At 38.5% G+C, this 60948-nt stretch overlaps 1 protein-coding gene across 2 annotated transcripts; it reads right to left on the bottom strand.

Moving 5' to 3' along the window:
* Window positions 1–1323: 1323 nt before the first annotated feature.
* CAT (catalase) lies at window positions 1324–31809 on the bottom strand. Of its 2 annotated transcripts, none has more exons than XM_039866748.1 (13): window positions 31619–31809; window positions 22343–22514; window positions 21142–21252; window positions 19911–20041; window positions 19297–19401; window positions 18637–18762; window positions 15720–15911; window positions 15123–15275; window positions 11551–11689; window positions 8583–8713; window positions 3496–3603; window positions 2341–2424; window positions 1324–2014 (listed from the first exon to the last, which is right to left on the bottom strand). In XM_039866748.1, the coding sequence occupies exons 1-13, from the start codon at window positions 31682–31684 to the stop codon at window positions 1958–1960; spliced, it is 1575 nt and encodes a 524-aa protein (XP_039722682.1). In that variant the 5' UTR covers window positions 31685–31809; the 3' UTR covers window positions 1324–1957. The 2 variants fall into 2 exon arrangements, with proteins under 2 accessions (XP_039722682.1, XP_039722690.1); XM_039866756.1 differs by having other exon boundaries at window positions 1736–2011.
* Between the last annotated feature and the right edge of the window lie 29139 nt (window positions 31810–60948).

Here is a 60948-nt window from a genome sequence, read left to right as displayed (position 1 = left end):
TCGAAAAACTGATAGAAGGGGAGGTCTCTATTAGATTGTTCAGACATATTCGCATACACGCACACAGGCGCGCAACACAATCAGCCCCATGGATAAGAGTACATTTCTTCAGCCTTTGACTTTGGGCTTAGTCATGTAACTTGCTTTGGCCAACATTAGTGAGCATGACATAAACAAAGACTTGAAACAAACTTGTGAAATTGGAGCTGCAATCCCAATTTTCTGAGAAAGGGGAAAAAAGTAGGTTTCCTTTCCTTGCATTCTTGCACTTCTGCCGTCATTATAGCTAGCCATCACCATGGACTCATGTGTCTTAATGTCACTTAAAAGGAATATAATTAGGTAGTACCTCCCAGGAAGTAAAACCTAACTGGGGAAGTTTACCTCATCACCATTTACCTTTGAAAATTACAAAAGAGGTCTCCGGAGTAAAACTGGGGGCACTACCATGTGTCAGATTTTTACATACAAGAAACATGTTAGATACATGTGATTTTAACTATAGACTCATTTTTACACTACAGCATAGGACAAAGCAGAAAATTATCTCAAAAAACTGCCTGTGTATCTAATAACCAATACTCCAATAATCTTTCCATTGTCAGATTGTATTAGTTTTTATGAGTTTATCTTGCATATCTAATACTATAAAGAGATATAACTATAGTAAAATTACTACATTGAAAGTATTCACCTTTGGGTATAAGTGGATAGATTTATTTTCTATGTCTACAAATACAAGTTTCCAAGCACACTCAAATACAGGAGGAATTTAGGCAGGAAAGTTTGACGAAAGAGTAAAGAAGTTTGAGCTAAAAGATTGAGAGTTTGTATCTACTAGTTTGTGTCTAATAGTTTCCTGAAGCCCGTGATCTTAGGGAATTCTTGAGAGTAAGTACATACTAGTTTTGAAGATCTGAGATGAAGCGAAGCTTTTTCAAGGGAAACAGATTTTCATTTAGTATTCCGAATTCATCTTTAGTATTCCACTTGATTTTCAAGCATGATCAACAAATATGGGTTAGAAAAAAAAAGAAGAACTTGAGGTTCTGGACCCTTATTTTTTAAAAACTCATAATCAGATAAGGATATGAGCTAATAGACGAGAGATCTAAGTAATTTTCAAAGTTGTGAAGTTTGCTATTTTCCCTATAGAATTAAAATTCTGGTCCCCTGTGTCCAAAGGCTATTGGTTTAAACATACAGCATCCTCGTGATATTGGTATTTTCAATTTTAAGGATAAGCATTTGATAACAGATGATATTCAGACATTCCAAGTTATATATGAAGCCGAAAAAAAATCAAATACCGTCCTTCTATTCTTAGGTACAGATTATTTTATTGTATAAAAGTATTACAGATCAATCTGTTGTAAAAAAATCAATGCTGTATTAGCAAAAGTGTAATTCCAAGTTTTTTTAAAAACCTGATCAATTCCAAGCAGAAATAAGCCATGATGCTACCAAAGTTATTTTCAAAAAATGCTAAGGCATTAAATGTGTTTTTCCTATAGGGAATTTAGAAAAATTAAAATTTCTCAGTGGATTAGCTTCATCTTTTTTTCTTATATAATAATTACAACCATATTTTTATATAATAGGCCATGAGATGATAGGTAAACATATTTTCATGAAGATTTTTTTCTTATCAAATAAAATTATATTTCTGCTAGAAACTTTCATTATAGTGATTTTTAAGTGAACAATCCAACCAACTGTCAGAAGCAATTACAGATTCCTTTCAAATGACTGTTAAGTCCTAACCTTTATTTCCCCCAGGAAAATAGCATTAAAAGCCATTATTACATTATTTGCTACAGAAACCTGGATTACCATTTTAAAAACATACACTTGTACTTGCGCATCCAGCACAGGAGAATCTTCTATCCAGCAATGAGTGATTCCATGTGTAAATACCATGGTTTTGCAACTTGACACCAGACCAGGGCCCCGATCCTCACAGATTAGCTTTCTCCACTGCAGCCAAGGAAGACTCATGCTTTGTAAAGCCCTTCTATTTTAAAAGAACAAGACCAGTAGATTAATTAACTCATTCCAGAGCAGCAACCTGGTATCTATCTTAGATTTAATTTCCTCTCAAATGAAAATAATAACAATTCAGAATGGATTCACTTTAAACTATCTTATGTTGTCCAGAACTAAAATGAAGAGTATGTGTTTTGCAGGTGAGTTCTTTACATCTCAAATGAGTTTCCGAACAGCTGCTTAAGAAACCTAATAGTTGTCCCTGAGAAGAATCATCCTAAGAGGAAATCAAACTATGCCAAGTCTAATCCAGGACACACATGCTCTGCCCCAGCCAGGCTGCTCTGGGCTCACCTTAGATTTCTTGGCGTTGTACTTATCCAAAAAAGCCTGGACGCGGGCCCCATACTCAGGATGGACATCACTGAAGTTCTTGACCTGAAAATAGATATAAACGTTACCCTAGCCCCACTGGGCCAGTCCCAGCATCTGTTTCAGTGTTTACTCGAGAAAAGGAAAGACGCTTCCTCGGGAAGTAGAACCACACAGTGACTAACAACAAAGAGTAAGACTGGGGATGAAAGCTCTGACATATCCTGAACGACCCTGGATAATTCATTCATCTGAGCATGTCCACCTCCCATAAAATGAATAAGATCATTTCACCTGTCTCATAGACTATCATGAGAAAAACACTTATGAGGCAAGCTGCATTGACTGCGCATAAAGAGCTGACCTCAGAGTAACTCAATATTTGTGCACACACATTCACGGAAGGTAGTTATGGACATAGAACTCTGCCTACAAAAAAGTGCTTAGCCTGCTGGTACTTGTCTCCAGGCCTTCGAACTCATCCCAGACAGCAGCTAGCCCACCTGTCCCTATGTACACAGAAGCAGCAACCAAGAGACAATGAAATCGTGATGTTTCCTAAATTTACAAGACGCTTACCCCTGTGGCAGGTCAGAAAACTTCATACGACACAATGAGCTGCCATCAGAAATATCGTGGCACCTTAGCCCAAAAGTTTGGCCTGACTTTTGAAAGCAGCCCAGTTCTGACCCCTGGAAATGTGCAAGTTTTAGTTGTTTCTGAAGGACAGTCAAGTGTCGTGACATCAAGTGGTTAGACAGGAAGATCACAAAAATGTAATTTGTATTTTTTAGTATCTAAAGCCCACGCTAAACTGTGACAAGACCCACATTTTGATACTGAACATCACTCTCTTGCACACTACATGGCCACGGTCTAATTAAACAGCAGAGGAGAGAATTCACCCTGAACTCAACTAAATTATTACACATTGAACAAAGAGCTAAGGATCAATGGACATACCATGCGCACTGCAGAGAAAATAATCAGAGGTCGATTGGGGGTTAGTTTTAATTGTCTTAAGTCCACTTAGCAGTAAAATAGAAATGACACTTCCTTTGAAGGGTTCTCTCACACAGCTGCATTCTCTTCTCTAGCCAGCAGAGGTCACCCTTCGATTTCCAAAATATCACTCACCGCTTTCTTCTGAATGAAAAGCTGTGCGTCTTTCAGATGGTGGGCAATGTTACTACACAGGCGTTTCCTCTGCTCTTCATTCAGTGTCTTCATGTAGAAGGTCCGCACCTGCTCATTGAAAATACACGGAGTGTGAAAAATCAAGTATCCACTTTATCACAAACAAAACTCACCCAATATGCCACTTTTGAAATGAAAAAGTGAGACTTCTCATTTGCATAAGAGTGAGAAAAGTTTTTAGAATTTAAGAATAATTTAAATTATAGTTGAAATTGTCATTTGTGTTGAGTTCCTCACTTTTTGTTTTGTTTTAAATTCAGTCGTTGATAGTAGCTAATAACTGCTATTTAATAATGTCCTTTGTAGTCACTGCTAATAAATCTCCCATAAATATAAAGCAGTAAGTACGGCCTACAGTTTAAAAATCCCACCACACTCTTAATACCGACAAGTTCGGAATGTGCAAACTATCATCAACTGTAAACTTAGCAAAACACAACCACTGTTCAATTCACTCAGATTGACAGAGGGAAAAACCCCTAATTCATTAATATATAACCTTAGTTATTCAAAAGCCAGATTTCCTAGAGAAGATAGATGTTAATAGTGATATTTTCCATAGATTGGGTTTACCTCTAAAATGAATATACTAGATTAAAATAAAAACAGGAGCCAAGTATCAAATATCAGTCCTAATAGTCTTTGCTCATTTCTGAAATCAATCATTTTTAGTTTATAATTTTATTCTAACAATTTTAATCATTCATTTAGTCAACAAATACTTATATGTCAAGTACCTATAATGTACCAGGTGCTGTTCAATGTACTGTTTTATTAATGTTTATAAAGTCCAAAAATATCCAATTATCCAAACTATCAAATTCATAAAATATTATTTTTCGTAAGTTATGAAATACACTATAATAACATTTTTCTTAACTTGAGCAAAGTTTAAATCTGATATGAAAAATTAAAAATCAGACTTTTGATATTAACACAATCCAATCAAAGTACTGTATTATGGGAATCTCTTAGACTATCTCCAATTCATTGATTCTCCATTCAGCTATAACAAACGTATTGTTTAAACACTCACTGAGTCACCGTATCCTTTGGATTTTTATTTCAAAGATTGCTGCACTTTTTCGTTTCTAGAAGTTTCTATCTAGTTCTTTTTCAAATTTACCTGTTTTTCTTTTCTCACATTTTAATCTTGTCTTATACATAATATTCCTTCCTTCATCTTCTTGAATGTGGTATAATGCTTATTTTAAATCTCATTTTAGATTTTTCTATCATATGTATGATTCTTCCATCTATTGCATGTGCAGTTTCTCAGGGCATTGGATTGCCTTGTATGTAATTTTTCCATGTAACTCATCTTCAACGGAGGTTATCTTCTGCAGAAGTTCCAAATGTGTCTCGGTTATAAAGGTGTCTTCATGCGGTGACTTTCTGTCACCCATGCAGAGACCTAACGATGTTCACTGATTCACTTGTTTCTTAGTTCAGGACTTCCATAAGTTTCTAAGTGAGGCAAGAATACAGGGACCTCACCTGAGCATGACACAGGAAAGGGACCCCGCCTGGAGTTCACATGCTTCCAAGCTGCATCCTTAGTCTGGTGGGTAGTTTTTCCTATGAGATCCCAGTTCCCGACTGTCATCATTATGTCAAGAGCCCAGTTCTAGCTCTCTGCAACCCATGAAGCCTAAGTCCTCGACTCCTAGCTCCTTGGAGTCCTAAAATCACGATAAGATGTAAACAGGGTTTGGTTACCCCCATGAGATATATATACCCTCAATGTTCATGCACTGCTGTGATTCCTTTTTCATTTCTGGAACCTGGAGATGAATTTTCTTGTTTATTAGTTCAACTACATACTTTGTAATCTAATTTTTAATCTAACATGTCATGTGTGAGAAGCAGAAAAAAGGCTTCCTGTGTCACCTCAATCTACCATCTTAAACTAAAAGGAATTTGGTCTTGCAATTCCAGTGGTATGCTGCAGCCAGCTTGCTCATGTGAGCAACTGTCAAATTTTTAGGAATTTTGTGAGTGACTTGTTAAACACAGTCATGATTAAAAATCAAATTTTATAAACTTGCAATTAAATTATATTACCAACAAAAGTAATAAACCCTCAAACCACGTCACCTCCTACTTAACACATATTATCTATATTCTTGAGGTTATTTGCATCTGCTTTATCTCTGTGGTGGGAATACTATATAACAGTGAGATAGTAAACATCGCTTCCCAATGCCAAAGGTTCAGTGACATCGGCTGATAGCTTGAAATCAACTCTAGGGAATATTTTCATCATATGAGAGGGTTGTTTCTCATCCTCACAACACTTGGTATGATCAGTCTTTTTACTTCTAGCCATTCTGGTGCATATGTAATGGTATTGATTTGTGGTTTTATTTTGCATATCCTTGATAACTAGTGAGGTAAACTACCTTTCCATATGTTTTTCGGCTATCTGGATATCTTCTTTTGTGAAGTGCCTATTCAAATCTTTTGCCTACTTTTCTATTCATTTGTCTATCTTTTTCTTATTGTTCCGTAAGGGTTCTTTATATATTCTGCATGCGTCTTCTGTTAGATAAATTGCAAATCTATTCTCCTACTCTGTGGCTTGCCTTTTTAATTTCTAAATAGTGTCCCATAATGAAAAGGTTTTTTTTTCCTCTTCATGAGCTACTCATGATAATAACTATTACTGTGTCAATTTACTAATTCTTTCTTCAGTTATGTTTAATCTCCTTTTAAGCCCATTTACTAAGCTCTTAATTTCAGTCGTTGCATTTTCAGTTCAGTATGTCCATCCAATTCTTTTTGCATAGATTAAATTCTCCATGTTTTTTCTCGAACATATTAATCGCAGTTGCTTTAAAACCTATATCTGACAATTCCATTACCCAGATCTCCAGTAGGTTTCTCTCTTGGTTTTCAGTCATGAGGTTGTATGGAATGAGTATGCCTGGCATTATGTTATCGAATGTTGGACATGTGCAAATAAAAAAAAAAATGTAGAGATAATTTGAGGCTCTATTTTCCTCCAAAGAATTATGTCTGCTTCTCGCAGACAGACTAGAAAGTGATCACTTTAACCCAGTCTGAGGTTGAGCTGATGCAAAGCTGCACCTCGGTTTTTATGAAGGCCAGCTTTTTTCAGGTTTGCCCTTATTCCTAGGCGTGACCCTTCAGGGATTCCAAATGAAAGCCTGGAATGTTAACTAGAGGCCTCCTCCTTAGCAGGCCCTAAACGCCAATTTTTATCCCTCCAGACCCATCAAAATGCTGTAAAGTCTGCTCAGCATCTTGGCAGATGCTTACAAGGTAATAAACACCTCAGTGGGAAAGGACACCTAACGGCACACTCACATCTCTGCACTGCTTTTCTGTCCAAGATCTTGGCCCCTCAAATCCTTGTTGCTTTGTTAGCTTTCCAAAGCCTTAAAAACCTGATGCTTTCTGTATTTTCACTAGCTTTTCAATGTTCTCCATGAGAGAATAGGTCTGATGCAAGCTAGTCTGCCCTAAGCCAGAAGTAGAAGTCTAAGCAAATCAATTTTAAGACTATACATCTGAGCCTTCTTTATTTCCCACAAGACTTGTATAGTTGCAGAACTAAGCTATAAACCTGTAAGCAGTATCATGACTTAAAAACATGAGTTCTATATAGTGATAAGAAAATCTCTCAATAAAATAAGAATGATTATCTAATAAATTTTAACGTGTAAGCAATAGCCTCATTATCTAAATTATTTTTTGCAGAGGTTATATTAGTATTTTAACACTGGACTAGACCTCATGTAGGTAAAATTCTTTGAGAGGCAGAAATTGTACTGTAATATACTTGGTATCCCCTGCATACCAAGAATAATGCAGTTACTATAAAAGGCTTTTCAGGAGCTGTTTAATTTCTAAGTATGCTTTATATCCTATGGCAAAGTAATTTCTTTTTTATGTATACATGTTTGTATACACCTAAGTGCCTTTCAAACAAAGATATATTCACAGTGAATTAATTCATGTATTTAAGTATATTTTACTTGGAACCCACATTTACAAAGTGAGAGACTAGAAATAGGTCCTATTCTCATTGAAATACTAAGTTGAACATCAACTACCCAAGCAGAGCTCTAGGAGAACTGTACTTTTTAACTTTATTCTTTTCTTGTGTGTGGTGTAAGCAGAGGTAGCTGCCCTTTGAAGTCCAAGGGCTTCTTTTATCGCATCTAGTAAAAGAACTGCCCTTAAGCAGCCAAAGGTCACTGGGAAGAGGGTGGGCACTTGCTCTGGGGCATTTTAACTACAGGTAACTATAGTTAACTACGGGCTCCACACAGGCCAGTGATGCAACGTAGAGTAGAAGGATGAGTCAAATCAATCTGATTTCTTCTCTCCAGAATCTGATATAGAAGTATTGAGAGAAGGAATAAAAGATGGTCCAAAAAAAAAAGTAAAATATGGAGAAAGAAGCCAGAAAGAAGAGTTAGGCCATGGTCATTGCAAAGCCACGGCAATGTTAAAAGAGAAGCTACGAGGCAAAGAGGAGAAAACGAGGAGGACATGGCAACAGAGGCCACGGTAAGAATGGGAAGTCATGGTAAGGAGAAGCGAGTGGTACTGGAGAGCAGAAGCAGACAGACGATGAAGAGGAGCAGAGTCCTGAGAACGGCAAGCCCTATAGTAAAAACACCTACACTCCTAATTCTGAGGCTCCTAGAGCTATTCTGAATCCAGTTCTAGTCCCTAAATCTGGGCATTCTTGCCCAGATTCTTAGATTTGGCTGCACTTAGGCTTTATGTGCCCATTTCTTAGATTTCCATGAATCACTTCTTTCCCAGTGGCCCCCACCTTATCCCTTCGACAAAATTTAGGGGAGCTGAAATGAGTCATACCTTGTACTGCAAAAGCATCGTAACCCAACCCCTTGACTCCATCCAATAAAGGGACTGATTAATGAATTAGAGATGTCCTCCCTGAATTCAGTCACACCAAGAGTGGGGGAAGCAGCAGCCATTGAGACGTAGAATGATTAAGTGACTCCCGCAGCAGACAAAGAAGTCATTACCTGGGTGACATTATCCTCATCGGCACTGTTGTAGCGCCGCACATCCCCGGAACATGGGGTGCTGCGTTCCAGGGCACGAATCTGTTGTTCTGGAGCACTAAAGCTATTGGGGTAGTAATTCGGAGCACCACCTTCAAAGGCAAACCACACAGATTCACTTAGAGAGATAAAACACAAAAAGAAGTTTGCAAACAACGTAATATGAAACAAATTCAATTATATATACGCATGTGTGTATACACACGTAGACGTATATATATATATATATACACACATACATATATACATGCCATGCACATGTTATTTTTAATGTACCATATTTACGTACAGGCAGTACTCAGATTCTTAGAGAATACTGCCATCTTCCAAATGCTCGCATGAGCTGACTCACTCTGAGTCTAAGAAAGAGATCTCGAATTCCCTTTCAGCACCTCAAATCTATGAAATCTTCTGATGCTTACCAGTACAAATAAATTTATACAGATTTGATTTCACCCCCATAGAAAATGAGACCCAAACACATTTCGACATTGAGGACTTCGTGTGGCCTTAGGCTCAATTTAGATTCTGAATCACAAAATTCTTGGGAGCGACAGAAAGTTCTAGCTCTGCTCCTTCAGTTTAGAGCCTGGAAATATTAACCGCTGCAAAGTCACGTGATAATTAGTGGCAGATCTGGGATTAGGACTCTGGGTTTTTTTGGTCTCGTCCATTCCAGCACGTGCTCTATTCCCATTACACAACTCCACTTCCCCTTAAAAGTTTTTCAGATTCTCTGGGTATCTCTCCTTTATTGACTTACTTTATTCAAGTCCAGCTTCACTTTTACTTCACTTTTACTTTTTATTTATTTACAAATAAATTAAAAAAGAAATTTTTAAAAATTTGATATTTCTAGTAGTATGTCAGCACTTATTTATCTAAACTTATAGGGAAAAAAGCAACAAATACAATCAAAACATCTTTTATAATTTCTGGAAAAAATTATGAAGCCTTTTTTCTTCCACTTTTGGCATATTTGTTTTCCTAACTATACTCTGCTTTGGCTGATATTAGTAGAAGCTTGATTTAACTGAACACACACTGCTTAAACAGAAGGAGTGGCCTAGACACATATTAAGTCACATATTAACCAGTCTAGGATTGGAATTTTACCCAGTGCACTGCCAGAATAGATTATCCAGAGTACGTAATCAAGAAGTGCCTATTTATCACATTTATCAAGGTACCAAGTGCATGTAGGAAGAAGGAGGACACCATACTATTATGGAGCCCAATTATTAGGCCAAGAAATTCATTCTAGGTCAGCCACGTCCATATGAAGAGCAAAGTGTTCCAATAACCAGCCACCACAGTGGTTTTCTGAATTAAAAATTAGCTCTCTGAAATGTGCCTATTTGAGTAATTTTTAAATTCTATTTTCAAATAAGCTCTAACCTTTACTCAAAGTGAGAGTTGTCTTCAGTCATTGGCTACTGGAAACAATTAAGTTCTCTCATTGAACTTGAAGAGCACAGCCCAAAGGCTCTAATTCTAAAACAAGGCAAAGGGTGTGTTAAAATATATTCATAAGTAGTTTTTTCATATGTATGCCACTATAATGGCAAACATGAAGCAATTACTTATTAATGAATTCCAAAATATACATGAATCTCTCTGACACAGCCAGTCTCAATAACAAAATGACCAAGGACTACGAATGAAAAAAAAAAAAATCACTTTAGAATAAAAATGCAGAAGATAGACACAGGAAGTATCAAGTACTTTGAGCAACAACATATCCTACACCTCTGTAAACCTCAGAGAGTAGAAATATTGCAGCTACCTAATATAATCAGTAAGCATGTAAACTTGTTAAATACGTGGAAAAGACTTAGTGATAACAGTAACGAATGTAAGGCACAAAATTATGTATACAAAATAATCTTAAGTGTATAAAAACTATTCACAGAAAAGACTGGCAAGAAATACAGAAAAATGTTAACAGCTGTGGCCTTTGGGCATTGGGACTATTAAGTGGATTTTTCTTCTCCCTTCTCTTTTACAGTTTCCAAATTTGCTTTAGGGCAGATGCATTATTTTTATCATAGAAAAATTAACTTTGTTTGAATATAGACATCTAGGGTTATTAATATAACTGATTAGTAAAATTTCTGAAAGGATCGATATAAGCAGCCTATTACTATAACACATATATACTAAATAGGAAAAAAAAACAAAACAAAAAACTAAGCTATATATTAAACTGTGGAATATTTAAAGGAAAAAACATTGATCAAGCATTCTCTAATTAGAATAAGTAATTAGAAATAGAAGCTATTTGTACATGGTACCAAAAAAAGGAGTTAAAAGGAAAATAAAACACGTTAATTTGATAAATGTGCTCCAAAAACCAAAATGCAGTGGAGACTCATCAATTGACCCATTCACTTAACAAAAGAAGTGGGGGAGAATCCCTCGATTTGCTCTATCTCCCCTATTCTAACCTAGCCCATCCAAATTCTAGCTAGGCTCGCTCCCCCACAGCCCTGACGGAAGTACAGAGAAACAAGACATGAACTCTTGGCTTTTACACTTCCAAGATTCTAAGTCCTGGCAATTTAAGAATGATTTAAGGAATTGTCCACTTTGTGAAGAGTCTTTAAAACTTAACCCCTAAGTTGGATGCTACTCCACCATAGGCAGTGTGAAAGATCTTACTCCCAGCCTTTCATGATCAGAGGACAGCAAGTAAAATCAGAGGTGGGAACTCTCAATAAAACGTAGAAAAATAGGTAAAAGCATGGAGAATCCTCAGGCAGTTTAAACCTTCATTACTGGGCAAAAAAATACACGGTTGGCAGCAGCACCCGTGGAGCACCTTCCCAGAGCAGAAAGTCCCTTGGGGCCAGACTGAGAACCACTGGCCTGTTTTCCCACCCTCTGGCCAGCAGCGCCCTCTGCCCTGAGCCAAATGTCTTAGGCCTACCCTGATTATCAAACATGCACATGAAGCTGTCACGCTGGTAGTTGGCCACTCGAGCACCGTAGGGACAGTTTACAGGTATTTGAAGATAGTTGGGTCCCAGGCGGTGGCGGTGAGTGTCAGGATAGGCAAAAAGGCGACCCTACAATCATAAACGAAACAGACAGTGACTGTGTGCAGGAACGAAAAGAAGCAAATTTCCACCAAATCAACTGTATAGGAAATTATACAAAAAAGCACTTCCCATGTTACAGTCTGATTTATGTCAGAGCACTTCGAGCTCTGTGACCTTGTAGAAATAAACCAAGTACGACACTAAGAAAGCCGTGGTTCAGAATGACCACCCTATAGTGCCACAAGGTCCTGAATCAAAGATTAAACTAAGTTACATGTTTACCAAGGCAGAATGGTAAGGACATTTCTTTCAGTTAGTGCTGAAACAAAAAGCTTTATGATTAACTCCGTATTAATCTTAGGATCCAATTATTTAAATATTTTCATTATTTAAAGCTCTACTCTATGAGCAGTTTTCTTTCATTGATTGTATCATGGACCTGGAATCTGAAAGAGTATTCTTAGATCCCTAACTATGAGCCAAAATAAAAAAATCTAGTTCAATAGGGCAGCTTATCCGATATTTTGTACCAAATCACTCAAACCAACATACTTAATCTCGCCTCACAGTTCTGTCAGTAATTTGCTCTTGGCTGAGTGACTCTACATCTCGCAATCATTTCAGATAGTCTAGGGTAAGATTTAGATGATGGGTTGTGCCGCCATGACTGAGACACACCTACAGTTTGAAGGCTGGTTGTCTCCTTTAGCTCAAAACAGACTAAGTTGTGCTCTACATTTACCAACAGGACAGAAGGTACTACTGAGCCATAAGCAGCTCCTGGATACAGCCACTATCATAAAATTCTGGTTTTGTGTCACCTTGTGTTTATAAAGCAACCTTACGCCACCTAATGGGTAGAGAGTCAAGGTTGGGAAATGGGCACAGCAAGGCCATACCCTGACATCAACTTGAATCTGGGCCTCACCCAAGGCCCTGTGCCTGAGCTCCTTGCTGGACCTGGGTGAGAGAGCAAAACAAAGCTCTCCCACCCAGTGGAGAAGGCCAACTTCTTCTCCACTTCCGGTAAACTGCAGAGCATGGGAGTGAAGGTACTCAGGGGACAGTCTCTCTGTCACTGACATTATGTTATTTTGTCTTTTCGCCATGATCTGGCTTACCACTTTGGATAACAAAGTTTAAAATGGAGTCATGTGACCTTGTTGAAAGGTAACTGAGAACATTGTCCATTAGTACACAACTATCACCACCCCTGGATGCTCAGTGGAGTCATTTCAAAGTCCTCCTAGTTGGCTCTCCACTTCCAGTCCTTCCTCCAACAACATCATCCTACACATTCCTGCCAAAAGAATCTTCCTAACACCCCATGCAGATTATGTCACTTACCTACTTGGACTTTAAAAGATTCTTCGTGGGTCACCAAACGGCTAAATAGATATGACGGTCCTTTTCTGCATGTCCCCTACTGTGCTTCGTGGTATTAGAATTCACAGCTAAATGACCTCAGAAGTTGTTGGAAAAACTAGGCGAGGAACTAATATCCTGACTGAACCTAACAAAGCTCCTTCAAACACTTTTTAACTCAATGTAAAAAAAAAAAATCTATAAAGACGGCATATGAAATTTAAAATGTTTGCCATAACTGAAATTAATACTGATAAAACTTACGTAATTCATTCATATAATTCAATACATTAAATGAATTATACGATTTCCATTTATCATCTTTTTTCAGAACTCTCTTCCCGCAGTTATGAGATGCCTCAAACATTTGTTTTTTTTGCTGGTGTAGAGAACTGTATTTGCTACGTGGCCCTTTACCCGAGGTTTAGGCCTCCATCCAGAGCTTTAATGCTCTTCTCTTTGTGCATCTATCTCAGTGTTGCTCACTGCCATCAGGTCTCCCTGTGACCCCAGAGACCCATGGTGACCTGGGTTCTCGTGAGAAGCCTTTGGGTGACCTTTTATTCCTGAACCTGTTCCCTCAATACCAGGGTTATGCAGTCTAATCTCTCCTTGAGATAATTTCGTGCAGTGGCAAAATCCATTAACCCACTCCTTCACATGGTTCGGCTCCCTTCCAACCCCCGGCGGGGGAGGTTCGGGGCCCAGGGTCACCTTGGGTGACCTGTCTTGGCTCCCTCTGCTTCCCAGTTACCTTGTGAGCACTTCTGTTTCTCCCTGTCATCCACTTGACTTCCCCTCTCCGTTCTCAATTCCCAGTTCTCTCTTCTCCTGTTTATCACCAACCAGAATGCTTCTACCTGATATATACCAATCACATTTCTAAACCGAAGAAAACTTTTCTTTTCCTAGAAGGGACAATTGTACGAATTTCTAATCAAGCATTAAGGTCCCCTCCAACGTATGCCCAATGTACCCAATCTTATTTCTTCTACTTTAGGAAAAAGTGACTGTTTACAGTTTAAATCTACCTACTACCATCTGCCTCTATACCCCATACTCATGTCCCTCTCCTGCCACATCTTACCTCTGTGGAAAATCAAAATCCTATCAATTCTTCAAGTGCTACTTCTTTCTTGAGACTGTCACCATCCTCTTATCAGACAAGACTTCTGATTCACCACACCATTCTGACTTACATTATAGTTATCCTGTGTTTTTATATCTGTTATAGAGCCAGGGCACTCTATCACACACAGTAGATATGTGTTCAATTTATATTAGTTAAAGTGAACTAAAAACTAATAAAAAATGTATTTTATATAAAAGCCTCAGATGTTCCCACTGTCAAGGCAAAAAGTTATTATTAACTAAAAACAAAGGACTCTTAGCTGGCCTCCAAGAAATGACGCCTGGACTGGAACCAGATGCATACATAAGAAGCAGCCATCGGTCACTGAAGTCTGACCCCAGATATACTCTTTAACTTTTGTTTCACAGTCATAGTCCAAAAACATAATACCCAATAATTATTAAGCCAATTATTTGCCAATTGACTTCTAGTCCAAAGAAGAATTTTCTACTCTTTGTACCCTTGAAAGAGCATATTGGAAAGTGATTAAAAAGTACTGAATGTCCAAAGACATTACCAAGACAAATGGTTAAACGAACCCACTGCCTTTAATCGCTGGCAATGTAAATTTAGTTTTTACGGATGGAAAAATTCAAATATCACCATGGAAGAGGAAATGAATAAATCCATGCTGACCAAGGTGTTATCATCAATTAACGACATTCACTCTCATCAGTTACAGGACTAACAGAGTGCTTTACTCTAAAAATACCTGGGGCGTTTATAATATAACTTCTTTTTAGAGACTAAATGTCAAAGTCAACATATTGAGGAACTTTACTACGAAATTTGGCTTATACTGTAATACCTATCTCAGAGTGTTTCAATCAGTCCCACAGGTACTAAGGATCCAGATTAACCAAAGAGTGTGTGTGTGTGTGTGTGTGTGTGTGTGTGTGTATATGTTGTATGTGCACCCTTGCACACATCCCTGCCCAGTACCTCTCAGTCCACCAGGTTTACCTGAAGCATTTTGTCAGGGCTGGGCTCAATGCCCGGCGGCATGTTGCTTGGGTCAAAGGCCAACTGTTCAACCTCAGCAAAGTAATTAACTGGATTCCGATTTAAGACCAGTTTACCAACTGGGATAAGAGGGTAGTCGCTGTGAGGCCAAACCTAAAAATAATGTCATATTCACAGTTACAAAACCACCAACTGAAAGAACTTAAAGTACCCACAAAAATGCTTGTTTTCGAATATAAGGAAGCCAGTGATGATAAGTGAAAATAATAATGTTTAACCCAATAAAATGATAAAAACTTAAAGTGAGTGCATTTGCTGAATCTTTCACAACAGTAAACAGTCAACACCGACATTTGCCCTGGGCAAAATTTGTTCCCTGCTAATAATATACCAAGCCACCGAGATGAACATGATGAACTTATCGAACAGGAACCGGAAGTGAAATACTGGTGAGCATTCATTCACAGGCTGGGAAACTCTAAAGTGGTACCACTGCATTTTGTACATGATGAACGATGAATGCTGGACTGGAAATTTGTTAAAATTAGGTATGAAGAGACTTTAAAAAGAGAGCAATTTAGTTGTTAACTGACTCACCTTGGTAAGATCAAATGGATTAAATGGAAAAGTTTCTGCCTGATTAAACGTCATGACCTGGATGTAAAAAGTCCAGGATGGGTAGTTGCCTGTAGCAATGGCATTAAAAAGATCCCGGATGCCATAGTCAGGATCTTCCTGGCAAATTTTTGCTGCATCTTCATTAGAAAGGTTTTTGATGCCCTGGTCAGTCTACGGAATGAAAGAAAGAAGTTCAAGCTGAAACTTAATGGCAAAGTTATTGAACTTTACAGTAATTCACTGAAAGACAGACTGTAACACAACTCAAAGACTGGATTTTCCTTGTAACAATAATTTCACTGTTCAAATCTGACACAAATATGAGTTTATCAATAAGAAATTCAACTGGATGGTCCTGATTCTCTTAAATGTCTAGGAAATCTATCTATACAATTCATACTTAAAATGAGTCCTATCTTTTCATTTTTGTAGTCTATGTTATTTGAATTTTTTAAATTGTCGACATATAGTTTATTTTCGATTTTTCCCCCATACAAAGCATGCTGCATTGCTGTCTTCAGACAAGCCAAAAAAAGTTTTGGCACAATATTAACCATTTTAATCATTTTAAAGTATCCAATTCAGTGTTTTTTTGAGTAGTTATCTCAAAATAGAGTTGCTGGGGCACATGGTAATTCTGTATTTAATTTCTTGAGGAACTTCAAAACTGTTTTCCAGAGTAGCTATTATTTGAGTATTTATACTCATGTTACTTTCCGAATCATAAAAAAAATCAAGACATATTTTTAAAATAAGAAAATAATTAATAAAATTAAAGGACTTTCTCTTTTTTTATGAAGTAATTTTTTTAATTCCCTGTTTTATAATAGCTCAACTCAATTACTGAGATTGTGCATCCCACCACCACCACATTCTTCCTTTTTTTAAAAGAAATCATAGAATCATAATCCATAGAGCTGAAAAGAACTTCAATGCAGCTACTCTGGAACGGTTCTCTGACTACTCTTCAAACAAGCTATTAAGACCCAAAGAAGTTAAGTCACTGTCACAAGGGCTCCCATTACCATACCATGTTGCTCTTCAACAGAGTTCCCACCTGCATCTTTTTCTAACAGGATCCCCAACAAGCCAAGTCCCGTGGAAAGATTTCCTTAGCGTAAGTCACCTCTGGAAGGCTGGTCCATGACGGCCACAGAAAACCCAACTCTCTCTCACCGGTAGCAAGATGTGAACCATTCTGACTATTAGACCAGAAATAAAGCCACTTTCAGGATTAAAAAATGGAAATCATCTGCAGGTCACCCAGAGAGCTAATACATTAAATTGTACCATAATGTTGCAATACCTTTCTGACATTAATTAAATCCCTTGGGTTTAGAAAAGAATAATCTCAGGCCAGAATAATCCAGACTGATGAATCCACATAGATCTCAGGCTACCTCCGGGCCTTCTGTTCAACAGATCCATAAACAATTCAATCTTTCTAGAACCATGACAGCTGGTATTATTATCCCAGTTTTACAGGGACAAACTGGAGCTCAGAGAACTCTTAATAATATACTCAAGCCATAGTTATCTAGAAGAGGGAAGATCTGAGTTCAGACTGGTCTCACTATAAAGCCACCAACCATACCAGCTGTCCCAGATACAATCATTTAGTCCTGCTCTAAGTAACACTGCTTCCTTTGGCAATTACAAGCCAATAGGCCAATTACAGGTCAGGATGTTCCTTGCCAAAGATTGTAGGTCCAAGTCATAAGCATAAAGAGGAGTGACAGTTGTCCTATTTGATATACCTACAAAAGTTGTTCAGATAAAGATTAAGACAGGACAGAAGAAAACAGGTCCTTGCAATATCATTAAGAGAGAGACTGTTCTGTCGCGAGTCCACTTCTGTGTCTGCTTATTTTGGCCGTAGTATTTGGAAACAAGTTCTTAGGCTACCAGAGGTTTTCTAAAAACCTTCTAGAGTTCTCTGGGAATATTGTTTATTCTTAACAAATGCTAAGACCATACTAAGAGAGAGCCCTTTAAAACACTTCGGTTTATTAAAAGGTTCTCGAAAGTTTCACCGAAGGTAACTGATTTGCTCTGAATGTATGAATGCAAATTTTAAAAACAGAATTTTTGTTTTCTGACATTTGTAATTGATTTTACTTATTTGCCTTGTTTATGATATACCTTTAATAAATGTTAAATAATGGAAGAATGAATTAAAACATTAGGAGAAATGAAAGTAATGATGAAATAGGTATTACTGACAGAATGGCCCAATTCTACCTTAGTCCCATCCTGGACCCCAAAAGATAGCTACGCTCAGAACAATGACTCAGGGCTGGGAAAGGTAGAGCATAAAACTTTACTGTTTGCTAATGCTTGACTTCAAATGCCAACAATAACAACAAAATCCTAGAAAGCTAGGCTAACTCAGGTAGAAATCTCCTTTGGCCTAGCCTGGAGGCCTGTTATTATCTTCTTACATTTGAGCCCAAATCAAAACCTTAGGTCTTCCCTCTGCAGGCGGAAAAGAGTTTCAACGTGTACCTGACAACACCAGAAGCGTCGAACCAGAGAGCTGACGCAAAAGGAGCATTTTCCCAGATATGTATGGCAGAGCTCCCAGGTCCAGAAGGAGAAGGAACCTTGACTATTGACAGCAACCATGTAGTCTTACCCTCCAGCCACGCGAAGACACCAAAGAGAGGCCGCACACAGTTCTTCTAATTGGGTAGCATGAATCTATTCACTTGAGCGGTGGCCAATAAAATACCCACGGTACTAATCAAACAGATCGATACTTTTCATTCTTGGGGATGGAGGTAAGGGAAAAGTGAGAGAGGCCTTCACCTTGTTTATCTTTGCCCAATCCTCAGAACAAGTAAAGAGATGGGGGTGGTGGAAGCCTTTTACTCCCTGCCACAGAGGCGACATGTACCTTATAATGGAATTTGCAGTAAATTGCCTCTCCACCCGCATTAACCAGCTTGAAAGTGTGTGATCCATATCCATTCATGTGCCTGTATCCATCTGGAATCCCTCGATCACTGTACAAGAAGGCAACCTAGGGAACAGGAAAAAGAAGCCTAAAGTTCTTCAGTTTAAATCAAAACATCCACGATTTTTAAGACACTCCAAGTCTCCAAAAATCCCTTAATTACATGTAACATACTACCCAAGTACCCTCAAGAAAAATTACTATTATTATCATTTATTAAAGAAAAAGAAAAAGAAAAATTGTAAAGCACAATGATAGATAAATCATTAACCTCATGGCTCAAAATTCTATAAAGAAAAACTAAAAACTACTTTCCCCACATTTCACTAATACAAAGAGTTTTACTTCATACTAGAGACTTTAATCCTTAATATTGCTAACTATTAATTGATAATGTTTCTAGCATCACTCGAAGTGCATGAATGGGGGAAGATGAACAAAATCATCATTATAATACTCTTCAAAATCTGAGGAAGTCTCCCAAAAAGAAAGTCAAAAATCAATTCCAATGAAACAGTCAAAACTGGAGAAACACACTGTGAGGCATAATTATAGTTCCATACCAGGTGATATACTAGATTGGAAAAGCAGCATTCCCACCTGATGCAGAGACTCAGGACGCAGGCTCAAGAAGTCCCAGACCATGTCTGCATCCCTCAGATGCGTTTGAGGGTTTCTCTTTTGGCTATGAATAAAGGATGGAAACTAAATGGAAAAAGAGAGAAAAAACTAAAAACCTAGGTTTACAGAAATTATGGTGTCTTATGTTATACACAATGCTTATTGCTAGGTTATGTTATACATTGTGTATAATAGAAGACACCATAATTATAGCGTTCACCATAATTACGAACACTATCATCCTAGAATTTTAAACTGCCAAACCCTACCATTAAATTTACCCACTACCAGTTTCTAGGGCAAATGACTCTTTTTATTAATTTTCCACGCTCTGAAAGGAAAACTGAACTGTTCTCATTAAGTCAGTGAATCCCGAAACACCAAATCTAAGACCAATGGTAACTGTTGTTATTGGAGCTTATGAAAAGATATTAAATACAGAGAAATGTGTTTAAAGAGGCAATCCAGTCAACCGAAATTTTCTTCTCTCTGCCTTTCCCAAGGCTTTCCCTTAAATGCCAATCTATACAGAGTATTTGAAATCAATTTAAATCCACAAACATTTGGAGAGTGCACAATACTTTATCACCTACCAACATGGGATCCCTGATGAAGAAAATGGGGGTGTTATTTCCAACAAGATCCCAGTTACCATCCTCTGTGTAAAATTTCACTGCAAACCCGCGAGGGTCACGAACGGTATCAGCTGAGCCTGATTCTCCAGCTAAAAGATTCATATGGGAAAAACGTAGCATCAGCCAGAGTATTTTGCATCCAAGAAGGCTAAAGTCAAAAAGAAACATTAGGCTCTACCGTTTCCAATCCATTTCGTAGAAGTAAATTAGGTATTTAAGTGTCTGGGTTATTATTTCTACCACCCATCGGCTAAGTTGGTCTACAAATTAAACAAAAGAATTAATTGAGAGTAATAAGAGAGTACAGGCATACCTCGTATGATTGTGCTTTGCTTTATTGTGTTTCACAGATATGTTTTTTACAAATTGAGGGCAAGACTCAATTTATGGTGGTAGTCTGGAACAGAACCTGCTATACCTCTGAGGTATGCCTCTATGTGTAATAACAACTGAAAAGATTATCCATTTAACATGATAAGGTAGTTTTGTTCAAATAGGTAACTAAAATTTAAATTAAAATAAGAGAATAATTTTGAAGGTTAAGGTAGTGAACAAAGAGAAATGAGTTGTCAAAATTATGAAGTTAGTATTAAAAAAATGAGTTAAAATATAGGTTCTTATTCTTAATTTCATGTATGTTTGCATTCCATAGTATTTTAAAACTACACAAATACAGAATAAAAAAGAAACAGAATCACAACATTGTGGTGTGTTGAGATGTAGTGTGACAGATCTAACTCTTACTAGCTCTGCAACATGAGAAAAGTTGCTTAACCTCTCGAAATAATCCCAACTAGCAAAGTAAATCTAAAGATTAGATTATAGCTAATGTCTATAAAGCACGTAACCATGGATGGCATAGAGTTATTCTCAATAAAGGACAGCTATGATCGTGGTGATTGAACAAGATCCCTACTCCACACTTCCACTGAGGCCATTAATAGCAAAGTTCTTTCCCATTTCCGCAGAATTGCAGAGGCGGCCTCTGCATAAGTGATTTCCTAAGATCTCAACAAACAGAATTATCAGTAACTTCCTACATGTTTCAAAATATTTTTTCTATTGTAAAACCTGGCTGTAATTTGGAAAAGTGCTTGTTTTCTCTCTTCTAATAAGAATTTTTTTAATTAAGTTATAAATGCCCCAAATATGGTTAAGCAATACCAGTCCTGCAAACAGACCGACTTACCAACAGTGGAGAATCTAACTGCAATGGGGGTCCTCTTTCCAACGTGCTCAAACACCTTTGCCTTGGAGTATCTGGTAATGTTGTGCGTGACCTCAAAGTAGCCAAAAGCCCCTGACAAGAAAGACATAGAAATCCTCATCATAAGACCATCACTCAGACCATAGGACCCTCAACAGGCAACTGCGTGACAGGAGAAACTGATAGCTTCGCATTGACCTTCTGAGAGCTTCCAATGTGATGGGGGAAGGGGAACCGTCCAAACACAAAATGATGAGATAAAAGGCAAGGCCCTATTATCATTCCATGCTAAACTGAGTGCTGCACAGCTAGAGCCAAGAGGAGGAGGAGATGATGGGGCTGGAAGTAATTAGCCAAGGCTGACCCAGGGACACAGGGCCTGAGAGGGCCTTGAAGTACAGGTAGGACTTAGGAGAGAAAAAGAACAGGGAGGAGAGAAGAAAACACAGAGAAAGAAAGAATACACACTTAGGAAGGACACCACAGAACCAAACAACAAACTGAACAACATATCAAAGTCATCGTGGAAAAACCATGTGGAACAAGCTGGAGCATATGGAAGAAGAGAAAATTTAAAAATTAGGAAGTCCTAACTGGGAGTCCAAGTGAGCAGCTAAGAGAAAAACTTTTTCTTCCTTTCTATCAAGCTTTATTTTTCCTGAGTTTTTAGCTTTCCTTTAAATACCGCATCCCCTCCCCCCGCCACACCCGCCTCCATCTTTTATTTCTGTAATAAAAGATGAAAGTTTTACAAAAGTTTTGGACAAAAAGGAAAAAATCACCACAAACCCGCCACCCTGACACAAGTATCCTCAATTTTGTACAGTTCATTTCAGTATTTACCCAATTAATGCACTATCTAAATCCACTTATAGTAACAGTATGTCTGTGTCTATGTATCCTTATTTTTATTTCACTAAACCGCATAATGGAAGGGAAAGAAGATTCCATCTATTTTTATCAAAATAAAGAATTTTATCTATAATGTTTAATCCAGTGAAATATCATCATTTAATTACTAACTTCTCTTTTGATTACTAATTCCTCTTTTACATTTTTTCCTTCCTTTCAGGAATGGAGATTTGGCATTTCTATTAAAAGCGCTCCAACCCTCTGAGAAATCATTTTTAACTCAGGTGTTATAAAATGAACCTTTTACAAATAAAAAGGACATAGCTCTCACCTGCTCCTTTAGCATGCACGACCCTCTCAGGAATTCTCTCCCGGTCAAAATGAGCCATTTCATCAGTGAAAATCACATCCTGAACGACGAGGGGCCCCCGGGGGCCTGCTGTCATAATATTAAGTTTGTCTCCTATTGGATTACCAGCCCCGGTGGTGAGGACATCAGGACTCTAGGTGAACATGAAAGGAAAAAGAATGCAGGAGAGTCAGTACCAAAAAAAAAAAAAAAAAGTTAATTTACATTGTCGTAGTTACATGGTTTTGCGATTTTTATACCTTCTCCCCAAACTCTTTTCAAATTTCCTATAATTTCCAAATAATTTTTGACAAAAGAGCCAAAAACATACAGTGGAGCAAGGAAAGCCTCTTCAATAAATGGTGCTGGGGAAAACTGGAAAGCCACCTGCAAAAGAATGAAACTAGACTATTGTCTATCACCACACACCAAAATTAACTCAGAATGGATAAAGGACCTGCATATAAGACCTGAAACAATAAAATGCATAGAAGAAAACATAGGAACTAAACTCAAGGACCTTGGACTTAAAGAGGATTTTATGAATTTGACCTCAAAGGCAAGAGAAGTAAAAGCAAAAATAAATGAATGAGACTACATCAAACTAAAAAGTTTCTGCTCGGCAAAAGAAATCATCAAAAGGTAAAGAGACAATCATCCGAATGGGAAAATATATTTGCAAGCAATGTCTCCAATAAGGGCCTAATATCCAAACTATACAAAGAACTCATATGACTCAATAACAACAAAAAAAAACAAATGATCCAATCAAAAAATGGGCAGACGACCTGAACGGACACTTCTCCCTAGAGGATACAAACGGCCAACAAATATATGAAAAGATACTCAACATTGCTAGCCATTAGGGAAATGCAAATCGAAACCACAATGAGATATAATCTCACACCTGTTAGAATAGCTATAATTAACAGGACAAGTAATAACAAATGCTGGAGAGGATGCGGAGAAAAAGGAACCCTCATACACTGTGGTGGGACTGCAAATTGGTACAGCCGCTATGGGAAAACAGTACGGAGTTTCCTCAAAAAACTAAGAATTGATCTACCCTATTATCCAGCAATCCCTCTACTGGATATTTAGCCCAAAGACTTGAAAACCCATATCCGAAAAGATAGCAGCATTATTCACGGTGGCCAGGACATGGAAGCACCCAAAGTGTCCTACAGTAGATGATTGGATAAAAAAGCTGTGCTACATATATACAATGGAATATTACTCAGCCATAAGAAGAGATGAAATACTGCCATTTGCGACAACATGGATAGACCTTGAGATAATCATGCTAAGCAAAATAAGCCGGATAGAAAAAGTTGAAAACCACATATCACTTATATGTGGGATATAAACCTAAAAACAACAAACAAACAGGACAAACAAACAGAGACTCATGGACATGCACAATAGACTAGTGGTTACCAGAGAGTAGGGGGCTGGGGGAAGAGGGAGGTAGAAGGAGTAAAAGAGATCAAATATGTGGTGACAGAAAGAAATCTGACTATGGGTAGTGAACACACATGCAATATATATATGCCTTACTGTTGAATTGTACACCTGAAACTTACTGGATTTCGTTAACCAATGTCACCATCATAAATATAAATAAATAAACAAACAAACAAACAAATAATATTCCTGTGTCCAAAGTACTGAAATACAAGATATGCCATGGTCTGAAATTTATAGTCAGGTTTCAGAAGTCCTTCATAAATCTCAACACCAATCTGCTAAGAAATCTGCTTTGAAGAGCAGAAAGATGAATAAATAACCTGTCAACCTGCTGGGCTCCTGCTCTAGATAACGAACACCAGGCTCCACACAGGACACTCCCAGACAGGATCCCCAAAAATGAATCATATGTGTTTAACACTGAATGTCCAAACTAACAGTGAGATGGTCTCAGGAGAATCTATGCTAGTTAATGCTTTACTCAGAATTCACAAATGCTTTATTACTGCCACAGATATTAATGTGGGTTCTCTCAAGCAATATCTCTTTTCAATTAAAAAAAAAGTCAATGACTTTTATAGTATTAAATGTCTAAAGATCTTAAATGTTTTTGAAATGGTATACATTATTTTACTGTAATAAAGAATTAGTTTCAATCCACTCAATTCTCCAATTTCAGTTACATGAGAAGCCTCTCACTGTCCCTTCTCTAGGGTGGTGGCAGTGTTCTTTAAGCTCCTCGTGATCCTGGGCAGCTCTTCTTAGCTTCGTCTTATTCCATGGTCATATACTCTGCGTTTGACCACAGACAATTGACTCTCCAATGTCTTCGCCTGGGAAATCAAGGGAGATGGGTGGGTGAAGCAAAGCTAAGCACTTCCATCTTGGGAGAACAACGCAAAAAGGTCTTCTGATGAAAAAGTCAAGAGTACCCACTTCACATACTCAGAAAAGCACTATGCTCAGAAGTTCCACAAACCTGGAGTGGAGTCTGTAACTTTGACTCTCCAACCACATTTGTCCTGAATATTAAACAAACTCAAGACCTGCCTCTTCTTCAGAAGGACATATTGGGGGAGGGGATCACTTAAAAAAAACTATGAAAGTACCATGAGCTCTTTGGGAAAATGTACTGAATAAAAGAGACCTTGGAACTTGCAGAATTAAGAAACGAGATTCACACACACTATTAAATCCCCCTTAAGTTAGAAATGGCGCATTGAACACCTCTTCTAATCCCTTGCTCTAATAGATCAATTGTCCTCATTTTTAGCAGCCTTCCTCACACAAGCTAACGTGTATGCAATTTGCATTCAAAACACCTGGAGCAGGAAAAGCTTCTGCGGGTCAGCAGCACGGAAGGCAGGCCCGTGAGAAAAGATCCCTGACTTCAGGAGATGCTTAGGGCAACCTTAGATAAGACAAACTGACCTCAGAGCTAAAGATGAGAGTATTTATTAGAAGGTGTGAAGAAGGATGCAGTCTATTTGTTGAGATGAAAAGAATCAATGCAATGAATGAGTGCTGAAAAGAAGCTACTGGGCTTGGAAACCTGGGGGTCTCTCGTGACTATGCCGGATAGTTTTAGAGGTAAATAAAATAACGAGAGCCAGACAGAGCAATGATAACAGTGTAACTTGCTTGTGATTACATCAGTTGGGGGCACCTGAGGTCCTATGATAATAAAGACGTTTTAAAATTTTTCTTTGACTTTAAATCGGGGACAGGTTAGATTTGCGTGGGGGGTTAAGGACTAAACAGGAGGGAAAGAAGCAGAGGTTATGAATACAGTCTCTCTCCAGAATGTTGCTGATAAAAGTTGAGGAGGAGCGGAAGCGCCTCAGAAAGAAGGCGGCGAGCATCCTGTGCTCTAATTCTCAGGTCAGTTCCATGGAGTAAGCACCGTCATCAACGCCAATGTAACTACAGTTTGTTTTTGTTTAGGTCAAATGTCCAAAACCATTCTGCACTCTCAAGTGGAAGCAGTGAAAAACAGTCCTCCACAGCTACGAGCAATGACGAAAATATCCAGGAAAGGAAAGACTTGGCAGATGATACCTGATTAAATGAATATAGTCAGATGAAGCTACACCCTGCAGAAGCTGAGAGGGCAGAGGTGACAGGAGGGAAAGAAAGGAGAGAAAGAGGAAAATGGAAAGTCCACAAATGGCACAGGCAGCAACCACCTGACCAAGAGATGAGAGCGACAGGATAGCAGACTTCAGACAGAGGCTGGGAGTTAAATGGCTGGAGAGAAAAGTAAGTCAGAGTTTGTCTGCACGTCAAGGACACAAAAAGCCAGCTGTAATGCACCAGGGCCACATTAGAAGTTCAACGATCCCAAGGTGACCCCTCTGCAGGTTGGATGGTGCAGCATTTAGAACAAGGGGACCTTCAGGTGCACTCATTTCGACCCTCATTTATTCACCCGGCATGGTCCCTGTCCTCCCCGTCCCCATGGACACATAGCCTGGCAAGAGGCATCCCTATGTTCTGTACACACAATGGTTCAGGTCTGCAGTCTTGGAGGAGGGAAGGCAGAGGGCTCCTGCAAGACAGTGAGTGCTGTCAAACGAAAACATGGTCATGCCCCGTAGCTTACATCCTTTGTTTTTTATAAGCAACAGACAAAAGAAACATCTCACGATGCCAGCTTTGAGCTTTCTCTAGTGATATGATGGGGGGCGGAGGAGCATGCCTATTTCTGGTCCAAAGCTAACCAAAAAGACAGACAGAATCAATGCATTTGATAGAACTGTATATAATTTCTAATTTCCCTTTGTAACTACCACTTCTGGAGTACCTGCCATGTACGAGGCTTTATCCTAGCTACCTTTACACAAGTTATCTCACTGAAGCTTCCCAATAATCCAGTGAGATAAATGTTATTATTGTCATTTAATGGGTGATGCTATATGCTCAGATAATTTAAGTAACTTGAAGAGTGCCCCACCTTTTCTCAAAAAGGAGCACTTGTACCTATTAACATGTTTACATCTTCCTGGCAGCTAGTTATCCGGAACATCCATATAAGCTTCTCTTAAACTTTTCTCCTGCCCTGAACCTTCAAGCTGGGCCAAGGGCATCTTTTTGTGCCCCACAGAACAAAATATTATAATTGTCTGTTTTCTCTCTAGACAGTATACGCCTTTTACATCTCTATCCCTAACACCTGACAGTTATCAACAAGTACACAACAAATGCTTGTAGATCCAACAAGTGATAAATTACAGTTTGGATCGATTTGAAATGGCCAAGAAAGATTATTTCAAAGCACGAAGAAGTAGAAGCAGCCTATTTCCTCTCCCCGCATCACCCCTCCAAAACACAAAAGGGAAATATTTTAACTTACAACTTTAAATTCTGATCAAACACCTAAGAAAAAATTGTTATAAAAACTGCTGTGGAAGTTGGTACTTTGGTTTGGCTAAAAACTGGCACCACGTTTAGAAGTAGAGACTCAAAGTTAAATTCCATTTTGGCTTTGCTGTTTGTTTGGTTTTTTGGGCCGGAGTTAAGGCATGAATATAGACATCTTCCTGGTAAGACTAAGATTGACTTTATCTGGCGAAACATTTTATCAACATAGTTTCCACTGATTAGTGCCCCCTGCTCACAGAAGTTCCAAGAACTTACTAAACATTATTTTTTGTTTTTAAATTGATAAAGAATGGTACCGCCAAACCCTAACTTTGAATCCAAAAGGAGTCATAATGATAGCTTCACATTCCAGTTCTCCGATTTTTAAGGGATCAGAGGCCACTAATTAAGCCTAAGTATCCCAAAGGAAGAGCACATGGCATTCTAAGCAGTGAGCAACAAAGTTCCCACTTAAGTTCCAACCAGAGTGACTGGGAATAGCTGGAGAAGCACCCTCCTTCCTGAATGTACTCTGAGAGAAAGAAATAAAGATCTTTAAGAAGATCCAAGTCATACCTACAAACATATTTGATTCAGTGCTCGCCCATCAAAGTTTACAAAGCTCCCAGCTCATTTGGTCAGCAACAGAATCTGAGCACAAGGAGAGATGCCCAATAAACTGCTTACTCATAGAGCAACACTCTGGTTCCAAAGGTGGATACACCCAGCTTGGCATTCTGCATCTGGGTCTTACGGGAAGAGGACACGATGTGGTGCCCTCTGACAGTAGTTCCAAAACTTAAAGCTCTCACAGTCCAGTAAAAGTAAAAATAACTTGGGGAGTGAGAGGGCACAGCTGCCCATTTATATAAAAGCATTTCTCAAACAGGGGAGTTTTTTAAAAAATACTATCCATTACTATCATAATTTTCTAACAGAAAGAATATTTTAATGTCAGAAAGTTCAAAGAAAATAGCTTTTAAAAATAGACTATGTCTGTTTGCTATTCACATCACAAGACAATAGCTGGATAGATTTTCGACAAACTTGGAATGTATGGTTTGAATAATGTAGTAGGGTCAGCTACCTGGACACAGAGGTAGATTACATTTCCCAGCTTCCCTCATGGTTAGGTGTGGCCATGTGACAAAGTTCTAGCCTATGGAATATAAGTAGAAGTGATCTACACCGCTTCAAGCCTGGGCCCCAAACCTTCCACACACACTCCTCCATGCTCTTAACCTTCTGTGGCTAACAGTGATGCCCACAGCAACCTTAAAAGCCATGTGTTAACAAGGGGACAGCCTCCTTCAGCCCAGAGACCCCAATAACTGTGGGAAGCAGAGTATCATTCACTCCCCCTTTTCAACCTCAAACCACTTTGGTTCATTATGTAACAGAGAAATAAATTTCTAATATGTTTATACCATTATATATTTTGAGATCTATTATTATTATAGATCTATTATTATAGATCTCAAAATGTATAATGGTATAAACATATTAGTACTAAACAACCCACGCACGATTTAACTTAAAATATGGGCTATGAATTAATAATAAAAAGACAACCCAATGTTTTAAAGAACAGAAGATCTGAACAGATACTTCCAAGGAACATATACCAATAATCAATAAGTACGTAAAAAGATGCTCAGTAGTACTGATCATCAGAGCAATGAAAATTAAAACTGCAACGAGACATCACTTCACACCCACCAGAATAGCTAAAATTAAAAGACTGACAACACTAAAAGCTGACAGAATGTGGAGCAACTGGAACTCTCAGGCACCGATGATGGAAATATGAAGTGGTACAACCACTTTAGGGAAAGGCAGGTCCTCATAAAACATGCACATACCCTATGACTCAGTATTTCTATTCCTGCATATTTCTTAAGAGAAATAAAAGCATATGTGCACAAAAAGACCTGTGTAAGAGTTTTTCATAGCAGCTTTATTCATAATAGCCAAACACTGGAAATACCCTCGGTGTCCAGTAACAAGATAAACAAATGGTGGGATAGTCATACAATGGAACACCACTCAGTCATTAAAAAAAAAACAACTGTTGATACATGCAACATTAATGAATCTTAAAACAAAACATTTTTGCCAAATGAAAGAAGCATTACACAAAAAAGTACATAAATCAATGGTTAAAAAGGAAAATCAACACTGGTTGCCTGGGGCAGGACTACAGGGATTGCCGGAAATGACTGGGAAAATACGTGAGGGAACCTTCCAGGGTGGTGATAATCTTCAATATCTCGGTAAGGGAATAGGATTCACAGGTGTATATATCATGGAATGGTCTGCTAATATTTCTAAAGTTCACTGTATATAAGTATTATCTTAAAAACATGAACATTAAACTCTGTCCATTTTCATGCTTAGTGTTTAGGGGTAAAGTCTAATGTCTACAACTTACTCTGAAATGCATGCCCCAAAATGGGTTAATGGGGGTATGAAGGAATGATAGACAGATGGAATACATGTAATAAAAGATATATAGCAAAATGTTAACTGTAGAATCTAGATGGTGGATATATGGGTATACACTGCACAATTCTTTCAACTTTTCTGGATGTTTGAAATTTTTCAAAATAAAGCATTGGAATTTATATGGGCTTTGTGACACATGCAAAATTCTTTTTGGAGGGTCTGGGTGTGGTGGGGAGATCGTCTCAAAGAAATAAGATGTTTTCACTCAGAGCAGCTAAAAGTGAGGAATAACAAGACATTGAGGGGACTGCCAATCAGGACAATGTCCACGGTGCATTATGATGCCAGAGGCAGAGGAGACAGCAATTTCAACTCTAAGTTCCCCCAGTTGTGGATGTGTTTTGTGGGGCAGCTATTTCTCATGGATAACCATGTAGGGTAAATCACCAGCAGGGTCTTACTCTCCTAAATAATGAAGAGGCAAGCTAGTCTCAAAATAAAGAAGAGTCCTTGAAAAATGAATAAATATTGTTTTATGGAAAAACTCACTACATTGTCCATATTTTTCTCAATTCACCAAGTATTCATGAAAAGTTCTGTGTGAACTAGGATTTAGCAACCACTGGGTATGGAAAGAGTTCTGGCTTCAAGAGCTGAATTCTAATCTTGACTCTTCCACTAATTAGCTGGATGTCTTTGATCGACAAGACTCTGAGGTCTCTCTGGTTCACTTTAAGAACTCATGAAAAACTGAGCTACCTTAGTGGCATAGAATAAAGGGTAGGATGAGAAGAGAGATTTTCTAGGCCCTTAGAAGAGAAAGGCAGCCTTCTCACCTTCAGGGAACTATAAAGCCATCTGAGAGCACTTAGCATTAATACCTCATTTCATAAAGACAGAGCACTAGGCATTGAGAAAAAGCATGACTCTAGTCCTCCCTCTGCCATTAACCAGCCATCATGGGAACTGAGCAAGTCCCTCAGACTCTCTGGGTCAATTTGATAAGATGACCCAGACCCTATGGGCTCTCATCTAATTCTGTCTCCTCAAAGACACCCTTTAAGACTCTGCGCTCCTGGATGCAGGCCAGGAATGTCTCCTACACCACCACTGTGCTGGACTCCTACTCATCTTTAAAGCTCTTGTTCAGATGTCACCTGCTTTGGGAAGCCTGTCAGTCATTCCCTTTACAGATAATCTATGTAAGAGCCCTAACTACAATAAATGGTAATCAACTGTTTATCTGTCTTGTGTGTCCCAGGCTCAGTTTTGAGCCTCTCGAAATCCTAGTTCTGGCCTCACTGAAATTTGTACACCCCCCTCCCCCACAGCACAGTGCCTAGCACATGTAGGCACTCAAAGAATAGGTGTGAATAAACACATTAATTAATCCCCAATGTCGCTTCTAGCGCTAAAATGTTAGGCATGATTTTTTTTTTAGTGCAAATAATGATATAAAAATTCTTTTATTTAGTCGTTTAATGCTGTGCGTACTAGATATCAGTCACCGTGATAAGTGCTAGGCATATCGAGATGATAAGACACGGTCCGTAACCCCATGGCACTCCTCAAATATGAACGCTTGTAGTTATCGTTGAGCAAGTCCATAACAGAGCCTGTCCCCACTTCCCCCCTCACTTCCTTTCTTGCAGCTGCAGCTCTCTGCCTCTTTCTCCACTGCCTTCTCAAACTGCTACCTTTGTCCCAGCTGGCAAAAGTGCGAATACGGAGCCAAGCAGCCGCGCCCTGCACGCGCCACAGCCTGCACCAACCAACCACTCACCAATCCTGCAGGCCCGCTGCCCCACGCCACAGAACCCTCTCCCCTCATCCCCGCGAATGTAACTCCATCTGAAACGAAAAGCAGCTCCCCAACTCCATCCCCCCGCCCCTGATCAGGGGTACAGCCCCAGGAACTTCGCTGCGCTGGGGAAGCCAAAGCTGTTTACTCGCTGACGCCCAGCTTTCGGAGAGCGCAGAGTGTACCTGCGCCGCCCGCTGCTCCTTCCAAATCTTCATCTGGTCACTGGCTGGATCCCGTTTTTCTGCCATGGTGTCCGACTGGCGTAGCAGAACGTTACAAGCAGCCTCGGATCACGCGTCTACACCTTCAGCAGGTCTACGGCGTCTACAGCCCCGGCGCTGAACCGGGCGACCTCAAATGCCAACAAGCTCCGCCCCTCGTCCCGCGCGCTTGGGAGGACCGCCTCCTGATTAACCGTTCGAGCTCTAGGCAGGATGGGATCAAAGCCAAATAAGGACGGGGGTGAACCCGTGAGGAGCAGAGGGGTGAAGAGCAGAGGGGTGAGGAGCAGGGGCTCCAAGAGGGAGACGGTACCCGAGGATGGGGACGGGCTGGAGAGCGTTGTGGAAAGGAGGGGAGCTACGCCCTTCCGACTTCCAAACTCCGGAATTAATGAACCCAGGAGCTGGCCTTACAAACAGGGACCGGACTCACCCCCGGTTATCAGAATCTTTCAAGCTGCCCCGGGACGCGGGCGTTCGAGGCCTGCCAGTTTTGCTGAGGGAAGATTAGGCCCTCCTGGGTGGAGCTTTGAACTCTGGAAATAGGCTCTCAGCTCTTCAACAGTCAGAAATCCTGAGCTGAATTCCTCTGTGCAAAGTGAGCTTTTAACATACCCTAATGTTACTATTATTTGCAACTAAAAGATTGATGGGAATTTGGATTAAATGCCAATACTGATTCTGCAAGTAAGGCTTACCCAGTAATCTTACTCTCTTATATTATGTTATTTCCTCTTTAGCACAGACTATATGTATAGAAAAACGTGCCTTTAAAAAAAAACAAAAATGAAACATTGACAAGTCTTTAATGGTCTTAATCGTCTAAAATTCATAGCAAGAAAGCTCAGCCTTTTAGGTTTCCGTTTTGATTAGCAGTTCCCCTTTTTACAGTGTCTACTATGTACTAGATGCTGCTAGATGTTTACCAGACTATATTATTTAACCTTCACAACAATCTTGCCATGAAAACTTTGTTACTCTCCATTTTAAATGTGAAGAATCTGATGCTTAAGAGAGGTGGAGAAACTCATCTGAAGCTTAAAAGTTAGCAAAATGTCCGAGCCTAGATCCTTGGTCTCCCGATTTCAAAACCTGGGCCCTGAACCACTATGTAATCTTGCCTTTCCAAGAATAAGAATTTTGAAAATTCTCCTTAAAGAGCCATGTTGAAAAGTGAAATATGAATAAGGCATTGACTGGCTTGTCATTGTAATCAAATGGATTCAATGATTTCCCCCGTCTCAGGTGCTAAGAATTCTCTTCAAACACCTTGGTGTATAACTATACCAGCATCTTCAAATGAAAAGTTTTCAACTTTTAAGTTTGATTTTTTTTCAATCAAACTACATATAATGGCTTGATACATAATAGGGGAAATTTCAAATGTTCTTAATTTTACAAAAGTGTGATATTGAGAATCTGTCATAAAAGCTTAACTTTCGCAGTTCATGGAAAAGCAGCTCACAGATTGATCTTTAGTGCCCTTTGTTTTTCCTTCATTACACTTAACACAATTGTAAAGATATTAATAGGTGTGTAATTTGTGTGATGTCTTTCCCCACGCAACCCAGCCACACTGCCAGTAGCGTGTAAGCTCCATGAGAGCAGGGGCTTTTGAGTTCCTCTCTGTTGTAGTCCTGCACATCTAGAATTGGTTGATTGCTTCCTCTGTGCCAGGGACTGTTCTAAGCTTTTTGTGTGAATTTGCTCAGTTAATCCTCCCAATAACTCTAAGATTTAGGTACTAATATTATCCTCATTTTACAGATCAGGAAACTGAGGCACAGAAAGATTAAATAAATAACTTGTCCAAGGTTACACGATTATTAAGGGATAGAGCCAGAATTCTAGCCCTGTTCAGTGATCTCCAGAGCCCATAGTTTGTTGCATAAATGTGGAAAGAATCAAACTAATCATTTTCTTCATTAACTAAGATAAATATCAACAAAGTAAATTTTAAAAAAGACCTGGAGTCATGTGTTAATCTTTGTTCTTTATATAATATTGTCCTGTGTTTTGTTTTGTTCTGTTTCCATCAATGTTGATTTGGATTCCTAAGGAATTATTTTCAGTGAAAGAGAAATGGAGAAGCAAGGCACTTCCAGATCATGTCATATCTTGTTTGTTAAAATAAGATGTGTGCTTATGTAAATAACGACAATGAATTTATATTGGCTGCCTAGGTAGCATTCTATTCATTGGCTTTATGACTATAATTTGCAAAGAGTTTAAGTGAAAACACTTGTAAAAATCAGCCCTAGTTTTAAAATACATTAAACCAATCTGATCCCTAAAAATAATTCCAAACGATTGGTTCAGTAAACAGATTTGGCCACAGATTTTTATATTTTATTAATATAAACACATGATTATTTTTGTTGGTATTGAATAAAATCGTTATTTAGAAAATGCTGTTCTCTGTTCAGAATCCAACGAAATACAATGCACTGACACAAAAGATGATGTTATTAATTTTGATATCACCAAATCTAAAACCAAACTTTTAAGATAATAGGATGAATATTCCCTGGGAAACATGTCCATTAAAAGACTCGATTGCCACCAGGCAGGAGGATCCATTGACCTGTATCATCATTTATATGAAACTCCTTGTTCAGGCTATGTAGATATAAACAGATTTAATTCTAAGACATTGTGAAGCAAAATTCTCCTTCTGGTGTCAAGTGTCAAAAGCAATTGTTTCATGCAATTTGAAAACAAAGGTCTATTTACTTTCTTAAAATAGAAAATCTTGATACAATGTACAACATATGCATTATATGTTTATTTAGTCTAGCTTTCTGCCAGCGGTTGTTCAAAAATTTGCCCCATTTATCCCTCCTAGCCCTTCATTTTTGTCCCTTACCATATCTTCCTCTTATTCTACTTGGTAAGGCCTAGCTTAATTCTCTGGAAACTTGCACTGGGATCACATTTTTCCCATTCCCCTCCCACCCGATATTCTAAATACCAATGAATAACCATCACTGTTACCTTCCTCCTCCCTGAATTATAGATGGCTCACTAGTAGAACTTGTCAAGGGCCCAGATCTTTCACTGAATGCTCTTTTAATCTCTGCCTCCTCAAATTACAGAAGTCACATTGCCTTGCCTGTGGGACTGTACTTTACCATGTCACCTTCTCAGGAAGGCCTTTCCTGACACCGCATTTCACAGTAAAGCCTCCTCCAGCATTCTCAATCATACCATCCCGGCTTTACATTTTCCCCATGGCACTCTTACCTTGTAATATACTGTATAACCAACTTAACTTGAATGTGTTGTGTATCTTCCCCCACTTAAATAGAAGCTCCAAGAGGATAGGTGGATTTGGGGTTTTGTTTTTTTCTCTTTATCCTCAGCACCTGGAAATTTTCTGACACTCAGTAGGTGTTCCACCAACATTTGACTAAAGGTGTGAACAAGCACATATATGTGTGTGTGCGTGTGTGTGTATATATATATATTTAAAAGAGAACTCTTAAATATGAGAAAGCTTTCACATCCTAAAGGAATGTATATTTTAAAATGACACAGAGGATATAATGTATCTGAACAAAAGATCTTATTAAATCCCTTAAGGCAAACCGCCACCTACTCCACCACCTACTTGTTTTGTGACATAGTTTATCCTGGTGTTAGTTCACCCACTGATTTGCTTGTTCACACCTTTAGTCAAATTTTCTGGTTTTGATCATTGTACTGTGGTTATGTAGGGAATGTTTTTTCTTAGAAAATATATATTGAAGTATTTAGTCATAAAGAGGCATGATGTCTATAACATATTCTCAAATGGTTCAGAAAAATGTATACATATACACATACAAATAAAGAAAGCAAGCAAATGATAAAACAAGGAAAAGTATAAACTATTGGAGCTTGGTTAAGGGTAAACCATTGGGTTATTTGTATTATTTTTTTAACTTTATACGCTTTTAATATATCGAAGTAAAAATTTACCACAAAATGTAAATACATTCCCAGTAGAGGTCATGTAAACATTTTCTCAGGCAACATCTTAATTATAAGTCATTTGGTAGCTGGCTGAGACCCAGAATGGAGCCCAGTGTAGGCCACATGTGGTGGTGATGTAGCAGCAAAGAACAAAGACAAGCAAGCTGAGGGAGAAGCAGAAGTCACCGAATTCAAACTTCATCTATGTCACAATTTTGCTCTAGGTCTAGCAATTTTTTCTTTTCTTTTTTTGTAGAAACAATTTAGGACTCACAAATACGGCAGTTAAAAAGTAAAAAGATATAAACAATCAGGCTGCACAGAGAAATACCCATATGACTTTATTAATTCTCATATATATTATGAAATATAATGTATTAATACTTATAAAACTCTCAGGTCATCTGACAAAAACGACTGTTGGCTTATCTTATATTTTTATCCTGAGATAAGGAATTATTTGACAGTGGATATTTGTTTCTGAGTTTTTCATTAGTGCATAATTAGTTGATATTAGTTTAGTAAATATCAGCTATTATCTTCAAATTAGGCACTGATTTTATGGCCACCTTTGGTGGTGTTAGAAATACCACTTATCTTGCTTCAGGATCACGCTGTTAGGTTTAGAGATTATTATGTATATTGTTCTGTTGACAGATCCCTTACCAGTCTTGATGTCTGAAGCTAATTAAGTGTGAGGAAAGCATTCTACTTACAACACACATTCCTTAAACAGTCTGAGTTTCTGACATCCAAGTGCCTATAGTAAAAAATCAATCATAAAGTAAACTTTGAGCAAAGGAAAGTATCGTGATGTTGGAAAGCAGCTGAGGGAGCGGAAGCACATAGTGAATAAAAGGTGCCAAAGATACCCCTCATACCACAATGAACCCCACAGGAATATCACAGTTGGGAAAACGATTCAACAGTGGCTAACCCAGGCTGTATAGACAGGGCGTTCAACAGAAACCATGGACAGAAGCATTGCATTAGGCTAGGGCCAGGAGAGGTGTGCGATTTGTACCAGAAAAGTACATCCTGCCACTTACATATTTTAAACAAATGTTATTATTCTTTGCCACTCCCAGGCATACCAATGTGAAAGCCCTATGCCCTAAGATGGAAAAAAAAACAAACAAACAACTATTTGTAACTGTCAGAACTATTATGTAACATGAAACATAATAGCTTACGAAATCAGCAGCATAAATTATAAAACCAAAGTCAAAGTTCTATTTGTTCTGTGTGCCAGTGTTAAAAAAAAAGAAGAAAGAAAAATATTTATTTAGAGCAGTTAATAATCTCTGACTTTCCCCCTTGGCAAAGCTATTCAGTGTATCTCTTCTCTAAGGTGTGTTCCATTGCCTGGCAAGTTAAACACACTACCTGCCCTTCTAGTTTTACTTGACTTTTTTAAGCACCAGAGATCTTGTGTGTTGTTGTTTTTTTAAACAGAGAAATGTGAACAAGAAAGATAAGTGATGATGTGCATATGAGCAAAACGTCACTCTAGCCCTTAAAACACCGGTAAAATCAGATAAAGTCTGAAAAGAACCAGCTAATGCTTTCCAGTTCTAAGTGTAGGAGAACAACTGAAAAGATATAGGCAGACCAGAATGATAAAAGATATGTGGTCTCTGTGAATGCAGTTCCTGGAATCCTAGCCACCACTACTGGCCTTCTGCCTCGAGCCCAACACCTTTGATCTGGTTACAACCGTGGAAAAACTGTAAACCCCTTCCTTCTTGCTAGAGCTGTTAGCACGAATCATTATTTGGAGCGCAGGTCCATGCTGCCAATCGCAACACTGTATCCTAGCATCTCTTCCAGTAGACTCCATCACTGTCACTATGGCAACAACCACCTTCTCTCATTTGGTTGCCACTGCCTCCACAGTCTTTTGCTGCCCCCATCCAGGTACCTTCCCTGACCAGCCATCTATCATCCTGTTTTGCCTGGGACCGAGGGGTTTCTGAGGATACGGGATTTCCACTACTAAAGTGGGAAAGTCCTGGGCAAACCAGGATATTTGATCATCCCACCACTATAGTGGCCACAGCTGCCGCTGCCACCGACTTGTGTCTTAGAATTTAAGAACAATGCAATCAGGAACATACTTCTGTCCTAAGAACAAGTGCTGGGGCAGCTTTTTCTTCCATTTTGAGTCCTCTGTTGGGCCCCCTGGAGAAACTCACAGACCTCCATTTTCCCGAATAGAACTCCCAACCCCAGGAAGCTGCACTTCCTCTCTTCGGTCAATTATTTTTGACTGTTCTTTGTCTACCCCACTCTGCCAGGGCTAGGTGGCCTTCAGGGCAAATCTGCCATCTCACCAATGCCTTTATCTTTGGGAGGGACCCGCACTACACGATCTGAGGGAAGTGGCCTGTGCTTAAAACTTACTGTAATTGCTTAATTTACGTGCAATAAGATACCACGTAGAATGCTTTTTCAACTTTAACATCTGCCAATATGTTATGCTAAATGCTAAAGGGCGGGGATACTTCCAGATAGTTATACTTCCAGATAATTTTTTTGGAAAAAAAAAGAAAAGAAATGAAATCTTCTGAGAAGTTTCTTATTCTCACCAAAAGCTTTCTTTAAAAAAAATTAAAATAGATATTAATTTGCTGTTTTTTATAAAAGCCACATGTATTCATTTCAAGTGCTTTGGAAAACAGAGAAAATCATATAAACTTAACCAAAAAAAATCATGCCAAGATAACCACTGTTAATCTTTTTATTAATTTGATGTATGTCCTTCTAGTCTTATCTGTGAATATATATATATATATGCCCTTAGATAAAGAAGGCTTTAAATTTAAAAAATAAGATCATATAATATATATTATATACAAATATCACACATATACATAGTAAAAAATAACTTGTTCTTTTCATTTATTAATATGTCATGAACATCTTTCCATGTCAATAAATAATGATCTGCATAATCATTTTAATGGCTACACGGTATTCCATGGATGTTAGATGTTCTTTAGCTTGAGTACAGCCAACAAAAATTCTCCAAGGAAAGGTGTGAAGAAAGCATTTTCCTTACGAGTTACCTCAATTTCCTGGTAGTGTTGGCACCACTTAAACACCTGCCATAGCTCTAATTCCCACAACAGTTTACAGAATAGTCCATAAAACAGAAGCTCTGCAAGTGCATCTTTATCACACATCACATAAAAAATGGAAAACCCAGAGACACTCTTATCGATAGACAATGATTCATGTGACACAGACAGGAAACCATTCCAAAGAAACAAAAAAAGTAATTTAACTGCCAACTGCTGGCGGCTAGTTCCAAGAGGTGAAGAACAAATTCACGAGAGCTGAATAAAGCCACCAGAAATCAGGAAGGAAGCAGAGGTGGAATCACAGGAGAAAAAAGAAAGGCGGCCCTTAAGAAAAGAAAAAGAAGGTAAATATGAGAAGGGCTCTCCAGAACTCAGAGATGACAGGGGACAGTAAAGAATAAAAGCATTAAAAAGGAAAAGCAAAGGTATAAGAAACCAATGAGGGATGCAAATCAATAATACACATCTTCTTAAATCAGAACAAACTTTTAACTGTAAAGTATCTCATACTTAAAATTTTGAATGTAATTTGTATATGTGAAATGTGTGTGTGTGTGTGTGTGTGTGTGTGTACACATATAATAGAGAATAACAAAATCAAACACCAATCACTCAATCTAAAAAATCGAACATCACTCAATCTAAAAAATCAAACATTACCTATATGGGTAAAGTCTTTCATATATCCCTCCCTGACACTCTCCTCCTCCTTGCTTTTCTTTATAGTTTAGCCAAACCTGTATATTATAGAAATAATATATTAGGGAGGAGGGTCTTCATGTTTTTAAACTTTATATAAATGCTAGCACATGGTATGAGTTCTTCTGGAAATATGGCACCTGCCTAAGCAGAGCCCATCCTTAGGACATAGAATGTCTTATACAGTGGTGAGACAGGCCAAAAGGAAGTCTCCTTGCTTGAGAGCCAAGATGTCTCCTATTCACATTGTAGCTGAGTGCACCGTTGGGAGTCAGATGTTTCCGGGCATTCTAGTAAATAGTTAGCAAGGTCCAATACAAATCTCTTTGCAGAGGTCCTGAGAAACCTCTTACAGAATGACTCATTCTAAAACAAGATGAATCCAGTCATGAATTGCAGGAACCAAGCCTGAGCCATCAAAGAAAAGTGGTGAAGGCAGCCTTTGGGTGCAAATTTAATTCCAACAGTGCCGTGAGATAAAAGATTATTATTTTTCTGTATTCTACATTGGAGCCCAGTCAACCCTGTTTTGACATGCCACTAACAGAATGTGAAATAAAGGAGAGGAAGCCATTCTTCCTCATTCTGCCAGCTCAGATACCATTTCAATGCATGAAGACTCTCTATGGAATTCTCAGAACTATTCAGAAGAAACCAGGTAAAGATTTGGACTTCCTGTATCTGATAAGCTAGTGAAACTGGGGTATTGATATTAATGTGGCTGCATTTTCATCCTCAGGCTGGTGAGGTCCAACAAAATTTCAAGTTGCAACCATAATATGTCAGCAGCGACCCAGGGCAGAAGTAAAATGCTGTATGGAGAATATGAGGATCAGTCAGTTTGCCTGGAGCTTGGGATCTAGGAAAGTTATTGGGGGGCAATCAAGAAAGGTAGGCTTTTCCCATGTGCTATGGGTTCTGGAAGGCCAGGCCAAGGGGTATGGACTTCTAAGATTCATTCAATAGGAAGAGGGGTCCTGTCGAAAATGAGTCAACGCACAGTGGCATGCCCAGCTCTGTGTTTTAGGAAGATTAATCTGCCAGCAAGATGATAATAATAATAATAATAATAATAAAGATCATAAAATAGAGAGAGTAGAGATCAGAAAACCAGTTAGAAGGCCACGAAGAGTCCAGATAAACTGAAATAAGAGCAGTGGCCGTGAGAAGTAGAATTCATGAGGACCGGGGACCACATCAGTCTCAGCACTGAACGGTGTTTGCAGATCATGATATACTATGTAACTTTAACATATATTACACTTTCTGAATTTTAATGCCATTGAAATGGAAACCATAATGACACCTAGAAAATACGTAACTCAGGAATTTTCAGTGTTGTCATAACCACAGTACAATAGTTCTAAGAGATAAACACACTCTTTACACTCATCCTACATTTTTTTTCCTTTTTATTTATTTAAAAGAAAAAAAGTTCTAGAAGGAGAGATGGGAAGATATCATTTTCCAGAGCTTCAGGTTGCTACACCGATCATGTGAAGAGAAATCTGAAAATTCTGCTGGTGCTTTATTCTAAAGAATCTGAGAAGCCAGACTTCAAGTGTAGTTTCTATACATCACATGTGTTGGTTGTTTGAGTGAGATTTAAGTTGGGTCCCTGGCCACACAACTACCAGACATCTGGAATCAGAACCGCTAACCCACGATACTACAGGTGACGAGACTAGTTTATGTACTGGCTATTAGACTCATGGCTCTGTGATTAGGCTGAAAGTGAAGGCCATGCTTAGCATCTTGTGTATGGTATGCCCAACTTAGAAAAAAGAGGTGGTGGTATGCCCAATTTAGAAAAAAGGAAATTACACATCAATTGAATAATTTATTCTAAGTGGTTCCAAAAGAAATGAAGAAAGTAGTCTCTCCAGTAAATTCACTATTAGTTACACTATTCAGGTGACTCGCCTCCTATTGGAAAGCAATGTCAAAGATGACTAGTTGATACTCATTTGCTGATCCAGTATCTCTCTAACCTATATATCAGAATTATGATGTTGTGAGTACTTAGTATGTGACCAATTGAAAGAAGGGAGAACTTTCTAATTTAATTTCTTTGGACTTTAAGAGTGATAAATTCATTCTTTAGCCAGGGGGTCTTTTTGTTTGCTTTGGTTTTCATAAGAGCAATACATGCTACATGCTTCTTATAAATTAAGAATGCAACAAAATAAAAATGTACAAAAATGTACAAAAAGTGAGTCCTTCCCCCTCACAACTCACTCTTTTTTTTACCACAACTCACTCTTATGCTAAATTCATCTTTCTCTCTCTCTCTCTCTCTCTCTCTCTGTCAATACATGATACTTACTGATCTGAAAATTGCTTATTTCACTCAAAAATATCTTATGCCTATTGTTTCATGTTAATATATACAACTCCATCTATTCTTTTTAGTCACCATTAATCTTGTAAGGTGTGTCCTGTAAGGTATGTCCTATTCACAGATAAATTTAGGCAGTTTGCGATGTTCATTTTTACCAACAATGCTGTCATGAATATCCTTGCATGCACAAATTTGTGTACTTTTGTAAGTCTTCATGTAGGATAAATTCCTAGAAACTGAATTGCAAAACTTCCCTTTCTTATGCACAAAACTCCCACACTGCCCAAATATTCATCATATCAGCCTTGAAAGTCAGGCATCCACTATTTCTCTCCCCTACTTTCATGGCCTCCTACTTTCATGCACATGCTGCTCCTAGCTAGACTCAGTTGAGGCAGCTTGTTTTACAGGCCCCTCATTTTATACTCAGGGGTTCTGGCTATGCAAAATAGAAGCAAAAAAAAAAATAGTAGTATTATAAATAGAGAACAATCTTTCAAACTGATGGTCTGAGAAAGAGGCTACTGAGAAATGATGGCTAATAAAATGAGTACTTTTGGGTCCTAAAGTAGACTAAATGTCTTCTCAGAGTCCCCGTTAAGTTCTCAGTTTTGAATCTTCGTCTTGTTGATTTGAATGCTCGATGCTGGGTAGGATAAATTTCTAAATATTTGGTAAATTTTGGCAGATTCTCTTTTCTAACAGGCAGAGTCTTCATTGGGCAACTTGTGTCAAAGGTCGTCATCAGGAGAAACATGAACTGGTGCCAACTGTTTGCCATGAAAGTTGACTGGTTCTTTTTCACACCACATGTCATTTAATCCTTGCAACAATCCTAGGAGGGGGTAGGTGAAATAACTGAGGCTTGGCGACTAGGAGATGACTTGCCCCACTAGTAAGTGAGGCCTAGGATTCTAAGCCAGGTCACTCTGACACCAAAGCCCATGCTTCTTCTACAATTTGAGACACTTACCGTCTTGCCTCAGATCATTTCTTCCACACAAATGGTTAGGGAATCTTTTACTCATGCCTCTCCTTCCTTGGATAAGGAAGAAATCAAAAGGAAGAAAACTATTCTATTTCTTCCAGGTTATATTCTTCATCTGTTTTTTGTATTTATTTATTGCATTTATTTGCAGTATTTTTGTCTTCCATGCTTAAGTACAATTTCAATAAGAAATAGAAAAGTTTGGGTTGACACTGGCCAGTGTGAAAGCTGAGCCTAAAGAAGATATAGCTTTTCTCAGAAAGCCCTTTATACCTTACAGCATGTGATAAGACAAAGAGGCAGAGCCCAAGTTCAACTGAGGATTGAGAGGGGGCAAAGCAACATATTTGTAAGAAAAATTCTTCGAATTGTAGAAAAGACCGACTAATTTCTTGGTTATTTGACCTTGGAGTTAAAAAATGGAAATAGGTTGAAAACATTAAAAAAAAAAAAAAAAGATATTGCATTTCCAGAGAAACTCATGCCTGGCAAACTGTAAGAACTTGTGGTTCTTTAGCCATTAAGGCAAATCTCAGACTCCTAAACCCACGAGATAAAAATGAGCTTGAAATTGATACAGCCCCAATGAGAACTTCCTCTCTCATGCACTTTTTACATTTGGCTACATTTTTCAATGGACAGAGGGCCCGCTCCTGAAAAACAACACCATTGGTAACTAGAGTGCCTAACCAAGGAGCTCACACTTCTGGCAACAAAAAGTTAACTACAATGGTTGCAAACTTTCCATGAGCTAGGAACTTAAAAAATTGCAAACATGTGGCCAACTGAAAGATACTCGGCATGAATGTTTTGAGCTCCAAAAAAGAAAAGTAATTGTGAACAAAACAATATTATTAAATATGGAGGGTAGAAGCTTTCATAGTTTAAGAACTGGGTTTAGGAAAAACAGTGTCCTGATTATTGGCTGGGTTGAACTAAGAGCAGGAACGGCTTTTGTAACTTTCCCCACCCTTCCTGGGATGTGTCCAGCCAGCTGGCAGCCTAGTTACGTAACACCCAGTTAAACTTGATCTTTGGGAGTGAAGATGAGGTTGCACTTTTTTTTGATAACTTTGTTTGAGAACAGTGCGCACCAACAAACCTTGCCCTTGCTTAATTTTTCCAAGGGCTTTTCTTATATCTGGACCCACAGAAAATTGACACTGGCACATGGGAGTGGTTGGTGACGGTGGGTGATGCTAGGGGGAGGGGGGAAGAAAGAGCATCAGAATCCACTGGAGAAGTCGGTTATTGTTAGGTAAGGCAACATCAATACAATAGACATCTGTTCTATGGAGAAAAAACCTTTATTCAACTTCTGGGGCTTTCAGTATAAGTCATGCTCTTTGAGTATATCTTAAAAGATGGTAGACTGGAGTATTGGAATCCTCACTCCTAACATCAATGGAAGCTATCATTAAAGATTTTAGCTCCCTTTGTGGTTTCTCCAAATGTGCACTGATTATTAATTTTTAGATTCATAGCTTAAGAATTGTAAGTATAGCTAGCTCTGAATTAAAAATCAAATTCTACTGGCTAGCCAGTTCTCAGTTGTTTGGCATTCAAAAGGTTTTTATTGAATATCTACATTTGCAGGCACTAGGGGTTCAATGATTAATAAATAGTCAAGATCCCTGCCATACAGACCTTGTAATCTAGTCTTCATAGTTAGCAATATCATGGTTTTAGGAATCAATCAACTGTTCCCAAAAGACAACAGACTAAGGTTGAAGGAAGCATCCAACCCCCTCATTATCTATTTAAAAATAAGAGGTTAATATCTAAAAAAATAAAGCACTCCCACCACTCAGTAGCAAAAAAATAAACAAACAAAAAAAACCCAGATAACCCAATTATAACATGGCAAAAGACTGGAACATACATTTTTCCAAAGAAGAATACAAACAACCCACAGACATACAAAGAGATGCTTCATATCACTAGTCACCAGGGAAATAAAAAATCAAAACCACAGCGAGATATCACTCTACACCTTGTAGGATGGCTAACATGAAAAAGAAAAGAAGGACGTTTCGGTGAGAGTGTGGGAAAAAGGGAACCCTTGTGCACTGTTGGTGGGAATGTAAATCAGAATGGCCATCATGGAAAATAGTATGGAGATTCCTCAAAATATTAAAAATAGAACACCCATATAATCCAGCAATCCTACTTCTGGGTATATATCCAAACGAAATGAAATCAGTATCTCCAAGAAAAATCTGCACCTTATGTTCACTGCAGCATTATTCACAATAACCAAGATACAGAAATAACTTAAATACCTGTTGACAGATGAGTGGATAAAGAAAATAGAAGATAGATGATAGATAGATAGATAGATAGATAGATAGATAGATAGATAGATAGATAGATAGATAGGAATATTATTCAGCTATAAAAGAAGGAAATCCTAAAATTTATGACAACATGGATGAACTTGGAAGACATTACACTAAATGAAATAAGCCAGACACAGAAAGTAAATGCTGTATGATCTCATTCATATGTGGAATCTAACAAAGTTGAACTCATAGGACCAGATAGTCGAACGAGATTGCCAGAAGCTGCAGGGTGCGGAAGATGAGGAGATGTTGGTCAAAGGGTAAGAACTGTCAGTTATAAGATGAATAAGTACTGGAGAATTCATGTACATCGTGGTGACTATAGTTAATAATACTGTATTATATATTTGAAATTTGCTAAGAGATTATATCTTAAGTATTCTCACTACACACACACAAAAATGGTAACCATGAAAAAAAATGGTAACCATGTGAGGTGATGGATGTATTAATTAACAGGATTGTGGTGATCATTTCACAATGTATATGTATATTATTAAATCATCACTTTGTACACCCTAAATATATATAATTTTTACTTGTCAATTATACCTCAGTAAAGCTGGAAAAAAATTAACTGATGTTTTGAGAGATTTTATCTGTGTATCTGGGGTTCAAAGCTTGTTGGAAAGCCAGAACTAGAACCCCAGACTTTCCCTCTTTGAAAATATCTTCTATTATAGAAAATATCTTCTATTTTCTTTGGTGATATCTACCTTCCTGCCCACAAGAAAAAGAAAAAAAAGAAAAGAAAAGAAAAGAAAAGTAAGCAAGCAAGCAAGCATAGGTTCACATTTTAGAGTCCTTATACCAGTAAATGTCTGCTGACACATTTACTTTGGCAAAAGCGATGTTGTTTGTTTGGTAAAATTTGCCAAAATCTAGAGAAAAGTTGTGATGTAAATTTGCTTTTCGTGAAAATCTATTTTTAAAACCAAAGTCCAACAGAAAGCTGAACACGTGAGAAGTATTTCACATACAGCTCTGATTGATGGATGGATTTAAATGGTAAATCTTAAATAACAGCATTAATCTCTGTTATTTTATGTGTATCAGGGAAATCTCATCAAAGCTTGCCTTCCGTAAATATGTAATATTCCTTTAAGTTGGTTTACCAGATTGCTAAAAGAATTTAGCATAGCCTTTGTACTAGCAGTCATTTTTTAAATGTGAGAGACTGAGGCAAGGTGTGAAAAATATTTCGGAGTAGGAAGACAGACTAACTCTTCTGTTTCTTTCTTCTTCTTTCAGGGACCCAGTTCATAAAGGGTTCAATGTCCTTAGCTAAGTGTACTAGGTTGAATAGTTGAATTCCTAAGGAAAATGTTAAGTGGTCAATGTTTTAGTTGTTGCAAAAAGATTTCTTTTAAAAAAGAAGACTCAGAAAAAAATATATATATATCAATACAAAGCATGGAATGCTCATAAGGAATTTAGGCAACACCCCAAAAGTGTATTCTGCAGGAGCACGGGGGGAGGGCTGGGGTAAATGAAGAGAGAGAGAAGAAAAGAGATGGGAAAGAAGTAAAGAGTAAGGAGGTTTACCATACACAGAGCTGGAGTTTTTCTATAAAATCTCTCAATCCAGCTAGGGAGGATACTCATACTATTCCCATATCATGGACGAGAAAATCGAAATTTAAATTTGCCGCTTGCCCAAGGTCAACTGACCAGAAATGCAAAGCCTGACTGGATTTTACTCCCCTGTTTGTAACCCGTGTGCTTTCCACTCCCCAGGAATATTGGTTGTGCCAGGCATGGCATATCTAACGCTATGATTAAGTCTCACGACAACCCCACAAGACATTATTCTCAATTTCAAAATTAAGAAACTGCCTCAGAGAGGTTAGGTCATTTTGCCCAAGGTCCCACAGTAAAAGAGAGCATTTAGTAAATAGATGAATATAAATCTATGCCCTGCAATTTCAGTGTTCCTCAAACAGACCCTGAGGGTCTGTGGACCTATTTTTAGAGGCCTAAACACCCTCTTTAAGAACTTTAAAATTTTATGCATAAAAGAAAACATAGAAACTAAACTCAAGGACCTTGGACTTAAAGAGGATTTTATGAATTTGACCTCAAAGGCAAGGGAAGTAAAAGCAAAAATAAATGAATGGGACTACATCAAACTAAAAAGTTTCTGCTCAGCAAAAGAAATCAACAAAAGGTAAAGAGACAATCATCCGAATGGGAAAATATATTTGCAAACAATGCCTCTGATAAGGGCCTATATCCAAAACATACAAAGAACTCATATGACTCAATAACAACAAAAAAACAAACGATCCAATCAAAAAATGGGCAGATGACCTGAACGGACACTTCTCCCTAGAGGATACAAACGGTCAACAAATATATGAAAAGATAGATACTCAACATCGCTAGCCATTAGGGAAATGCAAATTGAAACCACAATGAGATACCATCTCACACCTGTTAGAATAGCTATCACCAACAGGACAAGTAATAACAAATGCTGGGGAGGATGCAGAGAAAAAGGAACCCTCATATACTGCAGTGGGACTGCAAATTGGTACAGCCACTATGGAAAACAGTATGGAGGTTCCTCAAAAAACTAAGAATTGATCTACCATATGATCCAGCAATCCCTCTACTGGGTATTTATCCCAAAGACTTGAAAACCCAAATCCAAAAAGATATTTGCACACTGATGTTTATAACAGCACTATTCACAGTGGTCAGGACATAGAAGAAACCGAAGTGTCCTACGATAGATGATTGGCTAAAGAAGCTGTAGTACATATATACAATGGAATATTACTCAGCCATAAGAAAAAGATGAAATACTGCCATTTGCGACAACCTGGATTGACCTTGAGATAATCATGCTAAGTGAAATAAGCCAGACTGAAAAAGTTGAAAATCACATGATATCACTTATATGTGGGATATAAATCTAAAAGCAACAAATGAACAGGACAAACAGAGACTAGGGGACATGGACAATGGACTAGTGGTTACCAGAGGGTAGGGAGTGGGAGAGGACGGGAGAAATTAAGGGGGAAAATTAGGAGGAAAATGTACACATATTTAAGATTAAAAAAATGGGCACACAGCCATTATCAAGGGGAGGCTTTAGCAATTAGATGCATCTTGAGTAACAAATGATTGTAAGAATAAAAAAAAAATTGCATATTATGAAGACATGGTTAATTTGAAGAAGTGTCCACTCAGATTTATCCTGTGGAGAGGAAAACAGTTACTTAAAACTTTAACTAACTGTCCTCTCTTTTGTCTGCTAAGAGAATTGGAGGAGGTATAATTTATATCAATGAATGATCATAACCGTATATCACACCCTTCCCCTTGTAGACAGTGATGGGGAAGAAAACCCAGCCTAGGGTTTAGCAAAGACATTACTGAATCCTTAGCTCAGTAAAGGGGGGCCTGGAGTTGAGTTTGGGAGCAGTAGAGAGAACTGTATAGTAAAGCCAAAGAAAATTTTTTAAGTTGTTGGGGTCCAGTGGTATAAGGATGGGGAAGGAAAGAGACCTAGAAATGACCAAGTAAGTGGATTTTTGAGGAACAAAAGAATCTGATTCGATTTTGTTATGTGCTGGGTAGAACTACAGCATACTCCTGCTTGCCCCTTTTTCCAAATCTTCAATAAATGTCTGATTCTAAAAACGACTGCATTTTTCTTATGGGGGTGATAGGAATCAAGAGAACACGACTGCATTGTGTGTCTGGGTCATTACTGAGCAGAGAGAAAGATACAACAAAAGGCAGAATTCCATATAAATTTGAGGGGCTCAGCCCCAGACTTCAAGCCTCCATCTAGAATAGTGCTACTCAGAGGCAGATTTTGATTCAGTAGGTTTACAGTATAACCTGAAATTCTGCAGTTCCAGTGAGCTGCATTCTGCTGCTGGTGGTCTGAGGACCACACTTCCCCTTTCTAGACCAGGCTCCAGGCATCCTGCCCAAAGGGCCCCAGCCTATGTCCAGGGCCCGCGCAACGTTGTCCCTGGGTCCATTCTCCTTATACAGCCTACATCGTTGGTGTTCATACCCCTAAGACTAAGGTTTGCCCCAAGGGGTGGCTATTGGAAGGTGAATGGCCAGAGCTTAGACATGCTGGGATGTCCATGATTGCATTGTGAGAGGGTGGAGGAGGGACACAGGAAGAAAAGAAGGGGGTGGACTGGGAGTGGGGGAGGGGTCTTGGTGGGCAGAGTCTGGCTCTCCCTACACTGCTACCTTCCAGTGGGGAACCAGAAGTCCAAGAATTATAAATTTCAACCTGGCCCTGTAGGGTGTTATGAAGGCATATTTGTCAAGACAGGATGACAGTACACATTTTATTTAATGGTTTAACATTTAATAGTTTGTTAAATCTTGAAACAATGGCTATGGGAGCCTCCCTTCTCATTCCTGCCCTTCCCCGGAGCCATTAAATGTTAGAAGCGGGTTCCTACAAAGGAGACACGCCTTAAGCCAGCCCAAGAGTCCTGTGAGAGCAGGAACCCGCCAGAAGGAAATTTCACTAGAAATTGCAGAAATCCTGGCAAGAATGTGCAGTGGGAGGCTTGAGTTAACATCTGGGTCGCATTTAAACGTTTGGAAAGGATCAGAATATGGTAAGGCAAAATATGGTAAGACTACTTGATAGAAAGATGGCCTCATCCCCAGAAAACGTACAGTCTCATTAGAGAGCCTGTAAGCAAAGGCAAGTAATATATTAACAGTAGTTTACTTCATATATTGAAGCATGAGAAGAGCCATTGAATACTCAAGCAAATTAAATAATATCAAAAATGTTGAGAGTATTGCACCTTACTTTAGTTTTTCAGCTAACAGAAAAGTGGCAAAAACTAGACAGAATTACCAAATATGTTTCAGTGGTTCTGCATTTGAACTTTCAACATGAAGGGTTACAATAAGATTACAGTGTCATGGTCACACTTCTCTGTGTGCAGAAAACCACAGTGCCAAATACTTTTTCTTCACAAGAAAAAGAAGCGCTGACCAATCAAATTTGGAACATACTTGCTCTTAATACCCATCAGATTTTCTTTCTTATTGGCTAAATTCAGTGGTTCCCAGCAATCAAGATCAGCCAAATTGATTAGGGGCAGCCTGAAGTGTAAAAAGCATTGGCCCAGGAGTCAGACCCCTCTGGATTTTAGTCTCAACCTGGACTCTCAAGCTGTGTGCCCAGGGAACACTGTTAAACCTCTCTGTGACTCATCTGGAAATTAACATGACTGCAAGGACTTTAGCACTATCATTCTGTGATATCTACGAATATGTTACTATCTTCATGCTTAAAATATTGCTGCTGGTGGTGTTATTTGTTATCGCCAGAAGAACCTACACACATTACAGAGTAAGAGACATACAGCAAATCCCATTTTTACCGGTGAGACCATGGAAGCTAAAGTCCAGAAGCAATCTCTACCAGTAAAGACACTTAAGCAGAAAGGAGGGATTTATTGACTTTGAATTAGAAAGTCCACGGATAGGCAAGTTTTTCAGGCGCACGTCCCTCTAGATTTGAGTTTTGTGGGAGTCTAACCGGCACCGGATGCTGCAAAATCTAGCCCTTCGAGCAGCAACATAGAAGTAAAGGTGGGAACATTTACATGGCCCCAGGGGTTCCTATGCCAGTGGCCCCTAGCCTTTTGGGCACCAGGGACCAGTTTCGTGGAAGATAATTTTTCCGTGGACCTGGGTGGGGGATGATGGTTTCGGGATGACTCCAGTGCATTTATTGTGCACTTTTATTTCTATTATTATTACATTGTAAAATATAATGAAATAATTGTACAACTCAGCATATTGCAGAATCAGTGTGAGCCCTGAGTTTGTTTTCCTGCAACTAGGCGGTCCCATCTGGGGGGCGACACCTGAAGTGTGTTGCTTATGTTTAGTCTACTCTGTAATCTTGTTTCGGTTGCTGTCGCTGCAGAAAACCCTGCTTCACAAAGATAGGATGTTGGAAATGGAAGCCGGCTTTTCCGTGCTTTTGTGGCCATCTCAGGATATTCTGCCTCGACTTTAATCCTCAACGTATGGAGATTTGAAGTTGTCTCAAACATTCTTTCAAGGCCACTGTCATTTGCGATCCTTTTCTAGCACGAACAAAGTCGATTCCCCCGGCTTATTCACAAACGGGTCGCAGATCCGTTCCCTCCCAGTTCGGGGTCTTTTGTGGTTGGGAAGTGATGCTCACACTCTTTAGAAAGCTGGGGTAGGTGATCATGCACCAGTGGGAGGAAGAAGGCCCCGGCTCAGTCTCTTTCAAAATCTCTGCTAAGATTTGAAACATGCAAAAATCCCAGAGTTCACTCATCGCTCCCATCATTCCAGTTAGGCTTTGAACACAACCTCGTTATCTGCTGACTTGAATACAGTTGTCATTCTCCCCTGAAGTGACAGATTGAGTTGGTTAAGCATACGTCACACAAGTAAGCACATTTTGTGACCCATTCAGTGTGACTGAAATGTGCTGCCAATGGTGACTGTTTTTCTAAAAGAAATCTCTGGAGCAGCTCTTGTAACTCAAAAAACCCTGGCCAGTGATCTCCCTTTAGAAAGCCATCTCACTACTGTGTATAAGAGAAGACGTGTGTGCTCTGCGTCCATCTCCTCACAGAGCTGCGAGAACGGACGTGAGTTAAGGGCCTGTACTTTAATGTCCTTGATCATTTTAATCGCACCCTGAAAAAATGTTATTACGTTCACGTGACATTTTCTGGCTAGCCAGCATCTCTCTGTGGATGACACAGTACGTAGACTCACATTCAGAAGCAACCTCTTTGACTTGAGCAGTGAAACCAGAAAGCCGTCCAGTCATGGCAGACGCTCTGTCCATGCATATACCAACACAAAATGACCAGTTCAGTTTTCCTGGTATGTGATCATTCACCGACTTAAATAGTTCTGCAGCTGCGGTATTGGGTGGCAACAAAAGCACACATAACATATCCTCACGCACATCCTCCTGAAAAATATATCACACAAAAGCAAGCATTGCTGCCTTGTTGCAAGGTGACTCATTAATCCTCTCCAACAATTGTGCCTCCGTATCCTCTGTTTCATCAGTTTGTCTAGTTATGGTGCTGGCCGAAAGAGGAACACGTGCCACCTTTGGAACTGCAGCCTCTCCTAGAAGTTCACGACAGACGTCCTTAGCAGCAGGCAGGATCAGCTCTTCACCAATTGTACAGGGCTTCTTAGCTTGAGCAATGAGTTAGCCACTAAGAATGATGCTCTCAGTGCAGACACATGTGATGAAGTAGTAGCCAATAACCGCTTCTGTTCTTCGTGCTCATAATTTTTTTTTTCTTTTGAAAAACTCCAAAGGCTTGTTGTCTTTTAATGCAGGGTCCTTGGTCTCCATGTGGCAAAGAAGTTTTCAAGTGTTCATGGCTTCATTGGGTAGCCGCGTATTATATAAAGCAGGCTTGGAGAAGGTGAATCACCGGTTGCGATGAACCCATAACTTGAGTAGGACTCTTGATATTTCCTTTTAAATGCAGCTTCCTTTTTGTTGGCAGCCTTGGAGTCTTCTGCTGTCTCATCGTTGGGTCTTTACTCCTTTTCAAAGAAGCTCTCCAGTGACATTTGTTTTTCACTCATTTTGGCTAGGGTTAGCGTGTGGGCTTACCAAAACTGAGACAAGTACACAGTGTAGGAAAGAGGCATGGGCAGAAGTAGTAAATAAAATAATCAGCAGGCCACACGTAGACTAAGTGTCGGATTCTGACTTAAAGTCTGCCACCAGATGCAGCTGTACAATTGAAGTACATCAGCTCACATGCCACTATAAAGCCTGCTATCAGATGCAGCTTAATTGTCACTTGCCATTCACTGATATGGTTTTGACATGAATCAGCAAGCAATTGATTTATTATGGTCTCTGTGTAGTCAAACTTCTCTGCTAATGTTAATCTGTATTTGCAGCTGCTCCCCAGCGCTAGCATAACCGCCTCAGCTCCACCTCGGATCATCAGGTATTAGATTCTCATGAGGAGCGAGCAGGCTAGACTCCTCGTATGGGTAGTTCACAGTAGGGTTTGTGCTCCTATGAGAATCCAATGCCTGTACCGGTCCTATGCCACTGTTACCAAACCACATAATGCATTGGCTTCCTAAATGGGAAGTTCTGGGATTAGATGGCTGATTCACAGGGACTTCGAATTCAGAAATGGCCCCATGCCATGGATGAAGGCTGAAAATGTCAAATCCTAGAAAACTTAGCATTCCCATGTGTGATATTAAATTAACGCTGGCAGCGAGCTGCACTTTTTTTTTTTCTGAACAGGAAAAGGGTACCCTGGAGGCCCTAGATGGTGAAATAAAGTAAGCAAAAGCAATAAAACAGAACAATTGGAAAAGAAAGAAAATGTCATTTGTAGATTATACAATAACATCATAAAAAATCCAAAAGAATCAGCTCATACATTATTAGGACAGTAAGAAATTTTTAGCAAGGTTTCTAGGATACTAAGTCAATAAAGAAAAATCAATGGCATTTCTATACCAAAAAGCAAACAATTAGAAACATGACACTGTAAGTGATAGCATCAATAATATTAAATACCTAGAACTAAATTATTTTTAAAAGATACAAGACCTCTACAGGGAAAATTATAAAACTATATTGAGGTATCATAAAGAAGACCTGATTTAAATGGGAAGATATATCATATTCATGAACTGAAAGACTCAACAGAGTTTAGGAGTTTGGTTTGACAAGCTGATTTTAAAACACAAATGGTAATGCAAAGGGCCAAAAATATCCAAGACAATCTTGAATAAGAAGAAAAATGTCAAAGGATTCGCTCTAACAGATATCAAGATATGTTGACATCAAAGCCACAGTGATTAAAACAGTGTGGAATTGATACAGTAATAATGAAACCAATAGATAAGAAAAGAACATTCTATAAAAGGACCCACACATATGTGAACCTTGATTTAGACAGAATTGGCAATACAGAGCGTGGAGAAAGGACACTATTTTTAATAATGATGCTGAAACACTTGTGGGAAAAATGAAATTGTACCAGGAAGAGTGTTGACCTCATTGGTAAGAAGAAAAGTGCAATTTAAAAATCACAAAGAAATGCCGCTACATACTCATCAGGATGGTTAAACTGTAAACATCTGAATACTAAGTATCTGTGAGAGTGTGAGGCAATAGGCATTCCTGTGTACTGTTGATGGGAATATAAACTGGTTCAATCACTGTGGAACACTGATTGGCATGACCCATTAAAGAGGAAGAAATGCAAAGCCTGTAACCCAGATACTCAATTCCACTCCAGGTTAATAGCCTGGAATGTGTGCCTATGAGCACGAGCACACACAGAGAAGCACATGCATGGTTTGTAATATCCAGAAGCTGGAAACAACCTAAACATCCAGCAGGAACAGGATGAATTTTTTAAAGTGTGATACAGTTTTATAATACTATGTAGCAACGGATATGAACAAACTAGCGACAGACGACGTGAGTGGATGTTCAAAACCGTCAAGAAGTAAGACAACAAAAATATACACTGTGAAATTACATTTTAACGTTGAAAATAGGCAAAACTTAAAGCATACTGTGTAGGATGCTTACAAAGGTCGTAAAGTTATAAAGAAAAGCAAGGATATGATTGCTGTAAAAGTAAGGAAGGCAAGAAGAAAAAACACGGTGGAGCAAGGGAGTTCTGGGATGGCCAACGTTCTGTAAGAGCTGTCCAGTAGGACTTTCTATGGTGACGGGCATTTTCTATATCTGAGCTGGCCAGTACTGCAGCTGTTAGTCATCCGTGGCTATTGAGTACTTGACATGAGAAGCTGAATTTTAGTTTCATTTCATTTTAATTAATTAAAATTAAAATTGAAATAGCCACATGCAGCCAGGGACTACTGTATGGGACAGTGCAGTATCTAGTTTGTATCAATCAAGGTTCCAATAGGAAACAGAAGGTTCATTTAAAAGAGGGCAACTTGAAGAGGGTTCATGTATAAGACAATAATTACAAAGGTGCAGGTAGATATAGGGGAACCACAATAGACGATTTCGCATCCTGGGGCTGATGGCAGCCAAGCTGTTACCACTGCTAGTCCTGAAGGGACACGGGGAAGGTGTAGTCCCTGGAATTTGGAAGGACAGAAAATTAAGCAGATTCTTTCATGTTAAGAACAACGGAAAGGCAGCCACCCGGAGAAGATCTCGCATTAGGAGCCAAGGGAAAAGATGCCCTCCTTTCCTCCATCAGCTCACCCGCAGGGGCTCACATCAGCCAGACCCAAGAGAGAGTCAGAGGGCAAAGTGTTAGCAGGTCGCGCAGGTCTGCCTCCACAGCCTCTAGAAGGTGAGGAGTACGTATGAGGGGACAAATGAAAGAGAGCCGGCACATGGATCTGTCTGCCTCATTATTATTTATTACACTGTACCTTTATGTATTATTCTCTTTTCCATATGGGATTGTAGTTTACCAAATAAATAAATTAATTAAAAGACACAGAAAGGAAGGAGGAGAGGGAAGGATTAAAGGAGCGAAGGAAAAGAGGAAAGATATACTGTACCCACCACACGTTGCCTGACATAGCAGTCAAAGCCAAACACTGAAGTTGCTCTTGAGGATTCTCTCTAGCATGAACCATTAAAACTGACCCACTGCTCTCCTCCAACCTGCCTAGAATAACGAGACATGAAAAATAGACCTCATGGAGATGTCTATTTTATGATGACAGGGAGACATCGATCTAGATTTGTCCCCCAATAGTAAGTAGAGTGTGCTTCTTACGAGTGAGGATTCTAGAGCTAGACTCCCAGTGTCCAAATTCTGGCTCTATTGGCTCTATGACTTAATCATAGGGTTGTAATGAGGATTAAACAAGTTCATAAATGTAACTTACTTGATATCATGCATGGTGTATAGTAAGTGCTATATAAAAGCTGGCTTCAAAAAAATAAAGCCTTTCTCCTCTGACCCTATTGGTATTATGCTTTCATATGTATATATTTTTGCTAACATCTTCCTGTTTGGTTTCTTATTATAAGAGCAACAAAAGCTCGCTGCAAAGAACTCAGAAAAGACAGAGAAACAAAAGGCACTTTAAACAATCCATGATCTCCCTCCTCCAGAGAAACCCATTACTAACTATATTTGCTCAATCTGTATATGTTCATTTACAAAAACTAGGTCTACTTTGCATACTACTTGGTAATATGCCTTTTTCTAAAAAAAAAAAAAATTAATAATATATTGGGAACATCTTTCCATATCTAGAAATATATTTCTGTAGTATCATTTTTGTTGCCATAGGTATTCTGCTAAATGTGTATTTCATTATTACCCTTGCCTATTCTCTGCTGCTGGACATAGTGTCCATTTTTGTTTTGCTGTTTCATACTTTTGTTTGTTTTCGCTATTATAGATGGCACTGTGATGAACATCCTTCAAGCTCATGTCTTGTGCACATCCATGATAATTTCCTTTGGATAAATCCTCAGAAGTAAAATTACTAGATCAAAAGCTATGTTGAACTTTCAGGCTTTTGGTGAATATGCTTCAATTAATCTCCAGAAGTATATATTCATATATTCCTTATCCTCCTTGAAAGCACTGAGTATTATTAGTGTTTTGTTTGCAATTTTTCTGCAATACTCTCTAAGTTCCCCAAATTTAATGACATCTTTGATGTAGAATGCACAATAAAAACATGTGTGATTTCCAGGAATTATTTGCCTTCACCCCTTGACCCCTGATCCTTAATCTTAACTTGGCCTCAAGGACTTCCTTGAGTTCTTTGTTGTTTACAACTGGAGACTCTGTGTCATATTCTGATTTGGCTGGTTTTGCGTAGAGCTCCCAGATATTTTTGGTCATTATTTAGGTTTTAGGATCTACTGCTTCTTTTTAAATCAAAGTTTATTTTGCCTCCCCATGGGCACTTCTAAGAAGAGGGAATTTCTTGGAAAAGGAGAGAGAAGCCCCCTTAGAATAAGAGAAGGCAGTGGCTGCCAGCTGTTGTGGACCTCCCCCGAGAAATAAATATCTTGTACATTTTCAAACGAAAAAAGTTTGTTTTAATATAAATAAGTATGTTGACTATCTTCCTAGTTTAGAGCAAGACAGATGATATGATTGTCAACGACATGCCTTGAAACCAAATTTGAAATCTTCCAACACTCTTTACTGTGGTGTTTATACAATTATTCAGCACTTACTCATCACCTACTAGATTCCGGTTCTACGTGCTAAGGAGAGAAAGATGAATGGTAACCATCCCAGCCCTAGAGGAGCTTGGGCTGAAGAGGATGCAGGTAGGTAAACAGATAAATTGCAATGTAATGTGAAATGTGCTATTAAAACATGTTTATCACATATCACAATAGAACAAATTGCTATGTGGGGAAAATTAGATTATGTAACCTTTGGTTCATTCATTTATTTCTGTAATTGTTAATAGAGCCAAGCCCTGTACTTTTTTTTAAAAAAAATGTATTGTTTTTATTGTAACAAAGTAATACATACTCATTTCAGAAAGATCAGAAAATGCAGACAAGTTTTTTAAAAAGATACTTTTAAACTGTATTCCTATCAACTTTATCAACCTTGAGCCCCCATTAACACTTTAGTATTTTAAGTTTTTTATTTTTATAACAAAAACGGGATCAAAACATACATGTTTTATAATGTTTTTTCATTTAATATGTCATGAACATATCTCAAAAGATATTTCTCTCACATCATTTTAAATGGTTACATATTATTCTACTACATGGATATTCTATTGCTTATTTTAGCAATCTGCTGTTTTTAGACATTTACACTGTTTCTATCTTTTTATAATTACTAACAATATTGCAAAGGATTTCTGTTGTTGTTGCTAAATATCAGTGCTCATTCTTATTTCCTTACCACAAATTCCAAGAAGTGAAATCATGTAACATTTGAAATGTTTCACTTGTAGTTAAATTTAGAGACAATGGCTCTAGTAGATATCTCCTAACTCAGGTGCTTTTTGTGGTCTTGGGTTTTAGTGCTAGTTGCTGTAGATTAAACTTGATCAAAGGGACATGTACTGTGAGCCACCAGTCAATGGCTTTTAGCCCTGCAGCAAGCTGGAGGTGTCACCTTGCTATAAAACACAGGATGATTAGTTCTGAAATGTCATGTCTTCTTGAAACCTGATTGACAGGCTGCCTGCTATAACTTGCAGACTACCTCCCAGTTGTTTTTCTGCTTGTTTATTTTTGTGGAATATTTTTTTCTGATATTGATATTTGTATCTCAAACTATTTTAGTTCACCTTTCGCATGGTTCTGTTCGGGCCACATTTAGCTGTGGCTTGTCAAAACAATGGGTATTTTTCCTGCTACAAACTTGTACTTGACCTTGGTCGACTCCAAGCTGATGGCTAGCCTGTTAACCCTGCTCAAATAAAGAGGGTTTGCTCTCTGAGGCTTATATTTTTATTCAAGAAAATGAGAAGCAGGATAATGAGTTGGGATATTCTTTCGATGATCAATGATGAGCCAGAGCCCCTGTGGCAGGTCCTATGTGGACATAATGGGACGATTCCAACACACCCTCCTTGAAAGCACTGAGTATTATTATTGTTTTGTTTGCAATTTTTCTGCAATACTCTCTAAGCCTGCTGTGTTGGAATCGTCCCATTATGTCCACATAGGACCTGCCACAGGGGCTCTGGCTCATCATTGCTTAGCTCTTCTGATTTCCAGGGTGCCCCAATTTATCAAATATTGGAAACGACTCAGCAGTCAGATTACAGCAAACTAAAAGACATGGTCCCCAAGATTATACTCCAAGAGTTTCACTAGGCCCTCTTAAGTCACCAGTTTCTAGACTAAGTCCGAGCAATGGCCAACTTTATTTCTCTCTTCAACACTTTGAAAAGTGAATTCCAACTATATGACAGATGAATACTATTCAAAACTATGAAGACGACAAAAAGATCAGTGGCTGCCAAGAAAGGGATGAAAAGGTAGAGCACAGGGAATTTTTAGCACAATGAAATTATTTTGTATACTACTGTGATGGCAGATATGTGACATTATACATTTGCTCAAACCCATAGAATGTACAACACCAAGAGTAAACCTTAACATAAACTATGGACTCTGGGAGATAATGATATGCTACTGTAGATTCATTAATTGTGCCACTCTGTTAGAGGATGTTGATAATGGGGGAGGGAACGTATGAGTGGGGGCAGGGCATATATGGGAACTCTCTGTACCTTCCTCTAGATCTTGCTAGGAACCTAAAACTGCTCATAAAAAATAAAATCTAAAACAAACACACAAAAAAGTAGATGACAGAAAAGATAGAGTTGCCTAATCAGCATTGTTACTTTAATTTCTCAAGAATAATTTTTGAAAGCAAGTTGTGACTTCAGACTCATGAATGAGTAGATCAGTCAAATGGCATTTGCTCTTGTCATGATTATGCCACAATCTGAGTCATCACTTTATATAATTTTGCATTAACAATAAGCAAGAAAAAAGAATATTGATTCTATTTCTTCTGTCCCCTGGAAAATACAAGTTTTGTAGTGAAGTTATAAAGTAATTAGAAGAGCTATTTCATTAGTTTTTTCAATTGTGGACTAAGTGTTTAGGTTACTTTTTCCTGTTGTGACCCAAATGATGTATCTCGTTGCAATCCTGGTTTCTTTCTAGCTAATCTACCTATCTTGAATCATTTTGTTTTGAACAGAGGGTGTTCTAAATGTTCTAACTTGTAGACTTTTGTAAGTATTATTTACAAATCCTTTGCTATACAGTCTTAACAAAATGCGTATAGAACTACAAGGAGCTAGAACTTTCTTGTTTTGAGCAATCCATGCTGCTTAATTCAGTATAACTCGACTGATTTTAATGCACCAAATATTTATTGAGTGCCTATTCTGGATTTAAACTGTGCTAGGCTCTGTAGGGAAAAGCAAGAAATATTAAAAAAGGGTTCCCATCTTTAAAAAAAAAAAAAGGAAAGAAAGAAAGAAAGAAAGAAAGAAAGAAAGAAAGAAAGAAAGAAAGAAAGAAAGAAAGGCAATGTCGTTGAAAAGACACACACCCATGAAACAATTCGATCATATTATTAGTCATACATGATAAATAGCATTCATTCACTCAACAAAAATATTTGAATGCTTTCCATGGACCCGTACTCAGTAGGAACTGGGGGGTACATAGTTAAGTGAAATAAAATTTCTGCCTGAATTCAAGGTACCTACAGCAAAATGGGAAAAAGTCAGACAAGTGAACAACAGTTACATCGCACTATAAAAAGGGATGATTACAGCAGATGTGGGACCAAGAGGTGGAGGTGGGGTCTGAGAGGGTTACAGAAAGTTTCATGGAGAAAAATGACTCAAGGAGACCCTACTAAAAGGAACCAGGGATCTCTGGGGAAATGGCCCATCTAGGTCTAGAACAGGGAAGGTGGAAGGTGAGCTTGGGAGATGAGGGCACAAAGCTTGCTTATGCGGTATGTCTAACAAAGTACATTGTTTTAATAACAGTCATGTATGAAACAGACAAGAGCACTAAGCAATAAGGAAGTTGCAAATTAATAATGGGACAGAATACTAGGAAATTTTCAGGGAGAAGCCTGGAGAGTGAGAACTCTGTCGAACCTTAGAAGATACCTAGGATTTGAGAAAGCAGCATGTAAACTGGTATAATATTCTGGGGGAAATTTTGGTAATCTTTTTTTTAAGAAATGAAGTGCATATCCTGTGACCTATAATCCCACTTCTAGGAATTTATTGAATAGAAATAATTGCATGGGTAGAAAAAAGGTTCATGTACAGGAACATTTATCACAAAGGAAGAAAGACAAAGAACTTTCCTATCCTATTTTGTGTACTTTGTTAGGTGGCGGGTT

Source organism: Pteropus medius, unplaced genomic scaffold (assembly GCF_902729225.1).
Source record: "Pteropus medius unplaced genomic scaffold, Ma_sr-lr_union100, whole genome shotgun sequence".
Taxonomy (NCBI): domain Eukaryota; kingdom Metazoa; phylum Chordata; class Mammalia; order Chiroptera; family Pteropodidae; genus Pteropus; species Pteropus medius.
The sequence above is the reverse complement of the archived record's forward strand: the minus strand, read 5'-3'. Positions and strand labels throughout refer to the sequence as shown.

What these genes read in the sequence shown, in the direction of transcription:
- CAT (XM_039866748.1), bottom strand. Translation starts at nt 31,684, where the DNA reads ATGGCAGAAAAACGGGATCCAGCCAGTGACCAGATGAAGATTTGGAAG. An exon ending in AGGAGCAGCGGGCGGCGCAG is followed by an intron (nt 22,515 to 31,618) that starts GTACACTCTGCG and finishes ATGTTCACCTAG; the next exon opens with AGTCCTGATGTCCTCACCAC. An exon ending in ATGAGGATAATGTCACCCAG is followed by an intron (nt 3,604 to 8,582) that starts GTAATGACTTCT and finishes TTCAATGAGCAG; the next exon opens with GTGCGGACCTTCTACATGAA.